Source organism: Urtica dioica, chromosome 2 (genome assembly GCF_054948205.1).
Source record: "Urtica dioica subsp. dioica isolate 48M chromosome 2, U.dioica_male_clone48M_v1_H2, whole genome shotgun sequence".
Taxonomy (NCBI): domain Eukaryota; kingdom Viridiplantae; phylum Streptophyta; class Magnoliopsida; order Rosales; family Urticaceae; genus Urtica; species Urtica dioica.
In genome coordinates, this window is record NC_142757.1 from 44,698,796 (window position 1) to 44,770,884 (window position 72,089).

General features: G+C 38.9%; 1 protein-coding gene and 1 pseudogene across 2 annotated transcripts; both read right to left on the reverse strand.

Annotated features, from left to right (window-relative positions):
* Window positions 1-16,108: 16,108 nt before the first annotated feature.
* On the reverse strand, window positions 16,109-17,172 carry LOC149404933 (uncharacterized; annotated as a pseudogene).
* A 1,300-nt stretch (window positions 17,173-18,472) lies between these two features.
* On the reverse strand, window positions 18,473-24,918 carry APRR2 (CheY-like two-component responsive regulator family protein). 2 transcript variants are annotated; one of them, XM_089606639.1, is made up of 12 exons: window positions 24,703-24,917; window positions 23,932-24,151; window positions 23,200-23,279; window positions 22,769-22,835; window positions 22,590-22,636; window positions 22,397-22,474; window positions 21,881-22,327; window positions 21,658-21,798; window positions 20,621-20,884; window positions 20,458-20,535; window positions 19,721-19,786; window positions 18,473-19,088 (listed from the first exon to the last, which is right to left on the reverse strand). In XM_089606639.1, the coding sequence occupies exons 2-12, from the start codon at window positions 24,059-24,061 to the stop codon at window positions 18,933-18,935; spliced, it is 1,554 nt and encodes a 517-aa protein (XP_089462765.1). In that variant the 5' UTR covers window positions 24,062-24,151; window positions 24,703-24,917; the 3' UTR covers window positions 18,473-18,932. The 2 variants fall into 2 exon arrangements, with proteins under 2 accessions (XP_089462765.1, XP_089462773.1); XM_089606647.1 differs by lacking the exon at window positions 19,721-19,786 and having other exon boundaries at window positions 24,703-24,918.
* Between the last annotated feature and the right edge of the window lie 47,171 nt (window positions 24,919-72,089).

A 72,089-nucleotide genomic window follows, 5' to 3' on the forward strand; every position in this document is an offset into this window, starting at 1 on the left:
AATTTTTTATAATGAAAAACGTGTTTTTAAAGTTTGAGAAATTTGGGGTAATTTTGCGACTAGTTATATTGTCTTGCTAGTTTCGTTTATTTACTCGATTCGTTTTATATTTGTTATTATTTACTTATATATTGTGTTATTACCATGTTAATAAAACACATATAAAAGCTTTAACATCTCTCTAAAACGTTCCGTTACACTCGATTCTTTTGCACTCAAGTCCGAACTTTAATTATTTCCAGTTTTATTCGAGCTCGAGAAAAACCGGCAGTAAAAGTTCCATAACTCTCTGCTTAGAATTTGAAATTTAATGATTCTTGAATCAAATTAAAGGTCTTTTTGTGTCTTTCCAATGCAATTGGTTTTAGGTAAAAAGGATGTCGGAGCCGCCAGTTATGGCGATTTTACTCCAAGGTGCGCGGCTGTTTTGAAAGTCCAGTTTTTTAGAATTTTTGAATTCCGGATTTCGGACCCCACTCCATAAGTTATAGAACTCTAATGAGAAAATTTCCTTGAGCAAAATTGTTTTTCATAAGATAATAAACATAATGTGAAAGATTAAAATGTTTTGATTTTTGAAAAATTTACATGAATCGATTTTTTACAAAACTAGTTTGAATTTTGAAAAACCGTTTTCACTTTCAAACTTTAAAATAGTTTGTCATCTAAATCAAATAAGTTTTCAAAATATTTTCAAAACTATATCTATATCACATATGTTCAAAATCTATATGCTCTTAAAAATTTGAGTGGGAGGTCTCCTCGTAGACGAGCCGAAAAATTAAAGATGTGTAATCTCAAACTTTCAAGTGTTCGAGTGAGTTGAAGTTCACACTTCCCTCATGCACTTCCCGAATAGAAAATAGGAAAATATCCAAGTATGTACCTTGTGCCTTTATGCACTAACACTGTTCTTCCTTGAACATGAAGGATTCATTTCTAGAAGTCAACTCTATCTCTCTAAGCACTAGGAAAGCATGTTTCCGAAATGTATTAAAGACGATGTGCCTGTTCTAAAAACTAAGTGGGAGGGTTATACTTGTTGTTTGCAACCCACGATCCCCAACACTAATGAAAAGTGTAATTGTCCCCATGTTAAGAGTCACCCTCGTGGCCCTCTCTTAAATGAGAGTACTCAACGACGCTTTGCTCTGATCATTGCTCAATGAGCTAAGTCCGAGAGTGAGACAATGAGACAAGACCTCCTCTCGGTGAATTGTTTTTCAAAGTCGATCTTTTGGACTAAGTGGTTGGTTACACACTTAGACTTCATCCCTAGTAATCCTCCCTCGAGGCCCTGCGAAAGGAAGTGAGTGATCAAACTTTTTTATAAGGTGGCTAGTCAAAAATGATGTATTGACATATTGGCTATGCATTAATGATGAGTCATTTACATATGAAAGGAGACTCGTTGCGGCCTTCCCTCGAAGGAGTAAAGTGTCATTTCGTTCATAACACTTTTGGATTTTTCCTGTCTTGTTTATCTTAAAAACTTAAACAAACTTAAATCCTAAAAAGACTAATAATAAAATTGTTTCAACTTTTCAGCATAATGTCTCTCAATCCTCTCTTAATTATCCTTTCCTCAAATAAACTCGAAGGTGAGAACTACATAGATTGAAAACGTAACCTCGACATAATACTTACCGTTAACAAGCATAAATAGGTTCTCACCACCCCGTGTCCTTTTCATACAAATGATGATTCGACTCAAGAGGACAAGGATGCCTTGTCAGCCTGGCTCCGCTCCGATGAGATTGTGAGGTGCTATATCTTAGCATCTATGAACAATGTGCTCCAGCAGCAACATCGTGACATTGAGACGGCCGCAAACATGCTCTACAATCTCCATGATATGTTTAGAGGGCAAGGGCGTCATACCAGACAGCAAGCAGTCAGACAGTTTATGAACTGTCGCATGAAGGCTAGGACTCATGTCAGGGACCATATGATGCTGATCATTAGTTACCTCAATGAAATGGAAATCCTATGATCTGAGATAGATGGGAAGACTATCATAGATATGACCTTAGAAACTCTCCGCGAGTCTCTTGATACCTTCAAACGAAACTACTCCATGAACAAGGCAGAGTACACTGTTACCGAGCTTATGAAGGAGCTTCACACTGCTGAAGGTGTCACTAAGAGAAAGAGGAAGCATGGAGAGGCATATGCTACTAAGCACAAAGCCTCCACCTCTGGATCTAGGAAGAGACCTTACAAGGCCAAGAAAAAGTACTGTTCTACCTACCTCAAAGCAAAGGAACATACTATTGTACTAATTACTGTTGATGTCGATTTTTGGATCGATCAACAATCAAAAAATAAAAGCATGCTAAGATATTATATTTTAGATGGGTTTCGAAAGACGTCGTATAAGAAACAGTATAAAAATAAAACTATAATAATAGAAGAATATTATATATACTGATCGGGAAATGAGTTACAAATGGACGAGGTGATGAACTCAATAAGACGAGCTCAAGACTGTAAATATAAGAGTACAAAATATAATCGATTAAGAATTGGGATTGGAAGCTTGCATGTCGGAAAATCGTCGTCTTATCTTCTATTTATAGGCGAGATGGAACTTCCTTGCTGAAGACACGCGTCCTTCGATCCATACTCCTCGTCATGGCTTAAGTCGTCTCAGATCCGGTCTTCACGGCGTGGTCTACTCTTTGACTGACTGATTCTTCTGACCAGGAAGACGTGGTCGTGCTGGAAAATGTGATTGGACTTGGGCCGATCTGACGAGATCGACCTGAGCCCAAGGTTGATTTCGCTGGTAGACAGTTGAGATCGTATTAGGCCCATAATTGATTCCGTGGGCCGGTCTTCATGTGGATATTAGGCTTTGGTCGGGCCAAAGTCCATCCGAGATAGTTATTTAAATAACTGAATTTTTAATACCCCAACAATTACCAAAGCATGCTTAGTAGCTGATAATGTATCAACGTGGATTCTTGACTCCGCTGCTACTAACCATATTTGTTGTTCCTTGACTGGTTTCAAGAAAACCAAAAGCTTAGAGGAATGCGACTTCTGCTTCAAATGGGGTGATGAGAGCTTGGTGTCTGCGAAGGCTGTGGGATCTGTGATGCTGTCTTTCGAAGACCGCACTTTAAACTCGAATAATGTTTATTTCGTTCCTTCCTTTGGGAAGAACTTAATATATGTTGCTCATCTTCGTGAGCAAGATTATTGTTCATTAAGAATGGAATTCGTATTTCGTTTCCCGATAATTCTTTTGTCACTGATGCATGTATGAAGAATGCTCTTTTTTACATTTATCCCACGCAACCTTCGCTTTTAGGCACTGAAATAGATAATGATCTAGTTAGGGAGCCAAAGAGGATCAAACTTTCTGATTCCTCTGATCTAATAAAATCAACATATCTCTGGCACTTAAGACTTGGTCATATCAGTCTAGACAGGATTAAGAGACTTGTGAAAGACAGTCCACTCCAAGCCTGTGCAATAGATTCACTACCTACTTGTGAATCTTGTATAGAAGGAAAAATGACTAAGCGACCTTTCTCAACTAAGGGTCGAAGAGCCACTGAGTTGCTGGAGCTTATACATTTTGATGTATGTAGTCCGCTCAGTACACAGGCACGGGGAGGATATGAATACTTCGTTACCTTCATCGATGATTACTCAAGATACGGTTTTGTCTATTTGCTCAAACACAAATCCGAGACCTTTAATGTATATAAGGTCTTTCGGGCTTTATTGGAAAAGCAAACTGGCAAACAGATCAAAACCCTTCGATCCGATCGAGGTGGTGAGTATATGTCTGGAGACTTCGATGACTTTCTTAAAGAAGAAGGTATCGCTTCTCAGCTTACAGCACCTGGCACACCTCAACAAAACGGAGTGTCAGAGAGAAGGAACCGAACTCTAATTGAGATGGTTAGATCAATGATGAGTTACTCATCACTCCCTCTTTCCTTTTGGGGGTATGCCCTCGAAACAACAACTTACATTCTGAACCAAGTTTCGTCCAAAATGGTTCCTGGTACTCCTTACGAACGATGGACTGGTCGTAAAGTAAATCTAGGCCACATCCAAATTTGGGGTTGCCCTGCACATGTGCACATGTGTCTGTTCAGTGGATATTCAAAGGAAACCAAGGGTTTCACATTCTATAGTCATGAGGACGATAAGACTTTTGTTAGCACGAATGCTCGTTTCCTTGAGGAGGACTTCATGAAAGATGTGAAACCTAGAAGCAAAATTGTGCTTGAAGAAAAGTTGGGTGAGGAAGCCTCTACCTCATCTGTAAGAACTGTTCTTACCCCGACCGAAATGCAACCTAACTCATCAGAACCTCGTCAAGTAGTACTTCGACGTAGTGGGAGGGCTTCTCAAAAGCATGACAGGTACATGTCTTACGGAGATACTCTCGTAGCCGTCTCTGACATGGAGAACCCTGTTTCCTACAGCCATGTAATGGCTGGTTCTGAATCAAACATTTGGCTTGACGCCATGAAAGTTGAAATGCACTTGATGTATGTCAACAAAGTCTGGAAACTTGTAGACCTTCCCGAAGGGATTAAACCCGTAGTGTGTAAGTGGATATACAAGAAGAAAAGAGGTCCGGATGGGAACGTCAAGACGTTCAAAGCACGACTAGTGGCTAAGGGTTACACCAAAAAAGAAGGGATTGACTATGAAGAAACCTTCTCGCCAGTCGCGATGCTTAAATCCATCCGCATACTTCTATCTATAACTACAACTCTCGATAATGAGATCTGGCAAATGGATGTCAAGACTGCCTTCCTGAATGGCAATCTTGACGAGCGCATTTATATGGCTCAACCAGACAATTTCATGGAAGAAGTCTAGAGACCAAGGTTTGTGAGTTACTTAAGTCCATTTATGGATTAAAGCAAGCATCTAGGTCATGGAATATTAGATTCGATGAAACTGTGAAGAGCTTTGGTTTTGAGCAGTCAATAGATGAGCCGTGTGTTTATAAGTTAATACACAAAGGCAAAGTTGTGTTTGTTTTCAATGGTGCCCACAAGAAGAGTAGTAATGTCTATTTGTATACATTTGTTGTAATATAGTCTCACGAAGACTCTTGCTTGTAACTGCTTATTTATTAATAAAAGTTGAAACATTCATTCATTCTTCCTTGTCTGAAGCTTTATGAAAAAACCTTAGTCTTTAGTCCATAAACAAACCTAACAACATGTGAAGAGACAAATGTAGATTTGCATGAACAAACTCTTCATGGTTTGCTTAAAACAATATATTCGTAACTACGGATCAAAGGACTATTGATCTCAAAATGATTGTTAGGAGAATCTATGATGTCTGGTTATGGGACATTGAGAGTTGGAGACTCTATAGTTCTTCTAGGTATCTTATGAAGGTAGTGAATTGACCAGTGCACTTCTAGAGACAAGATAAGAACAAGCCGTTTAACTTCTTATGTCTCGAAGTAACTACGTATGAATTGCATCATGCTTACCTCAATCCTGAAATGAGACATGTCATTTCATAGCTTACGTATTCTCATTTGAGAAAGTCAGAGTTCGGATTCACTATGTGATTCTTAACATGACCTATTGGTGAAGTACTAAGTTATGAAGATGTCGTGAGTAACTTTGTGAAGATCTCATAGATATGGAATTCATGTACAAGATTTCTAAAATGCAATGTATATCACCTCATGCTTTGTTCCTTGGAATGTGAATAAATGAACTGACCAGTGTCCAAATTGATTCATGACTCTTTTGGATGAAACAATGTGACTTGTTAGCTCCTCGTCAATACATTGTTTCTAACTTATTCACAAGCGACAAAGGAGTTAAGGACATAACAGCTAGTAGGGTAAAATGATAATTTTGTAAATCCCGACTAACTGATGATATTCGTGAAGGGTAAACACCATAGATAATATTGAGTGGATCCACTCATCACAATTAAGTTGAATTCTTGAGTAGAAAATAAATTCATTTGAACCGAGAGATTCTCAGTGTCAACTCTGTAGGGAGTCAGTTGACATTAATAAATGAACTGACCAGTGTCCAAATTGAGTCATGACTCTTTTGGATGAAACAATGTGACTTGTTAGCTCCTCGTCAATACATTGTTTCTAACTTATTCACAAGCGACAAAGGAGTTAAGGAAATAACAGCTAGTAGGGTAAAATGATAATTTTGTAAATCCCGACTAGCTGATGATATTCGTGAAGGGTAAACACCATAGATAATATTCAGTGGATCCACTCATCACAATTAAGTTGAATTCTTGAATAGAAAATAAATTCATTTGAACCGAGAGATTCTCAGTGTCAACTCTGTAGTGGAGTCAGTTGACATTAAGCTAAAACTTGGAAAATGTTTGTGAACTTTTGAGTCCAAGTATGTTAGCTCAAGCTTTGTTCATTTGGATCCATGAGATCACTGTCACAAGTCATTTCGAGTAGGAATAGTTAAACTAGAAGCTAAGTAAAAACAAGAACTAGACAAGTTTTACGAAAATTGTCTAAAGGGTATTTTTATCTTTTTGGACATAAGACGAAATGAATGTCAATAAATAAATTTTTTTACATTGTCATATGATGACAAGCGAAATGTATCACTCGGCCATGATGAGATTTTTGGGGCTTGAGGATTAATTTCATTTCATGGAATTTTATTTGAAAATTCTTAATGGGCTTTTCTTATTTTGTCATGAACAAATGAAGAAACATCTAGAAGCTCCTTCTAGAAGCCCCTTGGCCGTCCAACCTAAGAGAGAAAAAGAGAGATTATTTTGTGCATTGATGTATGAAGATACTTGTCAAAAGAAAAAGAGGAAACAAATTTCCTCTAGAAGGAAAATAGATGGGCGGCATATACAAGGAAAGAGAGAAGCAAAACAAAAGAGGAAACAAATCCAAGGTGTCATGAAGACTACCTTGGCCGTGTGACATAAGTGAGAATGAGAGAATATTTGCTCATGACTATGTAATATTCTATAGAAGAGGAAACTACATTGGTGAAAGTAATTCCTCTCCTATAAATAGGGCCCTCATTCTCATTGTTTCTCATTCCAAAGTTTTAGAGATTGAGAGCTTCTCTCTTTAGAACACTTGCCCGCCCATCTCCCTCTGTCTCTCTAGCTCCTTTCGTTTTTGTTTTGGCACCTAGGTCCACATTTGACCTAGCGTTTGTTTTAGCTCTTCGACTCTAAGATTTGTTCTTGAGTCGTCGTGTTTAAAAGTGCCCACACACTAATTCCTTCTTACCTCGAGTGATTTATGTGATAGAAAATTTCGTGGTTACTCGAGTTCCCGAAGAACGAAGAAAGACGAGCTGCGTGGGGAGACGAGCGATTTAACCTCCACAAGCTTCTCGACGATCAAGCTTCATAAAGTGTAGTAAACGTGAAATCGCTTTCAGATAGTTTTAATAATAACATGTGGTTGCTCTTTGTCTAGGTTAGTAAAATCGTTTTACTTGTTTAAAAGAAAATTTTTATTTTCCGCCGCTTGCTAGAAGCGTTAAATCTTTTCTTAACCCTAGATCAATTCCAACAGCAAGGACGTGGACGTCGTACGTTCGGTGTATGCGTAGATCGGTTCGGTTCCGAGCACGTTATAGCATGTGCACGAGGATGTCCACTAATAAGTGAAGCTGTGGGGTACGATCAAGCCGACACGACATGCATGTTCAAAACTTCCGACAATCATACCAGGAGAATTTCACTTGGTCTCAATATTGCGAGATTCAAGAAAATCAACCGAGTATTATCCAACCAGGACGTCCTTCGGGATTCTATTGATACATTTAATTTTCTATTCAAACTATATGTTTGTAAAACATATTTATTTCATGAACAATTTGGTTGTAGGAACATTTATGCTAGATATTTATGATTTGAAGTGTTAAATTTAAACTACATTTACAAATATATATGTATGTCTTTGTTTCGCCACATTGTTTCCGTTCGGTTTTCCGTCGGTACGTCGGTTTTCCATCGAAAACGGAATTTCATTTACCCATTTCCACAATTTTTTCATTTGGTTTTCTATCGACATGACAATTTTCCGTAAATCGGGAGGCTCGAAACGGCCACAAAAACGGCATTTTTTCGTTGGTTATCATACACAAAGATGAGATTTGATTTGACTATATTATGCATCAATTAAATGTGTATCATAAATGCTCCATTAAGCACTCAGACTTCTCAATGATTAATCTTTTTGTTTAAACAACAATGAGATTAACAAAATTGAAAGATATTTTTATCGAATTCAACTATTAGACACGCAATTTTTGTAAAATAATTGGACTATCTTTTTGACGAGATTTCAACTATATATCGCAACTTAGATACATATATCTGATGATACCACTTATGTTTAAAACTTTGAAACCGTCTACTCATTTGGGAGTAAGAGCTTGTTTATCATTGCTTAATATCATTCAAATACATTTCCTTAAAACTAAGGTTTCCATGTTTATATTGAACTTGAGAAATTGTTCACGGAATTCCAATTTGTTTCGTTTAATTTATCCACTAATTGAAGAGAAGCCCATGAGCCCAAAACCTACCGAGTGAAGGGTCCATGAGCCGAATTTTCTAGATAATGTATCCTATTTGTGACAAATTTGCTGAGTTCAATATAAATCGAGTATGATACTGAGAATAACACCATTAAGCGAGAATACTGAAACAAGGTTGCAAATAATCAATTCTCTATTTCTTTTAACAATTTAGCTATAATTTTATTTTATTAGAAAAGTAATCCATCGGACATAAGTTAATTAATTTATTTCGGTCTGATAGACTATTTTATGAAATAAATTAAATTAACTTAATGAATTAATTAATTTACTTCGGTTTGATAGACTAATTTTTTTTTAATAAAATGAAACTTGTTCTATTTTTTAAAAAGATGGTAATTGCCCCATATTAAAATGAGTCTGAATACGTTATTTGAATTACGAGTTTACGGAAAATGAATTTCAGAGGTCATTCTATGCGAATATTTAGTCGGAGAAACGAAAAAACGTCGGTTTGAATATAAAATTAAAAAGTACAGGCCAATTATTTTTTATCTCATAAAAATTGATTGTACGCATAATTTAGATGATTTAGCTTTCATCTACTTTTAGTTTATATTTTAAGACTTACAATTATTGATTTTTGTTACATTTTGACACATTAGAATAATTATAAGACAATTTTCATGTAAACAAATTCAATAAATGTAAACATTTGTGTTGTAAATTCCCACCCATATTTGTAGACAACCAAAGATTCATTCACATATTTGCAGTGACCATACATTTTAAGAACGAAATTGGAAAAGAAAATAAATGGAAAGTAGAGAACTTTTTCCGTGTTTAACCGAATTTAACAATCGACTACTTTCACTTACACTCCAACGAGGAGATATGCTGGAAAAGAATGGAAATAAAGACATTTTGTATGAACAAAAAAAATTCAATAAAAGTAGAAGGGAAAAGATCCACTACTACAATTTTGGGCTTGCACAACATTTAAAAACCGTTGTCCAAAGTTTGAATGATAGTTTTTTCCGTCGTCCAATCCCATGATGCGGTTATTCCAGTGTTTCTATGATATTTGCGGTTTTGGACTGTTTTCGTAGTTTTTATGATGTTTTTGCGATTTTTCAAAACACTAATGTGTTTGTTCCAACTTTTACCCCTTAAATACGGCATGCGGAATTCTGCACAGTAGAAACGCAAAGTAGCAACCGCAAAATCTTCATCTTTGATTCTAGTTAAAGATGAATTAGAAACTGTTAGAAAACGATTACTTCAGAATATTTATTTTCTGGAAAATAACATGACAGCTTAGATGTAAGGAAAAAAAATTACAACACAACAATATTATGAGCGGGGAATAAATAAAACAAGATTGGAAAGCAAAGGCCGAGGACCGTTCGACGGTCTCCTTAAAGTAATATTGCCCTCCCCGTGGGTGCCGGAAACGACGAGCAATTTACCTCCCAGGATACAACGGCGGAAGCGAGAAGAGGTTTGCACCAAACGGACTTCTCCGGCGAACTAAACCTGTAACAGAGCTGAGCACCGACTACAAAAGAAAGAACAATTTCTGGAGAGAGGAGGAGCAGAGAGAAGCAGGGAAAAAGTATATCCGAATGAAATGAGCAAGCCTCTATTTATAGGCTACTATTTCAGAGGTTACATCCTTTAGCCTCACACAAACAGTCCGGCCATTATGGCAATTAACCACCATTAACAGCCACTAATGCTCCAGTTACGAACGTTAATACCCACTAAACGCAGGGATACGAATGGTTGCTACGTTAATACCCACTCAGTATTATTGCATGCATTCATGCATGGTACAAAATTAATTCCGACCATAATAACACAAGTTATTTGTGGAATTAACAAATTAATAAAGTGGAAATTTCAATAAAAAGATAGAATTGGCCCAAGGCCCAAGCCCGAGACATTCCCGAAACCCGGGCCCGGCCCGGCTCGGCGGCGCGCGTGTGTGTGCGCGCGAGGGGTTAAGAGATAACCCACCCACACTCTCCTCTCTTGTACTTGCTTGACCACTAAATAAAGAGGAGAGTATATAAACACTACCAAAACACTCATTCCCAACCCATGTGGGACTCTTGATTTCCACTTCAATTACACATATCCAATGTGTTCTTTGAGCATACTTTAACCATCAATTTCTCATTCATTCTAGCTCTGATTTTGGCAAAATTATAATCGATATTATACCCCATTCCGCAAGGAAGAATAATACGAAAGAATTATCAAATTCCGTTGAGTGGACCCCACTCAATCTTTTGCCTAAAGTCAGCAGCTTAATAGACAATAAATATTCAATATTGTCTATTTACTTCTCTAATACTCCAACAACGTGTTTTTAGGTATAACTAGTCATCACAATTACATCTGTGTATGCATTTTGTAACAAACTCATTCCTCCATGTTAATTTTTGGTGAGAGTTGTGTATAATAATTTCTTGCAAGATCAAATCACTAGTTGTTAAAATAATTTTTTTTTTTATAAATATTATTTCTTTATCTACTGCTTCTCCTGCTTTTTTACTATTTTTGAATTGGACAAAGACGAATACTAATTATGTCCATTGAAAATTTTCAGCATTTTCAGTATTTAAACAATACAATAACATAATAGTTGGGGAAAAAAATGAAAAATAATATATTTTTTTTTTTTAACTTTTCGGACATTTGTTTTTCAGTATTTGTATATAGTTTTAAAAGTTTCAAATTTTTAATCTTTAAAATATTTCCGACAATTTTGAACAATTTTAGTTGAATTGCTCTATTTATTTCAAATAACTTCAATGTGTTAAAAATCATACGAAAACCGCTAATATGATTTTGAATGTATTCTAAACTTCACTTGTTCGAAAACAGATTTTGAGTGTCATTAGACTTTTAAAAGCGAATATGAGAGAAAATGAGTAAGAGAAGAAAATTGCAGAAGAAAAATGGAGGGGAGGAATATTAAAGGTAAAATACTAAAAGTCGATAATATTTTACTAAAAATGAAAAGATGTGTACAATGTTGATCATGACTAGTAATTTTCAAGTACATGTGTATATTTTGCGAAATTTCTCCTTGATATTACAGCTACTCGAATATAAGTTTTTAGTTATACATTATATTGAATTAAGGAACAATTAGATCGATAGCTTAATAATTCACTCTTTTTAAAAAAATAGTTCAAATTTCATTTTTTTATGAAAATATCTCATCAAGTTGAAATTAATTAAATTAACTTAATAAATAATTAATTTAATTAACTTCGATCTGTTGTATCATTTTCTTAATATAAGAAAACTTGAGTTAAATACTTAAAAAATGACTAATTACAATAAATATTTGTTAAATTAAAAATAATTGACGAATTCCCAAGCTAGCACACTGGTTCACAATACTGTATTTTTTTTTACAAGTTTTTTTGCTCAAAGATTTTATATATATATATATATATATATATATATATATATATATATATATATATATATATATATATATTATTGTTATAAAACCAAATGAATAACTTGAATTGAATACTCTTTAAACACTAATGAGATGAGAATAATTTAGAGGAGAAGATTATGGAGAGTAAATGAGAGAGTAAATTTGTATGAATTTTAGGGATGAATTTTCCCTTCACCATCATCATGTATTTATAGTAAAATTTGTGTACATTTGTCAATAAGTTAGGTGTAGGGTAATTAATTATTTACCTCATATTTTTTTACTTTAATATACCATATATTTTTTACCTTTGAGCATACCAATTATTTACAACATTCCCCCTTTGGGATGCTCATTGATACATTTACGTGTTCATGCTGCCTCGTTAAAAACCTTACTAGGAAAAACCTAGTGGGATAAAAACCTCAGTAAGGAAAAAAGAGTACAGCTATGTAAAGCTCCCCTTGATGCAGACATTGATGCGGTCTTTCTACAGATCTTGCAATTTACGCATTCCAATGTCATGAACATGTTTTCTGAAAGTTGAAGTGGGGAGCGCCTTTGTGAGGAGATCAGATGAGTTATCACAAGAACGAATATACTGGATATTGATAACATTGTTCTTCTCTAGCTCTTGAGTGAATGAAAAGAACTTCGGAGGGATGTGTTTTGTTATGTTGCTTTTGATGAATCATTCCTTCATTTGAGCAACACATGCGGCATTATCTTCATAAAGTGTGATGGGGTCTTCGATTGTTGAAAGACCACTGGTGGCTCTGATATGTTGCGTCATTGATCTCAGCCATACACATTCACGACTTGCTTCATGTAGTGCTATAATCTCCGCATGATTTGATGATGTAGCAACGAGCGTTTGCTTTTGAGAACGCCAAGAAATCGCAGTCCCTCTATACGTAAACACATATCCAGTCTGAGATCTCCCTTTGTGTGGATCTGATAAGTAACCTGCATCTGCATAACCAATCAAAACTGGTTTTGTCTTGTTAGGATAAAATAATCCTAAATCAATCGTTCCTTCAAGATAACGAAGCACATGTTTGACCCCATTCCAGTGTCTCTTTGTAGGAGCTGAGCTGAATCTTGCTAATAGATTAACTGCAAAAGCTATATCTGGTCGGGTGTAATTAGCAAGGTACATAAGGGCTCCAATCGCACTGAAATATGGTACTTCAGGACCAAGAATCTGTTCAGATTCCTCACATGGGCGAAATTGGTCTTTTACCACATCTAGGGATCTGACGACCATTGGAGTACTTAAAGGATTTGACTTATCCATATGGAAGCGTTTTATCACCTTTTTCGTGTAATTTGACTGATGCACAAATATTCCATTTTTCACGTGCTCAATCTGTAAGCCAAGACAATATTTTGTCTTCCCAAGATCTTTCATTTCAAAGTCTTGCTTTAAGTAAGAGATTACTTCTTTGATCTCTTCATCAGTCCCAATGATGTTTAAATCATCAACATAAACAGCGATGATTACACATCCGGATGTTGTTTTCTTAATGAATATGCATGGACAAAGAGAGTTATTGACATAACCTTTTTGTATTAAATATTCACTTAAGCGATTAAACCACATTCGTCTGGATTGCTTTAACCTATATAAAGATCTTTGTAATTTGATGGAATATTTTTCTCTAGGCTTTGAACTAGATGCTTCAGGCATCTTGAATCCTTCAGGGATCTTCATATATATTTAAGTATCCAATGATCCGTATAAATAAGCTGTGACAACATCCATGAGATGCATATTTAGTTTCTCATGCACTGCTAGGCTGATCAAGTATCTGAATGTAATTCCATCCATTACAGGGGAATATGTTTCTTCAAAATCAATTCCGGGCCTTTGAGAAAAACCTTGGGCAACAAGTCGAGCCTTGTATCTCACAATCTCGTTTTTCTCATTTCTCTTTCGCATAAATACCCATTTGTATCCAACAAGTCTCACATCTACAGGTGTGAGTACTATAGGTCCAAAGACCTTGCGCTTGTTAAGTGAGTCAAGTTCGGCTTAAATTGCATTTTTCCATTCCCCCCAATCGTGTCTATTTTTACATTCAGTAACAGACCTTGGTTCGGGATCTCCATCATTTTCATCTATGACATCGCATGCCAGACTATATGAGAATGCATCATTGATTTCATCATTTCGGTTCCATTGTATACCTGTATTGGCATAATTAATTGAAATTTCTCGATTTTCCTCGTTTTGTATTTCTGGAATACATTCCTCCATTTTGGGGTCATTTTGTCTCTCTGCTCCTTTTCTTTTCCGAGGATTTTTATCTTTGGAACCGAATGGTCTTCCACGCTTCAGGCGTGTTGTGACTTCATGAGTGACTTTATTTTCAACTTGTCCTTTTGGTACATCAATTTGTGCAGGAGCATTTGCAGCTGGAATGTATGATTTAGTCACTCTTTTAGTGTCTGTAAACGCATCAGGAAGTTGATTTGCAATATCTTGCAAATGTACAATCCTTTCCACTTCTCCTTCCCAATCTTTTGTGTTAGGGTCAAGATGCAATAATGTTGGTACAGACCAAGTAATTTCTCTTTCTAGCTGGTTTCTTTCTCCCCCTAATACTGGGAAATTTTCCTCATCAAAATGGCAATCAGCAAACCGTGCTGTAAAAACATCACTAGTTTGAGGTTCTAGATACCTAACAATAGATGGACTTTCATATCCTACATAAATTCCAAGCATTCTTTAAGGTCTCATCTTTGTTCTTTGAGGTGGTGCTATAGGCACATAAACAGCACATCCAAAAATTCTCAGATGAGATATATTTGGTACTTGGCCAAATGCAAGTTGCAGAGGAGAGTATTTATGATATGCACTTGGTCGGACGCGAATTAATGCAGCAGCATGTAATATTGCATGACCCCATATTGAAGCAGAGAGCTTTGTTCTCATTATCAATGGTCTAGCAATAAGCTGGAGGCGCTTGATTAGCGATTCAGCTAGACCATTTTGTCCATGTACATGAGCAACAGGATGCTCAACATCAATCCCAACTGACATACAATAATCATCGAATGTTTGGGATGTAAATTCACCAACATTATCGAGCCTAATTTTCTTAATTGTATGATCAGGAAATTGAGCTCGTAATTTAATTATTTGAGCAAGTAATTTCGCAAATGCCATATTACGAGTTGATAACAGACAAACATGCGACCATTTGCTAGAGGCATCTATCAATACTATGAAGTATCGAAATGGGCCAGATGGTGGGTGAATAGGCCCACATATGTCACCTTGAATACGTTCAGGGAACTTAGGTAATTCTGTTTCAACCTTTCTCGATGAAGGCCTTATGATAAGCTTTCCAAGAGAACAAGCTTTACATGGGAAAGTATTACCTTGAGGGATCTTCTGGCCCTTCAATGGATGCCCATGTGTATTTTCAATAATTCTTCGCATCATAATAGAACCAGGATGACCCAAACGATTATGTCATGTCGTTAAAATTGAAGACTCAATGACTACCGAATTTGATTCTATCGCATTTATATATGTGTAGTGCAATCCAGTAGGGAGCATAGGTAGTTTTTTTAAAATTTGTTTCTTTCCGAATTTGGATGTCGTAAGACACATATATTTCATGGTGCCTTCGGTTATAGACTGAGTATTAAATCAATGAGAATATATGTCATTAAAACTCAACAAGTTTCGTTTGGATCTCGGTGAAAATAAAGCATTATTTATATTGAATTCTGTTCCATTTGGCAGTGTGAAATTTGCCTTACCAATACCTTCAATCAGATCTACAGGACCTGATATTCTATTCACAAAATTTTTCTTTGGCTTTATCATTGAGAAAAACTTTTTATCATTCAAAATAGTATGCGTTGTTCCACTATCCGGTATGCAAATTTCTCCAGTACCAACCATTTGATTCGCCTCACAATTTGCTTTTTCCATATGATAACTTCAGATTAAAACAAAAATAAAGTTAATGAGAAAGACGTACTTATATTATATAATACTAATGTGTTACATAGTCTTGAAAAATATTACACATATTATACATATTTATATTTAAGTAGCTAGGTAAAATATTAGACTTTGCTTCATTCCCAGGCATGGGAAAAACATACATGCATCATTAATCTAGAAGTCTTCTATGAAAGCATCAGAATCAACAACAGTGTGCGCAAGATCACCATCGAAGTCGGAAGCATTAAGATGAGTGGAGTCATCTAAAGGTTCTTGGTCAATAAAGTTGACCTCCCTTTCTTTCCCCTTCAAGGATGCTTTATATAGTTGCACATATATTGAGGAACACGGCAAAGTCTAGACCAGTGCCCTTTTGTGCCACATCTATGACAAACATCTTCACTAGCCTTGGAAGTACTTGGGTATTTTCCCTTTTTGTGGGGATAATCGTGATTCTTTTCATCTTGCTGTTTCTTCTGATAATCTTTCGTGGTATTGTAAGAATGGTTATGATTATAACCACTTCGACCACGTCTGTATCCACGTCCACGACCATGACCACGACCACGACCATGACCTCGACCTCGTCCTCGACCCGAAATATAGTTTCGTTGTTCAGGTTCTTCGGAGTTGACATAGTTTACTTCAGGTAATGCTTTTGAACCTGTCGGACGGGATTTGTGATTCTTTATCAGCAATTCATTATTCTTCTCTGCGATTAGAAGACAAGTGATTAGTTCAGAATATTTCGTAAATCCTCGAACACGATATTGTTGTTGCAAGGTTACGTTCGATGCATGGAAAGTGGTGAATGTCTTTTCCAGCATGTCATGATCTGTCACTTGGTCTCCACAAAATCTCCGATGAGATACTATTCGGAACATCGCAGAGTTATATTCGCTGACTTTTTTGAAATCTTGGAATCGTAAAGCGTTCCATTGATCACGATATACTGGAAGCATGATCTCCTTTTGGTGAAAATATCTATTCCTCAACTCCTTCCAGAGTAAACTTGGATCTCTGGTGGTGAGGTATTCACTTTTAAGTCCCTCGTCAAGATGTCGACGAAGGAAAATTAAAGATTTTGCCTTGTCTATATTTGACGAGGTGTTTTCTTCAGAAATTGTTTCCAGTAAACCCAAAGATTCCAGATGCATTTCAACATCCACCTTCCAAGGCATGTAGTTTTGACCTGTGATGTCTAGAGGACTGAAATCGAGCTTGACGAGATTTTCCATGATGATAACTATTATGAAATATAAAATTTCTTAGATTAATAATTAAAGACATATAAGTCTACAAGAATTGTAAGGAATAAAAATAAATACATGAATCCAAACATTACTACAACGAAATAAAATTATTTCGGTGGAATTTCTATGGTAAAAGTATAAGCATTAAACATTACAATAAATATGGCAATAAAGACTAGTAGTAAGCGAGACATTTTGAGCTTGTACCGAAAAATAGTAGGAGAAGAGAAAAATATGTATGAGGTAGAAAAATTTGAGATTTTTTGTGTGGTTAAAAATGAGTTGAATAGATATGTATTTATAAGGTAAAATATAGCCGTTTATAGCCGTTATATTACCGTTTGGTATTTATTAATTTTGTGGTAAAAATTATTATATTTAAGTATAACAATGTGTAATAAACAATATGTATATGTACGAGTATTGAAATGATATAGCCAATCAAAGTAAAATATTGATTAGAGCAGTTAAAATAAATTTACAATTAATAGCATTTTTCTATAAGGTGGCAGAGCCTCCTGTATATAGAAAATTGATATTAATTACAAGTAAGATCTAGTTCACATCACTTTACTATAAGGAGGCAGAGCCTTCCATGTATATAGTATTATGATGTTATACATTAACAAAGTTAAAAATATTGTAAATCACATCATATTACCATAAGGTGGCAGAGCCTCCTGTGTATAGTAATATGGTGTTATACAATAAATAATAGTTATACGAGTTTTAGTGTTTAGAGTATTATACCTCCGAATTGATCTTGACGAGAGTGATCGTGCTGATAACGTGTTATAAAACCAAATAAATAACTTGAATTGAATACTCTTTAAACACTAATGAGATGAGAATTTAGAGAAAAAGATTATGGAGAGTAAATGAGAGAGTAAATTTGTAGGGATTTTAGGGATGAATTTTCCCATGTATTTATAGTAAAATTTGTGTACATTAGTCAATAAATTACGTGTATGGTAATTAATAATTTACCCTATATTTTTTACTTTAATTTACCCTATATTTTTTACCTTTGAGCCTACCAATTATTTACAACAATTATATATATATATATATATATATATATATATATATATATATATAGAAGTTGAGATAACACAACCAACTCTCTTTCAACAACTTATTAGGATTAAAAAAAAAATAAAAAAGTCAGCGTCCACTTAAGCTACCGGTCAATTTCATTCACAGCTCAACGAGGCAAACAGTTGACGAAACCCGTTTCTGTATTTCATTTATTAGACAGCTATTTTCAACTAAGGGGTGGGACCCATCCAACAACACAAAGAAAATCTCATAACTCTCCTCACTCATCAGTCATCACACTGATGAGTACCCAACAAAAAAAAAAACAAAAAAACAAGATAAGAAGTCACAAATTCATGTGGGTCCCACTCATATAAAGACCTATTTAGTATTTACAGCCATGAGCGCTCATGTCATATGTGGTTCAAAATTCACATACGTGGAAAAATTATGAACCGTCAGATTCACCCAGCAGATCTCCGCACCTCGTGTGTTCGTTAACTGATCAAATCATAAAGCTACTCATAATAAATAAGTCCTATCTTATCATTATTATTCTCATACTCATTTCACTAATTTGTACCACATTTCAGACGAGACTTTTCCCCTGATGAGCAAAGCAAAAAAAGGAGAAGAAAATCCAGCTGAGAATTATTAGTTTGATCTCATTCTCGCATGCATGGCTTTTGATCAGGACCGTCCATTTTTCACGATGGGGTGATGTGTGGTGGGATTGTAGAGATGCCTTGCCTTGAGAGCTCAGAGAGGACACTATCAGTGGAAGGAGGTTTTAGGCCAAGTGGAAGTGGCAACCATGGCTTGTTTATTGCCTCCTTCACTACCTTGTCAATCACCTCATCAGCCTATAAATACATAAATTAAAATAAAATAAAATAAATTTACACCAATAATGCCATTAATAGCTTTATGAGAATTGGATATGATATGATCATATGAGTAGACTTATTTTAGAGGAAAAAAAATGATCCTTTTGATTGTATTTTTTGGGTTGAAATTTTATGCAAATGTTTTTATTTTACCATCTGCCAAAAAAAAAAAGAAAAAAAAATTGAAGCATAAATAAAGACTCGTATATACAAAAAAAAAAAAAAAAAAAGCTATTGGAATTGTCTTTTTGAATTTGTCTAATTCGCTAGCTTAATTCAACATTTCACAAAGAAAATAAAAAAAGGGCCCAATGGCTATCTAACCAAATGAAACGTTAAAAATTTTGAAATAGCTAACGTTTTGTTAATTTTTTGTGAATAACCACGTAAATCTATTTACGCTATCAAAATAATAAAAAACGCAAAATAAATCTCTAATAAATATGACTATTTACGAAATATTTACAATAATTTTTTGCTATTTACGAAAAAATTACAAAACGTTGGCTAAAACGTAAACGCTTATGTTTATGTGTCGCTAAATTTTTTAATAAACAAATGTTCATTTATTTTTATTTTAGTACGAAAGAAATATCGTAATTACATACCGGTTGTAGGTCACACAAATTCTTCGTGGCATCGTAAGCATTGTCACGATGGAATCCAGATGTGTTCTATATCCGAAACATAACAACACCAGGGGTACAAATTATTAGTACATTTTGATTTTAATGTAGGGTCAATTTTGTAGAGAGAAAAAAAATATAAATAGATAAACTTGAATCTCAGCCTGGAGTCCTAGACCACTTATGAATGTGGGGTCAATTTTGTAGAAATATAAAAAGATGAGCATCACAAATTTGCATCTCAAGATGGAAAAGTTCTTTGTACGGTGCTGGTCCTAGACAGAGTGGTCCATCTTGTAAGATTTCAGAATTTTCACTTCAATTTATTCCTCTATATTTAATTTTCTAATCTCACGCCATAAAAATAACAAATAATTAGCTAATCAGCCGACATGTGATAAATTTTTTGTAAATAGTCAACATTTGATAATTTTTTGGTAAATATCCAAGATTAAATGGGCGTAAATAGTTATTAACATGAAAAAAAATCCATAACTGTAAATAGTCATTTATAACTACTGGAATTGATAGTAATTTTAATTAATAATGTTTAATGACTCTGAGCGGGAGGTGGGATAGTATATTTCAATCAATTTACGTGTAAATAATAAATCATGACTATTTATTAAAAACTTACTAAACGTTGGCTAATAGACAAAACGTAAATGTAAACATGGCTAATGACCTTAAAAATAAAAATTTAATTTAAGAGCACTAACTTGAGGGTAAGTAGCATAAGCCCCATGGGGCGGCTGGGGGTGTGGCATCACGGGGCAACCCCATGCGTCGGCGTGTATCTGATAATTTATAATAACAAAAAAATCATTAAAAATAAAAATATATCCCCACATTTTTAGTAAATAAGGTCGATTATATATAAACCTGCGGTGGTAGCCCGGGGTAAGGATTCCAGTGCCAAGTCTCGGCGGGCTGCCACGGGGGAGGGTGGTAAGCGTGCGGGCCCCACATGGGGGGATAGACGGGGCCCACGGGCACGGCGTGGGTGGAATGATACGCTGGGAATGCCATGACGTGGGGCGGCGGTGGGTGCTGAGGGTAGCAACTCCTTTGAAGGGGCTCTCTGGCTCGGGCCCACCTTTTTTCGTCTTCCTTGGGCAAGATGTGCCTCTTGTGCATCCGATATTTCTGCTCGCCACACGTTAATGAATTCACATAAGAAACATGCAGGGACTCATGAGGATTTATAAAGTCACGAGTTACTCTTCTCATTGATTGTCAGTTTGATCTTCTAAAGTGGACGATCATAGCCTTAAAGCCCGTAGTAGGTGAGGTCAATATCTTTAAGCGGCACGTTTATAATGTTACTGCTCTAGTTGCTCACTTGTTTGAAAGAGTTACACAAGTACGTCGTATCTTCAAACCTTCTATAAATTCCTTGATTTTTATATTAAATTTTGAACGATATTGCTCCTTTTCTTAAAAAAAAAAATAATAATAAAAAAATAATTAGTCAAACAAAACTGTAAATAACATGTATTTTTCTTGGATTAAATTTAAAAATAGGGTACCGGGATGTAACTTCTTTCATTAAATTTATCGTCTTGAGATGAAAGTTCTTGATACTTGAACAATCAAGTAAGCACTAAGCACGCTCGTACATGTCATTATATATATATATACACAAAAATTTAGCGATATAAACCACATAAACATAAGCGTTTGCGTTTTAGCCAACGTTTTGTAAATTTTTCGTAAATAGCCAAAAACTATTGTAAATATTTCGTAAATAGTCATATTTACTAAAATTTACTGTTGCGTTTTTTATTATTTTGATAGCGTAAATAGATTTACGTGGCTATTTACAAAAAATTAACGAAACGTTGGCTATTTCAAATTTTCTAACGTTTCATATGGCTAGATAACCACTGATATATACACACACACACAAAAATACTAACCTGAAGGTGGCTAGCTACGTTATGCCTCGTAAGCCCTTCAACATTCATTAGTTCGAGTATTCTAGACGGGATCGCCTGGTCAACCCCGAGCTGTTCAACCGCACGGACGAACTTCTTGTGCAGTTCGGTTGTCCAGTCCACCTGAAACCCACGTAAAAATTAATAAATAGAGAAAGAGCACACTCAACAAGTTTATCAATTGTAAGATTCTATATTCTATTACCTTCATCTTCTTCCGACTAGATTTAGACACACCGGGATTACTCGTACCTCCCGACCCTACCCTCGGATTCTCAGCCCATTCGATATTCTTTTCACGAGGATTGCTCTCGGAGTCGTGTGGCTGTACCGAAGAATCCTCGGGAATCTCCGGTGGGTCCGAGTGAAGAGTGACTTCGACGGCGACCGAGTCGCCGCACGTGATTTCGACAGATTTGGACTCGCAATCTTGCTCGGTGGAGCAGATGGCTTGATCCTGGCAATCTCCATCGTCCAGAAGCCGAGCCGCCTGGCTCAGCTGCGGGGTCGAAGGAGCAGGGTATTTATTCTCCGCAGCCTCGCTCGAATCCTTGGTCTCCATTGAAACCTTGTCGTCTGATTCTTCTTTCTCGAGCTTTAGATGCAGAGCGGGCCCGATTTCTTTCGCGGGCAAGTGTCCTGCATTGAATGCCTGCTCGGCGTCCACGATATCAGAAAGATTCCCTAACTTCTTTATTTTATTTTATAAAGCAACACGAACCTTGTGAACGACGTGCTGCCAAATGTTCTTGAGCTTGTCCTCGGAGAGAGGTTTTCGTAAGAATTCAACTGCACCGAGCTGAAAACAGATCGTGAATACAAACATGCACAAAAATAAAAGATATCACACAAAGAAACCAAGAGGTTTTAGTATTGTTTAAATTAGTTTTGTTAAAGAATCGGACATAACTTACCGCTATGCACTTCATCATTATACTCAAGCATTGTGTGTTTGAAGTCACTGGAAAATGAAGCAGCAATTATAATTTATGGATATTTCTATTACAATTTGCTATAAACTGTTTTGTTCTGAAAAAAAAAATTATATATTTCTAAAGAAGTAAATAGCTAATTAATAGAATATAAAACTTACTAATAATCGGCAATTCTTTGGCCGTCTCAAGAAACTTGAACGTTCCATCTTCGTTATTTTTGTTCACCTGTGATATCATAACGATGATTTAATTATACTAAATAACTCGAATTCAACACTAAATTTCCCTCACTAGAGTTATAAATATCCCTATCTCTACAAGGAATTTAGTTTGACCAGGTTGGCAGCATAAATAATACAATAAGCATGGAATGCTTGTGATAAGCATTTAATTTATTAATCAATGCTTGTGACTAAGGTTGATATAGTCAATATTACCCAGTCACTTACGAGCTTGAACAATTTCAATAAATTCGTCACTACTTAATTACTAACGCGAAACTAATCATCGTTTCATACGTTTAACAACAGATGTCCAATCGTTGCATATTAAAATTCCGAATATTTAGTCCAAAAACTAAGCTTCAAACCTCTACAATGGCAAGATGAAAACTTTCAGGTTTACTTGAAAATGCCGATACCGCCTCTGTCTCGTTGTAGAAAATAGAAACTGCGATACACATAAGCTTGCTATTAAGGGAAGAAAAAAAGCAACATTGATAGACATAGACAAACCAATTTACTTTCTTCTTCCTTTCTTTCCCAGTCAAGAACATACACTAAAGGACAATTGTGAATATACACAACAGAGCAGAACTCAATTATTGCTGAGACATCTAACAGCGTTATTTAAATCTTCTGCTTCATCATTCTGCACTGAATAAAGAATACTTTATGGTTTTTTTTTTTTTTTTGGAAAAAGGGTAAATGTGGAAGTCTAAAGCATTATGAATAAACTAAGATTAAATGCTTGGAAGATCTAAACCATATATACAGGATCTAATCATTTCATCACTCAATACAAGTTTAGCAATGAAGTTCTGCACCAATCAAACTCATTTGAGTTTGGAGTTTGGACCACATTGATGAGAAAAAAATTAGTTAAAGCTCTGGTCTTGCCATTTAATTACTAATTTATGTTATTCCATACAAAGTGGCAAAACAATTCTGAAGATTTAGTGTACTAGGGATTTAAATAGTAGTAGTTCCACACCCCAAAAAAAAAAAAGGAAACCTATATTAGAAACTATTACTATAATAGTGCACAACAAGAACAACAAAAAGAAGGACTTTATTTGGAGTTATGTAGATAATAAACTGACCTGTGTAATCCATTGCCTGAAGTTTTGATGTTATTTCTGAAGCTGAATCGCTATCTTGATCGAGCAAAAGCACTCTAAGCCCTTTAGGGAAATCTTTCCATTCTTGCAAGTCATTGGCGGTGCAAACCATAGCTGGTTTGGCATGGTTTCTCTCAACCCACCTTTGATTGTTTTTTTTAGATGATCATATTATGCTCTTAAAACACTCACTCGCTTAAATCTGCGTGGTCCCACATAATATATAACTCGTATTAGAAACCGTGAGAGTATTGATCCTTTGAATTCAAACTATAAAAAGTACGATCATTAAAACAGATTGATCTCTATGACCCAGAAGATGAGGAATTTATTTTCTGAAAAAATGAGTGTAAAGACATAAATTATGATGTGAGAAAAGATCTTATGCTGATGATTCTTAGTGATCTGGAAAAACAGCAAATAGACAAAAAAATATACACTTGAAAAGCTACGGAGAGAGTAGAGACAAAGAAGAGGAAGAAGAAAAGTTCAACCAGAAACAAGGAAAGGATAAGAAATAAAAATATAAAACATAAAAGTAAAGGTGAAACCCACATGGGAGTTTCTTCAAGACGATGCAATCTTTAAATAAGAAAAAGACATGCATGCAAAGATTTAAAATAGATAGATTTACTCCGATGAGTAACTTCGGAAAAGGGCAAGGTTTCGTTTGTTGTTTATTACATCATTGGCGACACACCAAACATAATGCACCAAAAAACCAAATATGGTTTTTTTTGTTTATGTAATTACCGAGTGTTTAGCGGACTACAGAAATGGTTCTTCCTTCTTCTTCTTTTTCTTCTTCTTCTTCTTTGACTCTAGGTAGAGAAAGTCTCACCACATTGAGAGCGAGAGCGAGAGAGAGAGAGAGAGAGGCGTTCGATTAATTCATCTTATAACTCCCACATTCAAGCAAAAAAAAAAAAAAAAAAACACTTATAATCCCCACTTTTCTGTTGGCCGTATATAAGAGAGAGAGAGAGAGAGTCAGTGGGTTCTCTGAAGTCTGAACAGCGTCTGTGACTTGTGAACAGTTGCCATCGTCTTACGGACCACAGGATATAAAAAGTATATGCATACACGTATACATAATCTAATTAGACTTACAACTAGAGAGAGAGCGCTTATTAGAATCTAACATCGAAAACAAATAAACTAGTATTAACAAATATCTTTTAATTTTGTTTTCTCCGAAAAATATTATTTCAATCCGTTTTAAATGCCGCCGATTTTTTGCTAAAGTCGACGACGGCACTGCTGCCGATGCATAAACGGTCGACGAAAATGGAATTGTCGTTTTTCAAAAACATGTAATTCAACTATCGTCGAAATGACACGCCGTTCGTCAAATAAAAAACCGACAATTTTCATTACGTTTAATGAACAAAGCTAAGTAAATGTCGTGGAGTTTCGTCAAAAATCAGGAGAAAAGAAAAAGCTTAGGAGAATTTCGGAGCTCGAAGTCCGGCGAGGGAGACGATCCTAATGCCAGTGATAATCAGCGGTTTTTCTTTCGTTTTGACACGACAGAGAACAAAATCAACACTATTTCGTCGACAATCGGAGATATTCCAAACAAGATCAGGTTTCGTCTTGATTTAGATGAGTAATTTGACTTTTTTTCCATATAATATCGTTCATAAATATTGTTTATATTGTGACGATCTATGTTATATAATTCTTTAGACTTTTTGTGGACTTCCGGCGAACCACCACCTTTTTTGGGGACTCAAAAAACATATTCTCAACCAAGCAATTCTGTTTTTTAAGTAAGTTGTTGGAATTTAAATGGATTAAAATGAAATTGTTCTAAATGTTCTAAATTGTTCTATGAAAATGTTCTATGAAATGTTCTAAATTGTTTGAGTAGTAAATTGTTCTATGATTGAAATGAACTTGTTGGAATTGAAATTAATTGAAATGAAATTGATTGAAATTTTGAAATCAATATGGTATATGAAAATATGAGCGACGAATGAGTTTGTAAGTAATGTACACCGGCTATAACAAATCCGAACTATTTCACAAGCAATTATTGTGGACATGTAACGAGGGGTGGAAGAATCACGCGGATGAAGTTTCACTTAAATGGAAACGATCCGAAGAAAATGTCAAGAAATGTCCAAATTGTCCTACATATATACAATATGAGATGAAAGCATTAGTGACAGCGACTATTGTTGTCGCTCGTTTTCGGACAACTATTTAGGAGCCCCAAACGGTTCGACCCAAGGCCGGACCAAGTGGTCGCGTTCGGGCTCGAGCGTGTCGGACTCGGTATCCCGAGTCTTCCCTTAGCTATGGATGGTATTTGCCTCGTCCGTCGTTGGTCCTGCAAGAGAAGGAAATGATGAACTACAAAGGGGAAACAGAGAGGATGCCTCTGTTTACCTCTCCGACGTTCAACATTAGTATGATTGAGGTGGAGTATAGAGGTTTTAGAGTGTGAGAGACCAAAGATGAGCGAAACGAGTGAAGTATGAGTTCGATAGCGTTTCGGGACTCAAAAATGGATTACCTGGACCAGGGGAGGGACCCCGGCATTTATAGGCGACCAAGGGGCGTTTTGGGCATCCCCTTGGCCGAAGGCCGGCCCTGGGTCGGCCACGGAGGCGAAGGCCGGCCGTTGGCCGGGCGCCGGCTTTGGGTCGGCCATTGGCCGGGCGCCGGCCCTGGGCCGGCCATTGGTGGTCGGGCACCGGCCCTGGGCTGGCCATTGGCCGAGTGACGGCCCAGGGTCGGCTGAGCTTGGGCCGGTCGGTGGACGGGAATTGACCGGACGGGACCTGGCCGGCTGGGAGGTGTTGTGCGGTCCTCAGCCGGCCGGGAGAAGGTGACAGGCTGACCGGCCGGGAATCGTCGCGACGGCTCCGCCTATGTTGGTCCGAATTGGCTAGCAACACCTCGCTTCGCCACGGTTCTTTGAACCGTGGCGCGTTTTGACTCTTTTGCCCCTGTCGGTCGTTGACGGGTCGACAACATTAGCCCCCCGAGTTTCTGGTCGAGCGTAGGTCGAGTGGAAACTCAAGAATCACATCGACACGAGGACTTCAGACGATCACTCTCGGGTTCGCGAGTGCGTCGCAGAGCGGCTCTGGCGCATCACGAGGGACGGCTTTTGTTCGTCGCGAAGGATGACTTTCGTGCGTCGCGAGGGTCGGCCTTGGTGCGTCGTGAGGGACGGCCTTTGTGCTTCGCGAGGGATGGCTTTTGTGCATCGCGAGGGACGGCCTTTGTGCGTCGCGAGAGACGGCTTTTTACGTGTCTTATGTTCCCGACATACTATCATAGTCGATTCGCACGATTTTGTCGGTGCGCGTCTTATTTTCTCGACTTACCAATGAAGGCGTAATCGATTTTCACGTCTTGGGGTGCGTGGCTTATTTTCTCGACCTACCGATGAAGGCTTGATTGATTAGCACGGTTTTATCGTGTGTGGCTTATTTTCTCGACCTACCAATGAAGGCGTGATCGATTTGCACGACTTGGGCCTCGGGGGGCCTCGGTGTCACATTTGTGTGACCGGGTTTTCCGTGGACGCTGACTAGACCAGTTACGTCCGGCGGGCGCAGGCCTTTGAAACCCATATGTGACTCGCTGCCTATCGGCGCACGAGCTGGGCGGCAAGCGTGATGTCACATTTGTGTGACCAGGCTTTCCGCGGACGCTGGCTAGACTAGTTACGTCCGGCGGACGCATGCCTTTGAAACCCATTTGTGACTCGCTGCCTATCGGTGCACGAGCTAGGCGACGAGCGCGGTGCCACATTGGTGTGGCCAGGTTTCCCGTGGACACTGGCTAGACTAGGTACGTCCGACGGACGCAAGCCTTTGAAACTCATTTGTGACTCGCTACCTATCGGCGCACGAGCTGGGCGGCGAGCGCGGTGCCACATTGGTGTGGCCAGACTATCTTATAAGCATGGCACCCTCGGGCGCGCGTGTCACGTGATATGCGGGGTTAGGTGCAGACTTGACCCCCCGACGAGTGTGGCACCTTAGTGCGCTGGTTGCATTTTTGGGTTGGGTCTCTTGGGTCGAATCTCGTGCCTTTGTGAGTGCGGCGCCACGTTGCGCGTTTCACGTTTGGGGACTCAGGTGGCCCATTCTTACTCGGTACTCGACTCGAGGAGAAATGTAGAGTCGGCACGAGGAGTAGCTTGTCGACTCATCAACTTGGTACTCGACTCGAGGAGTGAACTCAACTCGAGGAGAAATGTAGAGTCGGCACGAGGAGTAGCTAGTCGACTCGTGGACTCGGTACTCGACTCGAGAAGTGAACTCAACTCGAGGAGAAATGTAGAGTCGTCACGAGGAGTAGCTAGTCGACTCGTGGACTCGGTACTCGACTCGAGGAGTGAACTCAACTCGAGGAGAAATGTAGAGTCGGCACAGGGAGTAGCTAGTCGACTCGTGGACTCGGTACTCGACTCGAGGAGTGAACTCAACTCGAGGAGAAATATAGGGTCAGCACGAGGAGTAGCTTGTCGACTCGTGGATTCGGTACTCGACTCGAGGAGTGAACTCAACTTGAGGAGTCATGTGAAGAGTCGACACGAGGACTATCAGTCGACTCGTGGACTCGAACTCAACTCGAGAAATGAACTCATCTCGAGGAGTTGCGTGAAGAGTCGGCACGAGGAGTAGTTAGTCGACTCGTGGACTCGAACTCAACTCGAGGAATGAACTCATCTCGAGAGGCTTGTGCGAAGAGTCGGCACGAGGACCATTAGTCGACTCGCGGACTCGGAACTCAACTCGAGGAATGAACTCATCTCGAGGAGTCATGTGAAGAGTCGACACGAGGACTATCAGTCGACTCGTGGAATCGAACTCAACTCGAGGAATGAACTCAACTCGAGGAGAAATGTAGAGTCGACACGAGGAACAGCTTGTCGACTCGTGGACTCGGTACTCGACTCGAGGAAAGAACTCAACTCGAGGAGAAATGTAGGGTCGGCACGGGGAGTAGCTTGTCGACTCGTGGATTCGGTACTCGACTCGAGGAGTGAACTCAACATGAGGAGTCATGTGAAGAGTCGGCACGAGGAGTATTAGTCGACTCGTGGACTCGGAACTCAACTCGAGGAATGAACTCATCTCGAGGAGTTGCGTGAAAAGTCGGCACGAGGAGTAGTTAGTCGACTCGTGGACTCGAACTCAACTCGAGGAATGAACTCATCTCGAGAGGCTTGCGCGAAGAGTCGACACGAGGACCATTAGTCGACTCGCGGACTCGGAACTCAACTCGAGGAATGAACTCATCTCGAGGAGTCATGTGAAGAGTCGACACGAGGACTATCAGTCGACTCGTGGACTCGAACTCAACTTGAGGAATGAACTCAACTCGAGGAGAAATGTAGAGTCGGCACGAGGAACAGCTTGTCGACTCGTGGACTCGGTACTCGACTCGAGGAGTGAACTCAACTCGAGGAGAAATGTAGAGTCGGCACGAGGAGTAGCTAGTCGACTCGTGGACTCGGTACTCGACTCGAGGAGTGAACTCAACTCGAGGAGAAATGTAGAGTCGGCACGAGGAGTAGCTAGTCGACTCGTGGACTCGGTACTCGACTCGAGGAGTGAACTCAACTCGAGGAGAAATGTGTAAACCGTCTCTCTTTGGGACCTCCGGCCTAACCATCGGCCCCTTGAGACTTTGTTATACTTTTATTATTTTTTTTTTGTTTTGAGTTGTTTTGATCAATTATTGCTCCCTGTTAGCCCCCCGAGTTTCTTGCGTTTGTGAGACGAAGACCAAGAAACTCTCGTGTTGGAGGTGTACAATAATGTTTGTTGACATGTGTAGAATAACTTTTTATTGCAGTAAGGAGGTCATTACAGGTTTCCATGGAACTTGGCCTTCTTTGGAAAAAGAAAATTACATAATTGAAATGAAGCGATTACAAAGTCGAGTGAGTTCAGGCGTGAGTTTTAGGGCGGAAGCAGTGACAATCACGGCTTGCTAGCAGACGCGACAAATTCCTTTAGGTCCCCACTTCGAATTAGGGAATCAATTTGCTTCCTAAGCTAGTAGCATTCTGTTGTCGCGTGCCCATGGTCATGGTGATATTCGCACTATTTGCTCTTGTCTCGCGTTGCAGGGTCCTTCTTCATCGGGGCCGGGGATCCCAGCTTCTCTCTGTGTAAGCTCAGGATCCTGTCGGGTGTCGCATTAAGAGGGACGAAGGATTGCTTCGGGGCTGGAAAAGGATGGTCATTAGGGAATTGACCACTTCTACGCCTCTTCCTTCGCGAGCCGAGACCGGTGGCCGGTGCCATGAGTGTGGTGGCATGCTTTTTGTTGGATGTGCGGTCAGCAATGTTGGGTGATTGGTGTCCCAAGGCAGCCTCTCTCGCGGTCTCGCGCCGGGCGTTGAGTTTCTCTCTCAAGTCGCATCCATGGGATTCCCTTCGGGAATCGAGGTGGTTTCTCAGGTCTCCATTGGCTGTCCCTATCACCCTTGGCAAGGATATATCGTTCGAGCGACGTCCTCGATGGGCGCCACGACATTCGGTGTCGTCGTCCGTCCGGGGACCTTGGACGCGAATGGTGAGCTCGGAGCATCCCTTTCGGGACCTTGAGATTGAGCGTCCTCGGGTATTGTGTGATCCTCGACACCTCGACGTGGTCTCTCGAGGGTGTCCCCTCAAGGGCGCATGTGTGTGTTCAACCATTGATTGATGTTTTGGTGCGGTCGCTTGAGGGTGTCCCCTCGAAGGCGTGCGTGCGCGTTCACTTTCGTGAACAGCGTGGTCGAGGTTGGTCTCGTTGGTTCTCGACTTCGCCACGTAATCGGGGTCTTTCTCGTCGTGATTGACGTCGTTGACGTTGTTGGAGTCGAGGAGGTCGGCGATGAGCGCGCTGGTGACGCCGGGGCGGTCTAAGAGCTCGGCGAGCCTTCGAGCCGTGTCCTCTCGGACTGCGGCCTCGGGTTCATTCGCCGGGTCTCGGGGCTGGCTCTCATTATCACGAGATTTCCCTCCTAGATGATGCGCAGGGCTTCGGAGGCCGTACCTCGAGCTAGTCGCTCGGGCGCCCACAGAGGTGGCGAGGACATGACTCATCTATCGAGAGTCGTAGAAGTAGCAAGAAAGAGGAATGGAAGGGAGAGCGTCGTCAAGGTTGGGAGGTGCCCTCCTTCTAGCGCCAAAATGTTGTCGCTCGTTTTCGGACAACTATTTAGGAGCCCCAAACGGTTCGACCCAAGGCCGGACCAAGCGGTCGCGTTCGGGCTCGAGCGTGTCGGACTCGGTATCCCGAGTCTTCCCTTAGCTGTGGATGGTATTTTCCTCGTCCGTCGTTGGTCCTGCAAGAGAAGGAAACGATGAACTACAAGGGGAAACAAAGGGGGTGCCTCTGTTTACCTCTCCGACGCTCAACATTAGTAGGATTGAGGTGGAATATAGAGGTTTTAGAGTGTGAGAGGCCAAAGATGAGCGAAATGAGTGAAGTACGAGTTCGACAGCGTTTCGGGACTCAAAAATGGATTACCTGGACCAGGGGAGGGACCCCGACATTTATAGGCGACCAAGGGGCGTTTTGGGCATCCCCTTGGCCGAAGGCCGGCCTTGGGTCGGCCACGGAGGCGAAGGCCGGCCTTAGGTCGGCCGTTTGCCGGGCGCCGGCCCTGGGTCGGCCGTTGGCCGATCGCCGGCTCTGGGCCAGCCGTTGGCCGGGCGCCGGCCCAGGGTCGGCTGAGCTTGGGCCGGCCGGTGGACGGGAATCGACCGGACAGGACTTGGCCGGCCGGGAGAATGTCACCGGCTGACCGGCCGGGAATCGTCGCGACGGCTCCGCCTATGTTGGTCCGAATTGGCTAGCAACACCTCGCTTCGCCACGGTTCTTTGAACCGTGGCGCGTTTTGACTCTTTTGCCCCTGTCGGTCGTTGACGGGCCGACAACAACTATTAAAAAAAAGATTAACAGGTTAGTTCTGGATGAATAGTTGACGAGCACTTGAGCGGACGCTTCGGTTCTACTCATGAAGAGTTTGACACCGATCTTCCATTCGAACAATATACTTTGCAAGCTCTGAAGAGAAGCCGACAAGTGTCACAATCGGAGGCATGGAGATCTGGCCCTCGTGGGGATTCGAGGAGTGTACAAACACCGCTTCATTTTCGATTAGAAAGTACGGGACATATATCTATTCATGTAGATGATGAAGCCCGCATTGAAGCAACGATTAAGAAGAGCTATCAGCAACTACGTCATTCACGAAAATATTCCAACAAATAAAGTGAACTCACCTCACTTTGGACACATGATAAATGAAGAGTTGGCAGTTGGTAGGCGTTTTGAATTTTGCACATATTATAGAATTTTGAATTTTAAATATACTTATTTTTCAATTTTTACAGGTCCAGGTATCCTGTTTCCTACCCTGTATGAGATTTACAATATGTACTTGAAAGACCACGCCGCGTCTGTGAAGAAGTACATCGGTAAGTAAAGAGAAACATGAAAGCAATACAGATGCACCATAATGTCAGACAGTTGGACGGGCCTGACGCTATTGAGCATCATAAATGTTGTGTTGTATTCGACTGAAAAAAACCGTGTTTTTGAAGTCTGTTGATGCGTCAGACAAGATAAAGAATCATTTATTTTTAAAAGGTTCTATCTGCGGTGGTTAAAGAAGTCGGAGAAAAGAATATTGTCCATATTGTCACAGATAATGATTCAGCGTACAAGAAGGTTGGACAGAAACTCATGAGGCTCTACCACCTTTATTGGACTAAGCGTGTTGCGTATTGTATTGACTTGATGCTCGAGGATTTAGGCAAGCGGGCAACCGTCGCCGAAGTGGTTTAATATTTCAGAGAAGTCGCAAAGTTTAACTACAACGATAGGATAGTACTATCAAAGATGATAGAAGAAGGTCAATCTAATCTAATTTGTCCAGGTCCTACTAGATTCCCTACAAACTACTTAGCCCTTACAAGTCTGCGAAGCAGTCGATATGAGTGGAAGAAGATGTTCACTTCTGATTGGTGGGATCAATCTTTACTTCGTCACACTGCAGCTGGGTAATTTGTTGAATCAAAAGTGTTGTACAACAACTTTCTGGCTACATATTGATAGTGTGTGAAAGGTGTTCGAGCCTACGTAATCTGTTTTTCGATTGGTTGATACTGAAGTAGTTCCGACTATGAGTTTGCTTTATCACGTCTTTGACTTGATGAAAAGGAAGTTGGAAATCAGTCCTAACACATAATGGGCAGTGGATATTGCAGTTGACAGATGACCAAGACAACTTTGTCATCTGTTACATCAAGCGGGTACAAGTCATTTCACTTGTTGTTATCGATGAATGTTATAGTAGTATAACTTCTAATTGTTACCTTTGAATGTTGTACTTGTAGCTTACTACTTAAATCCAACGTTTCTATAGAATCCGAAGATCGTGATGCAACATGAGCATGTTTCGGCTGTTACACAAATCTTTGAGGTTTTGTTTCCGAATGATGACTGCACTGACATTGGAAACAAACTTTTCTCATATCGCAATGTGAGAGGCATGATTGGTAGCAAAAACGTGGTTGCAAGAAGAACGAAGATGGCTTTTGATAAGAACTCCATCTTTTAATCGAAGTTTTAATTTCATAGTTTAGTACTTACATTTATCTTTCAATTTTGTAGGGGAATGGTAGGCCATGTTCGGGGTCCACACACCTACATTACGAAAGTTGGCTATGAGAATCGTGTCTCAAATTGATCGTCATCGGCGTGCGAGAAAAATTTGAGCACTTTCGCACTTGTCCACACAAAAGCAAGGTCATCAAGCGACACAAGATGAAGATCATGGGGCACGGCGTCAAAGATCTTACAGGTTCTTGTGTAGTACGTTTAAATATCTCAAAGAATATATATATATATATATATATATATATATATATAGATATATAATTAGTATGAATAGTAATATATTACATGTTTCACAGGCCGGAAATATACTTTGACTTTGAGTCCGAGTCATAATACGGCGGTGGAATACAGAGAGAAACGACGCACTACATGTCATCTGGTAGAGACTACGACGGTGGAACACAATCAGGATATGGGTCATACACGTCCTCTGCTAGTGACTCAGATGTCGATCGCTTGATGTCTCAGTTCTTTACTATGTCATTCAATGTGTCAGACACACAGAGTGACGGTTCGTGTACTTGACATATTTATCGTTATCCTAATCTAAGAGGAGTGCTACAGCCACAATTTAATCCGCAAAGAAGTGCGGGTCGTACCTTTGGTGTATGCATAGATCGATTCGATGCCGAGCACATTATAGCATGTGTATCAGGATATCCACTCACAAGTGATGTCGTGGCGTACGATCAAGCCAACTATGACATGCATGTTTAAAATTTCCAACAATATTCGTACAAGTGGCATTTCACATCATGCCAATATTATGAGCTTTAAGAAAATCAATCGAGTTTTATCCAACCGAGCCATCCATCATGATTCTATTGATGCATTTCATTTTCTATTTTATCTATATATGTGTGGAACATCTATATACTTGATGGTAGTTTGCAAAGATGGGAATATTTTATGTGGAAAATGGCAACTGATGTTAACTCTTTAGACTTCATATTCTCATCTTTTATACTTTTTGTGGTGTGACTTTAAGTGTGGAACATCTATGTTTTATATGTATTGATAGGTGCGTGTCGTACGTAGAAAACTCCTATTATCCCAACTAAATCCGAGCTTGTTCTTGAGTAGTTTTGAGGTTTTTCGTGTGTTTTGAAGGTTTTCAGGTCAAAAATGGGATTTCTATGATACTCTGGGCAAATCTGTACAAATCGAGGCATTCGGGATAAAAAAACGAGTCAAGAACGAAGAAGGAGTCAAGAAGACTCCAGACCTCGCGCCGCGACCCTCCTAGCGCGCGCCGCGAGGTTTGGAAAGCATCCCGAGCCATCTCCGAGCAGCTGGCGCGTTCCGCGAGGGTATGGAAATGTTTACCTCGCGCCGCGACCCCCAGACCGCGCGCCGCGAGGTGCGCGAATCCAAAAGAGGAAACGCGTTTTCTGGAGCAATCTGGGCCGTCGGATCAAGTTTTGTTACCCAGTCTACTCCGAAAATTAGAGGAAACACCCTACTTTCGACCTAAGACCTATAAATACACTTCTCAACCTTTTGTTTAGGACTTTTGGCACTTTTTCTTGTTTTTCTTAGTGTTTGGGAGAGATAGAGAGAAAGAGGAGAGCCGTTCTTCATCAATTCGCGCCAATTACAGTTTTCTTCTTCTCTTTTACTCTTGAACTCCCGTATTTTAATTTTCAATTTAGTTTTCAATTATGGTTTCTTCTTCTTCTTTTTCTTTTATTTTATTTTTGTTTTCTCGCTACGCTATGAACTAATTCCATTAAGGACTATGGCGTAGCGGGTTTAGGATTCGGTTATGGATACGATTTAATATATTGAAGTTCAATTTCCATTCTCTACTACTTTGCTTAATTCAAATCCGTTTTTAATGCTTGATCGAGATTAGCTACCTTGTTCATGATTTTATACTTCAACTTGGTGCTTGAGAAAGATTAAGTTGTTAGTGTTTTGGTTTGAATTACTATGATGCATGCCTAGGCTAGAGATAGTTAGGTTGTCATAGAATCGTGTGAATGCTCTTGATATGAATGCATGTTTTTGTTAGGGATTGAGATCGAGAGAAGATTTTCCTAGCTTTGACATAGGTTGTTAGATGCTCGAGAGAGATTTAGCAATATTATTCTGTGAGTATGGTTAGCAAAGAGTAGTGAGTTGATTATTGATTGTGCGTCGAATTTGTGTATCCAAACCGTTGAATAAACCCGTGAAGCCTTTGTCCTTAGCCTATCTTTCTGCTTACAACTTTTATTTGATTATTTTGTTATTTAAGTGTTTTAAAACTTGTCAATAATTTGTGACATCTTTCCATCTTTCCTTTTAGTTCAATTCGCGCTAGTTGATTTGTTTGCTAATTAAGCTTGTTCCTCGTGGGATCGACACTCGAACTTAATTCACTATATTACTTGAGCGACACGTGCACTTGCGCGCGTAAAAATCGCAACATGTATGATTTTAAGTGTTTTAAATTTAGACTATATTTATAAATATCTATGTATTAGTTTATTTTATAACATTGTTTACGTTCGGTTTTCCATCGACATGTCGATTTTTCATCGAAAACAACATTTGAAAAATGAAAATAAGTTGCCATTTTTCACAATTTTTTCGTTTGATTTTCCGTCGGAGTGTCAATTTTCCGTAAATCAGGAGGCTCGAAACGGTATCGCAAACGGCATTTTGAACCTTGTGTTAGAATAAATCTTTTTTTTTAAAATAACAAGAGGTAATTCATTCGACAAAGGGTTTAATAAGAGTAAAAACACCAAACATATTTTAATCTAGAAGAATAAGACCTCAGGAATACTAGAATCCGATGAATGTACATCATGTGTGAACTCCCGACAACTTGAAAATAAATCACATAAAAATTCGAGTAACTAACTAGATCTTTAACAATACTCTCTTAGGTAAATGGATGAACTAGAACGCTCTATAGCCACCAAACGTGGATACGGATGTTCGAATGTATTTACCGCCAAAAAACCAATATAAAAGTCGAACAAAGAACCTGAGAGATGGGAAATTCATCTTTGAGTCACCAAACATATCCAAGAATAATGGATACTCCAATATCAAGTTAAACTTCGTAAAATATCAACCAAAATTCGAAATTCATAAAAAGTAAATCTATGAAAGAAGTACCCAAATGAATCCCCATCTACGAAATAAACCTCAAACATACATCCCGAACCCAGCCACCATTCTTCACCCAATCAAAACCGAACTCGTGGAGGTATTCGCTCAACAACACCAAAGAGCCCTTCACCAAGACGAACAGGCATCCACCGTTCCATACCTTCTGGTGGAGAGACGGTGTCAGAATACATTAATTGGAGAGAAGTCTTTGCGTGTATTTGACATTGCCGAGGAAGGGGCATCGAAAAAAGCTTCTATGCAGAGTATGGGAAGTCCATATCCACATTTGGGAGGAGCGGAAAACCCAAATCTTCAAGGTTGCTAGTTTCCTTGAGAGTACCTCCTCTGATGGCGAGACTCACCGCCAACAACCTCTAAGAAGCCACAGACCTTTGTCGGGGAACATCAACCAGCAGAGGGGAAAAGGGATGGACGGTGAGGCATGTTGAAGCAGATCTGGAATTCATTCGAAACCTAAACCAAAAACCTATTTTGAGCAAAGCTTAATCTTAGATCATAGATACACCACTGGTTAGACCAAGGCCCTGGCCGGAGGTCCCATGGGGAAGCAAAAAAAAAAGAAAAGAAGAAAGGTATGAAGAAAACCTAAATTGCAAAGCGAGAGAGAGAGAGAGAGAGAGAGAGAGAGAGAGAGAGAGAGAGAGAGAGAGAGAGAGAGAGAGAGAGAATTGAATTTTTTTTATTGCGTTTAACTTTGAAAAGGATAAACTATAAGTTTATTGTTAGATTCCTACCCATAAAAAAATGGATCTTTATTGGAATAAATAGATTTAACAAATTTAATATTACTTGAACCACTTCAGGCAAGGATAAAAAGATTAGGCACCCAAAAACATGTGAAACATTGTTTCTATCTAAAAAATGTAATATATATATATATATATATATATATATATATATATATATATATAGAGATATATATATATCATTACACCAAAATGTTTGTACAAATTATTGTTGAACGGTACACTATAGAATTAAAATTTTCTCAATAAAATTTTATTCATTAGGAGTATTATGGTAATTTTCTCAACAAATTACTGTCCTATCTAACGCTTGGCGTAGCAGGGGAAAATGGATGCTCAAGGAGCCCAAACCAGGGTTGTTCACCTTCTGATTTGCCCACGCAGAGGATAAGAGAGCGTTATTAAACCGCCGACCCTAGACAGTGAAATGAGCACAATTGTTGGTGGAAGAATGGCCAGACCACCTAGGCCTCGATGAGATTGACTTTTCCTCGAGCCCGTTCTGGATCCGCCTCGATGGCCTCCCTCCCGCGATAGCCAACGACAAAAGGGTTAGGAGAATCTCGAAACACTTCGGCGAGCTCCTTAAATGCAATCTGAACTCGAGGAGCCGATATGACAACTCCCTCAGATCAAGCTAAAATCGCGATTACCAAGCCTCTATTTTCAGGCTTTTTCCTCGACAGAGAGGGCCTCCCTCCGACATGGATCCAGGAGAAATATGAGAACATCGGCCTTCTCTGCTTCAGATGCGGTTGCCTTAGTGATGAAGTCGCTGATTGTCACCCGAGCGCCAATACGGTGGTCAAGAAGGAAGACGCTAAAGAGATGCCTGTCTATGGGCCATGGTTGGACGCGAGGTCTAAGATTAAGAATTGCTTTACGGCTAGGGAAGACACTTCTTACCCAGCGGGGAGGACTTTCCCTCAAGCGGTGGAGGGTAGAAACCATTCTTTTGGCCGCGTGGCGCCCACGCACGGGGAAACGCGTCAGGACGGAGGGGTGGATCCCAAGACGGCTACCTGGTCAAAGTTTGGAAAGGAGACATCTTCACGTCTTTCCCGGATCCTGGGGAAGCCAACTTACCTTCTTTGAGTATAGATCTCGCAGATAGACCCCTGAAGAAGAGGAAATAAGAAAGTCAGATCCCCTCTTTTGGGATTTCCTCATACGTCTCTCTGCCTCTAGAGAACATGATTTTGGCTAATACGCACAACTCTCAAGAGGGTTTAAAGTTAGATTTGTCTAAAGATACAGAGCTGAACCCTCCTTACGCTTTGGGCCGAAACTTGGTACTGGGCCCTAATAAAAAGGTATGTAACTCTTCGGGCCCTATCTCCAAAGAGAAAGGAAAGACCCATCTACCAGTCTGGGCTCCACTGAATCCGGTCTAAACAGCAACGGGCCACCAAACAATCTTCGAACAGACCTGCGGGATATTGCATGCTTAGGAGTCTCCTTTCGGTCGGCCTTCTCTACGAGCACTCATGGACCAACGCTGCTCAAGCCTAACCAGTCTCGAGGTAGCCTTGCTTCCCGTGGACGCGGGGGCTCGGCGATCACAACCACCAATAAACGCAAGCTTCCCCTTGTCATTTCGAAAACTCTCCCATCCCCCAGTAACATAGGGGCCTCTTCGGATGCTGGGGTCTCTGTCACGCTCTTACCCAAAGTGCTTTCTCCCCCCGGAGATATGGCTTTTGGTTCCTCTGAATCTTTATTGGCGACCCTTGCGGAGCAAGGCCAGCGGAAGCCATGATAGGCCTTATATGGAACGTCCAGGGTATTGGCAACCCCTAGACGAGGGAGGCCCTCCGGTTCCACGTGTCAAAGCAAAATCCCGAGTTTGTCTTTATCTCTAAATTACGCTTATCGAAGACGGCGGCCGAACGTTTGAGAGTGTTTTTAGGGTTTGGAGGGTGCTTTACGGTGGAACCGATAGGGCGGAGTGGACATGATCTAATATATCGTTGTATCGAGTGGTCTTGCTATGGAACCAAGAAGCGATTGTAAGGTTAGGATCGTACTCTCGGTTTCATATCGAGGCTAGAATATGCACGAATAACGAAGTTTTTTTGGAGATTTGTTGGGTTCTATGGCAACCCGAACACAGCTTTGAGGAAATTTTCTTGGGAGCTCCTTCAGCGGGTTTGTGAGCTCTTTCCTGGCCCTCTTCTTTGTGGTGGCGACTTCAACGAGTTACTGTATGTCAGAAGCGTGGAGGGTGTACGAGGGCTCCGGGATAGATAGAAGCTTTCAGGAAAGCTGTTGATAATGACCTCGTGGACCTCGGTCACAGGGGTGACCCATTTTCCTGGAGAATGAAGTTTGGAGACAACTACATCTGGGAGCATTTGAATCGGTGCGTGGCCAACATCAATTGGGTCTCCGCTTTCCCCTGCGGAAGCGTTGAGCATCTTGACCTATAGGCGTCGGAACACAGACCCTTCATCCTTCGGCTCGAGGGGTATGGCTCGAGGGATGTGGGCCAGAAGCAGAGATGCTCTCGCCGTTTTCTATTCGAGGCTACATGGTGCGACGAAAAAGGGTGTGGCGAGATCATCAAGATGGCGTGGTCGAGCAATGTCCCTCTGTCTTTGGTGGAGTGTTCTAAGGCCCTCGCCACTTGGGGCCGCAGTAAGTTCCGGCAGATGCTGTCACTCATCGAGAAGCAACGAGACTTGCTTGAGGAGCTCAACTCTTTGAGTAGGCCGATTGACGAGGGTGTGGTGCGCGTCGAAGAGAGATGACTCAATGTGCTCCTAAACAAAGAAGCGACTTACTGGAAATAGAGGAGCCGCATCGCATAGCTGAAAGACGGGGACCGCAACACCAAGTTCTTCCACCGGAAAGCCTCGATCTGCAAGAAAAAGAATCGGATCGCGGGCCTTTTTGACGAGCACGGTGTCTGGACCGAGTCTACTGAGGAGGTACAAGCCATCATTTCAAGGTATTTCTCTAAAATATTTTCTTCTACGCAGCCGAGTGGTGTGGATTTGGCGGAGGTCTATCAGGGAATTGCCCCAGTCATCTCAGCTGACATGAATGGTCTTCTCCTGGCCCGGTTTACGAAGGACGAGGTCAAGAGGGCTTTCTTTGAGATCGACCCGTCCAAAGCTCCGAGGAAAGCGGCTTTCCGGGGTTGTTCTACCGCAAATTTTGGGATATTGTGGGTGACGATGTTATTAGGTTGTGCCTCCGTATATTGAACGAGGATCATGAGCTCGGGGTCCTAATTCCGAAATCTAAGGAGCTTTCCCAAATGCAAGACTTTCGGCCCATTAGTTTGTGTAATGTCATCTACAAAGTGGTGGTTAAATGCATCGTGGCCCTCCTTAAACCCACTATGAATGTGGCCATCTCCGACAACCAAAGCACCTTCGTGGGGGAAAGGCGGATTTTTGACAATGTGTTGGTCGGGTTTGAAGGACTCCATACGATGCGGAGAGGCCGATTCGAAAATGGGTCCTACGGAGCCCTTAAGCTTGACATGTCCAAGGCCTATGACCGAGTCGAGTGGGATCGAATCTATTATGCTAGCTCTCGGGTATGAGAGAAGGTGGGTCCACTTAGTGATGAAGTGTGTGCGATCGGTTCGATTCTCCATTGCCGTGAACGGAGAACAAGACTCTCATTGCGGACCTTCACCGGATGGCGTTGTCCTTTTGGTGGGGAGCGGCGAAGAGAAACGCTCGTGGGAGAAGTTGTGCGAGCGCAAGGAGAGAGGCGAACTCGGATTTAGAAACCTAGAACGGTTTAACCAAGACCTATTGGCCAAGTCTGTTTGGAGATTACTGCGGTCCCCTGACTCGTTGGGAGCTAGAGTCCTCAAGGCTTCCTACTTCCCGAACTCGAGCATCCTCGGGGCCTCGAGCTCCTCTGACGCCTCAAGTTTATGGAATGTGCTGCTTTGGGGTCGCAAAGTTATTGAGTTCGGATCGCGCTGGCAGATCGGGAGAGGGAACTCGGTCGAGGTGCGATCCGGAAAGTGGATCCCCTTTTATAGGCAAAATGTCTCTCAACCCTCTCAACCATTCTTTCCTCGAATAAACTCGAAAATGAAAACTACGTAGATTCGAAACATAACCTCGATATCATCCTTACCATTAACAAGCACAAATGGGTACTCACCACCCCCATGTCCTCCTCTGACGAATGATGATTCGACTCAAGAGGACAATGACGCCTTAGTGGCCTGGCTTCGATCCGATGAGATTGTGAGGTGCTATATCTCAGCATCTATGAACAATATGTTGAAAAAGCAACATTGTGACATCGAGACTGCCACCGGCATGCTCTACAATCTCCTTGAGATGTTTGGAGGGCAAAGGCGTCAGGCAAGGCAAGAAGCAGTCCGACAGTTTATGAACTGTCACATAAAGGCTAGGACTCCTGTTGGAGACTTTATGATACTGATCATTAGTTATCTGAATAAAATGGAAATCCTAGGATCTGAGATTGATGGGAAGAATGTCATAGATATGATCTTAGAAACTCTCCCCGCGTCTCTTGATACCTCCAAGATGAACTACTCCATAAACAAGCTAGAGTACACTGTTACCAAGCTTATGATGGAACTTCACACTGCTGTAGGTCTCACTAAGAGAAAAAGGAATAAAGGAGAGGCATATGCTACTGAGCACAAAGCCTCCGCCTCTGGAACTGAGAAGAGACCTCACAAGGCCGATAAAAAGAACTGTCCTGCCTATCTCAAAGCAAAGGAACATAGTATTGTACTAGCTACCGAAGCATGCTTAGTAGCTGATAATGTATCAACGTGGATTCTTGACTCCGCTGCTACTAACCATATTTGCTGTTCCTTGAATGGTTTCAAGAAAACCAAAAGCTTAGAAGAAGGCGAGTTCTGTTTCAAATGGGGTGATGGGAGCCTGGTTTCTGCGAAGGCTGTGGGATCCGTGACGCTGTCTTTTGAAGACCGCACTTTAAACTTGAATAATGTTTATTATGTTCCTACCTTTGGGAAGAACTTAATATCCGTTGCTCGTCTTCTTGAGCAAGATTATTGTTTAAAGTTCATTAAGAATGGAATTCGTATTTCGTTTCCTGATAATTCTTTTCTCACTGATGCATGTATGAAGAATGCTTTTTTCTACATCTATCCCACTCAACCTTCTCTTTTAGACACCGAAATAGATAATGATCTAATTAGGGAGCCAGAGAGGATCAAACTTTCTGAATCCTCCGATCTAACAAAATCAACATACCTATGGCACTTAAGACTTGGTCATATCAGTCTAGATAGGATTAAGAGACTTGTGAAGGATGGTCCACTCCAAGCCTCTGCAATAGGTTCACTACCTACTTGTGAATCTTGCATAGAAGGAAAAATGACTAAGCGACCTTTCTCCGATAAGGGTCGAAGAGCCACTGAGTTTTTGGAACTAATACATTCTGATGTATGTGCTCCGCTCAGCCAACAGGCACGTGGAGGATACGAATACTTCGTTACCTTCACCGATGATTACTCGCGATATGGTTTTGTCTATTTGCTCAAACAAAAATCCGAGACCTTTAACGTATTTAAGGTCTTTAGGGCTTTAGTGGAAAAGCAAACTGGCAAAGTGATCAAAACCCTTCGATCTGATCGAGGTGGTGAGTATATGTCTGGAGAGTTCGATGACTTTCTTAAAGAAGAAGGTATCGCTTCTCAGCGTACCGCACCTGGCACAACTCAACAAAACGGAGTGTTAGAGAGAAGAAACCGAACTCTTATGGAGATGGTTAGATCAATGATGAGTTACTCATCACTCCCTTTTTCCTTTTGGGGATATGCCCTCGAAACAGCCGCTTATATTCTGAACCAAGTTCCGTCCAAAACGGTCCCTGGTACTCCTTATGAACGATGGATGGGCAGTAAAGTGAATCTTGGCCGCATCAAAATTTGGGATTGCCCTGCACACGTGTTAAGGCAAAAGACTAGCAAGTTGGCTAGTAGGTCAGAATTGTGTCTGTTCGTTGGATATCCAAAGGAAACCAAAGGTTTTACTTTCTATAGTCCCGAGGACGATAAGACTTTCGTTAGCACGAATGCTCGTTTCCTTGAGGAGGACTTTATGAAGGATGCAAAACCTAGAAGCAAAATTGTGCTTGAAGAAAAGTTGGGTGAGGAAGTTTCTACCTCATCTGTAAGAACTGTTCTTACCCCAACTGAAACACAACCTAACTCATCAGAATCTCGTCAAGTAGTACTTCGACGTAGTGGGAGGGCTACTCAAAAGCCTGACAGGTACATGTCCTATGGAGACTCTCTCGTAGCCGTCTCTGACATGGATGATCCTGTTTCCTATAGCCAAGCGATGGCTTGTTCTGAATCAAACCTTTGGCTTGACGCCATGAAAGTTGAAATGCACTCGATGTATGTCAACAAAGTCTGGAAACTTGTAGACCTTCCTGAAGGGATTAAACCCGTAGGGTGTAAGTGGATATACAAGAAGAAAAAGGGTCCGGATGGGAACGTCGAGACGTTCAAAGCACGACTTGTGGCAAAGGGTTATACCCAACAAGAAGGGATTGACCATGAAGAAACCTTCTCCCCAGTCGCGATGCTTAAATCCATCCCCATACTCCTATCCATAGCTGCAGCTCTCGACTATGAGATCTGGCAAATGGATGTCAAGACAGCCTTTCTAAATGGCAATCTTGACGAGCGCATTTACATGGCTCAACCAGACGGTTTCGAGGAAGAAGGTCAAGAGACCAAGGTTTGTAAGTTGCTTAAGTCCATTTATGGATTAAAGCAAGCATCTAGGTCATGGAATATTAGATTCGATGAAACTGTGAAGAGCTTCGACTTTGAACAGTCAATAGATGAGCCTTATGTTTACAAGTTAATACACGAAGGAAAAGTTGTGTTTCTGGTACTATATGTCGATGATATACTACTCATTGGTAATGACGTGGGTAAGTTATCCGAGGTTAAGGTCTGGCTGGCAAAGCAATTCGATATGAAGGATCTAGGAGAAGCCGCGTACATTCTGGGGATCCAAATCTTTCAAAATAGGAAAAACCGGACCCTGTCGCTCTCTCAAGCATCTTATATTGATAAAGTGATGGATCGCTTCTCGATGCAAGACTCCAAGAAGGGCCAAACACCCTTTAGGCATGGAGTCTCACTCTCTAAGGACCAGTCTCCCAAGACTGCACAAGAGATTGAAGACATGAGGAAAATTCCTTACGCCTCTGCCTAGGAAGCCTCATGTATGCTATGCTTTTGTTGGAATCGATCTAGGGTTTAAGAAAAAGTTTAACGCTTCGTTAAGCGGCGGAATTTTAAAAATTTTCTTTTTAAGTAAAACTAGTTTTTACTAACCTAGACAAGAGCATGTACATGTAAATAAAAACTAATATGAGCTATTAAAGTTACTAACCTTTCTTCAAGCTTGAACCTTGTAGAAGCTTTTGGAAAGTTGCAACGCTCGTCTCCCCTCGCAGCACGTCTCTCTTCCTTTCCTCGGCACCTCGAGCAACCACGAAAGTTTCTATCACTAAATCACTCGAAAAGAAGGAATCAGTGAGTGGGCACTTTTAAACACTACGACTTGAGAACGAGTCTCGAAGTCGCAGAGCTAAACACTAGGTCGAGTGAGGACCTAGGTGCCAAGACAAGAAATAATCGAAAATAAACTAGAGAGAGAAAGAGGATTTTCGGCCAAGTTCTAGAGAGAGAGTCTCTCAAATCTCTTAAACTTGGATGAATGAAAATGAGAAGAATGAGGCTCCTATTTATAGGAGAGGTCTCACCTTCAATAAGGTAGTTTCCTCTTCTATAAAATGAGCCAATTTCCTCTTTCTTTTCCTTGAGAAGCTCGGCCAAAATAGACTTCATTAAGTCTTGGAATAGTTTCCTATTTTGTTCCATGCCTTGCCTTGTCTCTCTCTTGGCCGAATTCCATATAGCATCCTCATGCAAATTTGTTTCCTCTTTTTCTTTTGGCAAGTATCTTGATACATTTATGCACAAAATATTCTCTCTTGGTTGGGTATGTTGGGCGCCTATGTCCTTCTAGAATGGGCTTCTAGAAGCTTTTCCATTTGTTCATGACAACATGAAAAAGGCCCAATAAGAATTTTCAATAAAATTCTTATGAAATGAAATTAATTCACAAGGCCCAATGATCAAGTCATGGCCGAGTGAAACATGTCATAAAATGACCTTGTCAAAAATTTATTGACATTCATTTCATCGTTTGTCTCAAAAGACAAAAATACCCTTTTCACTATTTTCGTTCTTGTTTTGACTTAGCTTCCAGTTTAACTATTCCTATCGATGTGATTCGTGACAGTGACCTCATGGACCCAAATGAACAAAGCTTTAGCTAAACACTTGGACTCAAAAGTTCACAAACCTTTTCCAAGTTTAGCTTAATGCCAACTGACTCCACTAAAGAGCTGACATTGAAAATCTCTCGGTTCAAATGAATTTATTTTCTACTCAAGAATTCGACCTAATTATGATGAGCGGATCCACTGAATATTATCTATGTTTACCCTTCATGAATGTCATCAACTAGTCGGGATTTACTAAATTACCATTTTACCCTTCTAGCTGTTATTTCCTCAACTCCTTTGTCGCTTGTGAATAAGTTAGAAACAATGTATTGACGAGGAGCTAACAAGTCACATTGTTTCATCCAAAAGAGTCAGGACTCAATTTGGACACTGGCCAGTTCATTTATTCACACTCCAAGGAACAAAGCATGAGGTGACATACATTGCATTTCAGCAATCTTGTACATGAATTCCATATCTATGAGAACTTCACAAAGTTACTCATGACAGACTCACAACTTAGTACTTCACCAATAGGCCTTGTTCGGAATCACATAGTGAGTCCGAACTTTGACTTTCTCAAATGAGAATACTAAGGTGTGAAATGGCATGTCTCATTTCAGGATTAAGGTAAGCATGATGCAATTCATACATAGTGACTTCGAGACATAAGAGGTTAAATGGTTTGTTCTTATATTGTCTCTAGAAGTGCACTGGTCAATTCAGTACCTTCGGAAGATACCTAGAAGAACTATAGAGTCCCCAACTCTCAATGCCTCATAACCAGACATCATAGATTCTTCTAACAATCATACTGAGGTCAATAGTCCTTTGACCATTAGATTGCGAATATATCGTTTTAAGCAAACTACGAAGAGTTTGTTCATGCAAATCTACATTTGTCTCTTCGTAAGTTGTTAAGTTTGTTTATGGACTAAAAGACTATGGTTTTATCATAAAGCTTCACACAAGGAAGATTGAATGAACGTTTCAACTTTATTAATGAATGAATAGGCAATTACAAGCAAGAGTCTTCATGAGACTTTATTACATCAAATGTTCAAAATAAAGACTACAACTCTTCTTGTGGGCACCATTGACAACAAACTCCCACTTGACTCAAAGAAGGTGTGTGTAGTCCTTCATGCCTAATCCCTCACGATGTTGGTCGAAGACCTTGTTCGCTAGGGCCTTGGTGAATGGATCTGCGAGGTTGTCCACCGTTGAGATCTTCTTCACTTCCACGTCTCCGCGCTGCACGATCTCTCGAATCAAATGGTATTTCCTCTCAATATGCTTAGAGCGCTTATGGCTTCTAGGTTCCTTTGAGTTAGCGACTGCCCCACTATTATCACAATAAAGGGTCATGGGCTCGTCGACGTTTGGAACAATTTCCAAATACTTAAGGAACTTTCTAAGCCATACAGCCTCTTTGGATGCTTCACAAGCAGCCACATATTCTGCTTCCATTGTGGAGTCAGCAATGCAAGATTGCTTAATACTTCTCCACACAACAGCTCCACCATTAAGGATGAACACAGATCCCGAAGTGGATTTCCTGGAATCCTTATCCGCTTGAAAATCGGAGTCGGTATATCCCGTCATAGTCAGGTCAGTACCTGAGTATGTAAGCATCAAGTTCCTAGTTCTTCGAAGATACTTAAGAACATGCTTAACAACAATCCAGTGCTCGGGTCCAGGGTTGGATTGGAAACGGCTAACTACGCCAACGGCGAAACAGATGTCAGGTCTAGTGCAAAGCATAGCATACATAAGGCTTCCTACGGCAGAGGCGTAAGGAATTTTCCTCATGTCTTCAATCTCTTGTGCAGTCTTGGGAGACTGGTCCTTAGAGAGTGAAACTCCATGCCTAAAGGGTGTTTGACCCCTCTTGCAGTCTTGCATCGAGAAGCGATCCATCACCTTATCAATATAACATGCTTGAGAGAGCGACAGGGTCCGGTTTTTCCTATCTCGAAAGATTTGGATCCCCAGAATGTACGCGGCTTCTCCTAGATCCTTCATATCGAATTGCTTTGCTAGCCAGACCTTAACCTCAGATAACTTACCCACGTCATTACCAATGAGTAGTATATCATCGACATATAGTACTAGAAACACAACTTTGCCTTCGTGTATTAACTTGTAAACACAAGGCTCATCTATTGACTGTTCAAAGCCGAAGCTCTTTACAGTTTCATCGAATCTAATATTCCATGACCTAGATGCTTGCTTTAGTCCATAAATGGATTTAAGCAACTCACAAACCTTGGTCTCTTGACCTTTATCCCGAAACCGTCTGGTTGAGCCATGTAAATGCGCTCGTCAAGATTGCCATTCAGAAAGGCTGTCTTGACATCCATTTGCCAGATCTCATAGTCGAGAGCTGCAGCTATGGATAGGAGTATGCGGATGGATTTAAGCATCGCGACTGGCGAGAAGGTTTCTTCATAGTCAATCCCTTCTTGTTGGGTATAACCCTTTGCCACAAGTCGTGCTTTGAACGTCTCGACGTTCCCATCAGGACCCCTTTTCTTCTTGTATATCCACTTACACCCTACGGGTTTAATCCCTTCAGGAAGGTCTACAAGTTTCCAGACTTTGTTGACATACATCGAGTGCATTTCAACTTTCATAGCGTCAAGCCAAAGGTTTGATTCAGAACAAGCCATCGCTTGGCTATAGGAAACAGGGTCATCCATGTCGGAGACGGCTACAAGAGAGTCTCCATAAGACATGTACCTGTCAGGCTTTTGAGTAGCCCTCCCACTACGTCTAAGTACTACTTCACGAGATTCTGATGAGTTAGGTTGTGTTTCAGTTGGGGTAAGAACAGTTCTTACAGATGAGGTAGAAGCTTCCTCACCCAACTTTTCTTCAAGCACAATTTTGCTTCTAGGTTTCGCATCCTTCATAAAGTCCTCCTCAAGGAAACGAGCATTCGTGCTAACGAAAGTCTTATCGTCCTCGGGACTATAGAAAGTAAAACCTTTGGTTTCCTTCGGATATCCTACAAACAGGCACAATTCTGACCTACTAGCCAACTTGCTAGTCTTTTGCCTCAGCACGTGTGCAGGGCAACCCCAAATTCGGATGCGGCCAAGATTCACTTTACGGCCAGTCCATCTCTCATAAGGAGTACCAGGAACCGTTTTAGACGGAACTTGGTTCAGAATGTAGGCGGCTGTTTCGAGGGCATATCCCCAAAAGGAAAGCGGGAGTGATGAGTAACTCATCATCGATCTAACCATCTCCATAAGAGTTCGGTTTCTTCTCTCTGACACTCTGTTTTGTTGAGGTGTGCCAGGTGCGGTAAGCTGAGAAGCGATACCTTCTTCTTTAAGAAAGTCATCGAACTCTCCAGACATATACTCACCACCTCGATCAGATCGAAGGGTTTTGATCACTTTGCCAGTTTGCTTTTCCACTAAAGCCCTAAAGACCTTAAATACGTTAAAGGTCTCGGATTTGTGTTTAAGCAAATAGACAAACCCATATCTTGAGTAATCATCAGTGAAGGTAACGAAGTATTCGTATCCTCCACGTGCCTGTTGGTTGAGCGGACCACATACATCAGAATGTATTAGTTCCAGCAACTCAGTGGCTCTTCGACCCTTATCGGAGAAAGGGCGCTTAGTCATTTTTCCTTCTATGCAGGATTCACAAGTAGGTAGTGAACCTATTGCAGAGGCTTGGAGTGGACCATCCCTCATAAGTCTCTTAATCCTATCTAGACTGATATGACCAAGTCTTAAGTGCCAGAGGTATGTTGATTTTGTTAGATCAGAGGATTCAGAAAGTTTGATCCTCTTTGGCTCCCTAATTAGATCGTTATCTATTTCGGTGTCTAAAAGAGAAGGTTGAGTGGGATAGCTGTAAAAAAGACCATTCTTCATACATGCATCAGTGACGAAAGAATTAGAAAAAGAAATGCGAATTCCATTCTTTATAAACTTTAAATAATAATCTTGCTCGAAAAGTTGAGCAACAGATACTAGGTTTTTCCCAAAGGAAGGAACATAATAAACATTATTCAAATTTAAAGTTCGATCTTCAAAAGATAGCGTCACGGATCCCACAGCCTTCGCAGACACCACGCTCTCATCACCCCACTTGAAGCAGAAGTCGCCATCCTCTACGCTTTTGCTTTTCCTAAAACCAGTCAAGGAGCAGCAAATATGGTTAGTAGCAGCGGAGTCAATAATCCACGATGATACATTATCAGCTACTAAACAGGCTTCAGTAACAAGTACAATACCTTTTGCTTTGGTTTTGAGGTAGGCGGGACAGTTCCTACGCCAGTGACCAGGCTCGTTGCAGTGGTGGCACTTGTCGTTAGACTTGTCCACCTTTGGAGCCTTTGGCGCCTTCTTCTTCGTTTGAACCTTAGGTTGGTTCTTCTTCTCGGCATTGCGAGGTCTCTTCTTAGATCCAGAGGTGGAGGCAGTAGCATGTACTTCTCCTTGAGCCCTCTTTTTCTTAGTGAGTGCCTCAGCGGTTTGAAGTTCCTTCATGAGCTCGGTAACAGTGTACTCTAGCTTGTTCATGGAATAATTCAACTTGAAGGTATCAAAGGTTTCGGGGAGAGTTTCCAAGATCATATCTATTTTAGTCTCCCCATCAATCTCAGATCCAAGAATCTCCATCTCGTTGAGATAGCTAATGATCAGCATCATATGATCTCTAACGGGAGTTCCAGCCTTCATACGACAGTTCATGAATTGTCGGACCGCTTGTTGCCTAGCTTGACGTCCTTGCCCTCCAAACATCTCATGGAGATTGTAGAGCATATCGGTGGCAGTTTCGTAATCACGATGTTGTTGTTGCAACACATTGTTCATCGATGCCAAAATATAGCATCTCGCAATCTCATCGGATCGAAGCCAGGCCGCCAGGACGTCTTTCTCCTCTTGTGTCGAATCATCATTCGTTTGAGGACAGGGGGTGGTGAGAACCCATTTGTGCTTGTCGACAGTAAGGACTATGTCGAGGTTACGTTTCCAGTCGACGTAATTGTCGCCTTCGAGTTTATTCGAGGAAAGAATTGTAGAGAGAGGGTTGAGAGACATATTGCCTATAAAAGTTGAAACAAGTTTATGATTAGTCTTTGGTTTAGGATTTAAGTTTTATTAAGACTTTTGTAAAATCCAAAGGTGTTATAAACCAAACGATAATTTACTCCCTCAAGAGAAGGCCGCAAAAAATCTCCATTTATAAGTAAATGACACATCATTAATGCTAAGCCAAGATGTCAATACATCTATTTTGACTAGCCACCTTTTAAATTGGTTTGATCACTCACATCCTTTCGCAGAGCCTCAAGGGAGGATACTAGGGATTGAGCCTAAGCGTGCAACCAACCACTTAGTCCAAAAGATCAGCTTTGAAAAACAATCCCCCAAGGGGAGGCCTTGCCATCATTGCATCACTCTCGGACGTAGCTCATTGAGCAATGATCGAAGCAATAACGCCTTGGAGTACTCACATTTAAGTGAGGGTCGCAAGAGCGGCTCTTAGTCCCACGTTATTGCATCTTTCACTAGTGTTGGGGATCGCGGGTTACAAACAACGAATATAACCCTCCCACTTAGTTTTTGGAGTTGGTTCATCGACTCTTATAAGTTCGGAAACAAATTTCCTAGTTAGAGAGCGACAGAGCGGACAACTAGAAGAGAATCCTAGATCGACATGTTCAGAGCAGTATTAGTGTATAAAGGCACAAGGTACATACTCGATCTTTTCCTATTTTCTATTTCGGGAAAGTGCGTGAGGGAAGTGTGAACTTCAACTCACTCGAACACTTGAAAGTTTGAGATTACACATCTTTTTATTTTTCGGCTTGTCTACAAGGAGACCTCCCACTCAAATTTTCAAGAGCATATAGATTTTGAACATATGTGATATAGATATAGTTTTGAAAACATTTTGAAAACTTATTTGATTTGGATGACAAAATATTTTCAAGTTTGAAAGTGAAAACGGTTTTTCAAAATTCAAACTAGTTTTGTAAAAATTCAATTTCAATTAAACTTTCAAAAATCAAAACATTTTAATCTTACACATCATGTTTATAATCATATGAAAAACATTTTTGCTCAAGAAAGTTTTCTCATTAGAGTTCTATAACTCATGGTAGTGGGGTTTGAAAATCCGGATTTCTAAAAACTGGAGTTTCAGACAGCCGCGCACCTCGGAGTAAAATCGCCATATCTGGCGGCTCCGATGTCCTTTTGAGCCGAAACCGGTGGCATTGGACAGAGGACAGACAGAGCTTTAATTTGATTAAAGAATCATTAAATTTCGATTCCTGAGCAGAGAGTTATGCCACTTTTAATGCGGGTTTACTCCAGCTCGAAGAAAAAGAAATAAATTAAAACTTGGTCCTACTTAGGTGCGAAAAAGAATCAAGTGTAACGGAACGTTTTAAGATGTTGTTTAAAGCTTTTATTTGTGTTTTATTAGCAAGGTAATAACAAGGCATAAAAGAAATAACAACAAGCATAAAACGATTCAAGTAAAAAAAAGAAACTAGCAAGATAACAAAACTAGTCACAAAATTTTACTCGAAAATTCTCAAACCTTTAAAACACGTTTTTCAATATAAAAAATTAAAAACTTTTAGAACTGATTCTAATGTGTTTTAACATCATCCCAAACTCATAGAAAATCAACATGGTTTTTAATTTAAAGGTATGAGCAATAAATTAAAAAAAAATCTAAGATTGCAATTCTAACTTGTCACAAAATTAGTAAACTTTCGAAAACGATTTTCAAGCTCATAATTTAAAAACATGCACATGCATTCCTTTGACCATAGCTCTGATACCATTTGTTGGAATCGATCTAGGGTTTAAGAAAAAGTTTAACGCTTCGTTAAGCGGCGGAATTTTAAAAATTTTCTTTTTAAGTAAAACTAGTTTTTACTAACCTAGACAAGAGCATGTACATGTAAATAAAAACTAATATGAGCTATTAAAGTTACTAACCTTTCTTGAAGCTTGAACCTTGTAGAAGCTTTTGGAAAGTTGCAACGCTCGTCTCCCCTCGCAGCACGTCTCTCTTCCTTTCCTCGGCACCTCGAGCAACCACGAAAGTTTCTATCACTAAATCACTCGAAAAGAAGGAATCAGTGAGTGGGCACTTTTAAACACTACGACTTGAGAACGAGTCTCGAAGTCGCAGAGCTAAACACTAGGTCGAGTGAGGACCTAGGTGCCAAGACAAGAAATAATCGAAAATAAACTAGAGAGAGAAAGAGGATTTTCGGCCAAGTTCTAGAGAGAGAGTCTCTCAAATCTCTTAAACTTGGATGAATGAAAATGAGAAGAATGAGGCTCCTATTTATAGGAGAGGTCTCACCTTCAATAAGGTAGTTTCCTCTTCTATAAAATGAGCCAATTTCCTCTTTCTTTTCCTTGAGAAGCTCGGCCAAAATAGACTTCATTAAGTCTTGGAATAGTTTCCTATTTTGTTCCATGCCTTGCCTTGTCTCTCTCTTGGCCGAATTCCATATAGCATCCTCATGCAAATTTGTTTCCTCTTTTTCTTTTGGCAAGTATCTTGATACATTTATGCACAAAATATTCTCTCTTGGTTGGGTATGTTGGGCGCCTATGTCCTTCTAGAATGGGCTTCTAGAAGCTTTTCCATTTGTTCATGACAACATGAAAAAGGCCCAATAAGAATTTTCAATAAAATTCTTATGAAATGAAATTAATTCACAAGGCCCAATGATCAAGTCATGGCCGAGTGAAACATGTCATAAAATGACCTTGTCAAAAATTTATTGACATTCATTTCATCGTTTGTCTCAAAAGACAAAAATACCCTTTTCACTATTTTCGTTCTTGTTTTGACTTAGCTTCCAGTTTAACTATTCCTATCGATGTGATTCGTGACAGTGACCTCATGGACCCAAATGAACAAAGCTTTAGCTAAACACTTGGACTCAAAAGTTCACAAACCTTTTCCAAGTTTAGCTTAATGCCAACTGACTCCACTAAAGAGCTGACATTGAAAATCTCTCGGTTCAAATGAATTTATTTTCTACTCAAGAATTCGACCTAATTATGATGAGCGGATCCACTGAATATTATCTATGTTTACCCTTCATGAATGTCATCAGCTAGTCGGGATTTACTAAATTACCATTTTACCCTTCTAGCTGTTATTTCCTCAACTCCTTTGTCGCTTGTGAATAAGTTAGAAACAATGTATTGACGAGGAGCTAACAAGTCACATTGTTTCATCCAAAAGAGTCAGGACTCAATTTGGACACTGGCCAGTTCATTTATTCACACTCCAAGGAACAAAGCATGAGGTGACATACATTGCATTTCAGCAATCTTGTACATGAATTCCATATCTATGAGAACTTCACAAAGTTACTCATGACAGACTCACAACTTAGTACTTCACCAATAGGCCTTGTTCGGAATCACATAGTGAGTCCGAACTTTGACTTTCTCAAATGAGAATACTAAGGTGTGAAATGGCATGTCGCATTTCAGGATTAAGGTAAGCATGATGCAATTCATACATAGTGACTTCGAGACATAAGAGGTTAAGTGGTTTGTTCTTATATTGTCTCTAGAAGTGCACTGGTCAATTCAGTACCTTCGGAAGATACCTAGAAGAACTATAGAGTCCCCAACTCTCAATGCCTCATAACCAGACATCATAGATTCTTCTAACAATCATACTGAGGTCAATAGTCCTTTGACCATTAGATTGCGAATATATCGTTTTAAGCAAACTACGAAGAGTTTGTTCATGCAAATCTACATTTGTCTCTTCGTAAGTTGTTAAGTTTGTTTATGGACTAAAAGACTATGGTTTTATCATAAAGCTTCACACAAGGAAGATTGAATGAACGTTTCAACTTTATTAATGAATGAATAGGCAATTACAAGCAAGAGTCTTCATGAGACTTTATTACATCAAATGTTCAAAATAAAGACTACAACTCTTCTTGTGGGCACCATTGACAACAGCTTTGCACTAGACCGGACATCTGTTTTGCTGTTGGTGTTGTTAGCCGTTTCCAATCAAACCCTGGACCCGAGCACTGGATTGCTGTTAAGCATGTTCTTAAGTATCTTCGAAGAACTAGGAACTTGATGCTTACATACTCAGGTACTGACCTGACTATGACGGGATATACCGACTCCGATTTTCAAGCGGATAAGGATTCCAGGAAATCCACTTCGGGATCTGTGTTCATCCTTAATGGTGGAGCTGTTGTGTGGATGAGTATTAAGCAATCTTGCATTGCTGACTCCACAATGGAAGCAGAATATGTGGCTGCTTGTGAAGCATCCAAAGAGGCTGTATGGCTTAGAAAATTCCTTAAGTATTTGGAAGTTATTCCAAACGTCGACGAGCCCATTACCCTTCATTGTGATAATAGTGGGGCTGTCGCTAACTCAAAGGAACATCGAAGCCATAAGCGCTCTAAACATATTGAGAGGAAATACCATTTGATTCGAGAGATCGCGCAACGCGAAGACGTAGAGGTGAAGTAGATCTCTGGCAGATCAATTCACCAAGGCCCTAGCGAACAAGGTCTTCGACCAACAACGAGAGGGATTAGACATGAACGACTACACACATCTTCTTTGAGTCAAGTGGGAGTTTGTTGTCAATGGTGCCCACAAGAAGAGTTGTAGTGTGTATTTATGTACATTTGATGTCATATAGTCTTACGAAGACACTTGCTTGTAACTGCTTATTTATTAATAAAAGTTGAAACGTTCATTCATTCTTCCTTGTCTGAAGCTTATGATAAAACCTTAGTCTTTTAGTCCATAAACAAACTTAACAACTTACGAAGAGACAAATGTAGATTTGCATGAACAAACTCTTCGTAGTTTGCTTAAAACGATATATTCGCAATCTAAGGGTCAAAGGACTATTGACCTCAGTACGATTGTTAGGAGAATCTATGATGTCTGGTTATGGGGCATTGAGAGTTGGAGACTCTATAGTTCTTCTAGGTATCTTCCGAAGGTACTGAATTGACCAGTGCACCTCTCTAGACAACATAAGAACAAACCATTTAACCTCTTATGTCTCGAAGTCACTACGTATGAATTGCATCGTGCTTACCTTAATCCTGAAATGAGACATGCCATTTCACACCTTACGTATGTCATTTGAGAAAGTCAGAGTTCGGACTCACTATGTGATTCCGAACAAGGCCTATTGGTGAAGTACTAAGTTGTGAGAATGTCATGAGTAACTTTGTGAAGTTCTCATAGATATGGAATTCATGTACAAGATTGCTGAAATGCAATGTATATCACCTCATGCTTTGTTCCTTGGAGTGTGAATAAATGAACTGGCCAGTGTCCAAATTGAGTCCTGACTCTTTTGGATGAAACAATGTGACTTGTTAGCTCCTCGTCAATACATTGTTTCTAACTTATTCACAAGCGACAAAGGAGTTGAGGAAATAACAGCTAGAAGGGTAAAATGGTAATTTCGTAAATCCCGACTAGCTGATGATATTCATGAAGGGTAAACACTGATAATATTCTGTGGATCCACTCATTACAATTAGGTTGAATTCTTGAGTAGAAAATAAATTCATTTGAACCGAGAGATTTTCAGTGTCAACTCTTTAGTGGAGTCAGTTGACATTAAGCTAAACTTGGAAAAGGTTTGTGAACTTTTGAGTCCAAGTGTTTAGCTCAAGCTTTGTTCATTTGGATCCATGAGGTCACTGTCACAAATCATATCGAGTAGGAATAGTTAAACTAGAAGCTAAGTCAAAACAAGAACGAGACAAGTTTTAAGAAAATTGTCAAAAGGGTAAATTTGTCTTTTTGGACATAGCATGAAATGAATGTCAATAAATTTTTTGACATGGTTATATGATGGCCTAGATCACTTGGCCATGATGTGTTCATTGGGCCTTGTGGATTAATTTCATTTCATAGAATTTTATTTGAAAATTATCAATGGGCTTTTCTTATGTTGTCATGAACAAGTAAAGAAAAATCTAGAAAGGCTTTCTAGAAGCCCTTTGGCCGTCCAACCCAAGAGAATGGGAGACTAATTTCGTGCAGCCCAATAGAGAAAAAGAGAGTTTATTTTGTGCATTAATGTATGAAGATACTTGCCAAAAGAAAAAAGAGGAAACAAATTTCCTCTAGAAGGAAAGTGCAATTTTGGCCAACTAAGAGAGAAAGCAAATGAGGAAACAAATCCAAAGGCTTCTAGAAGCTCATTTGGACGTGCAAGAGGTATGAGAAAACTACCTTTTGAAGGTAATCCTCCTCCTATAAATACCCCACCTCATTCCTCTCATTTCATTCATCCAACATAAGTTAGAGATTGAGAGACTCTCTCTCTAGACATTGTTGGCCGACTCCTCTCTCTCTCTCTCTCTAGTCAATTTCATTTTTGTTTTGGCACCTAGGTCCTCATTTGACCTAGTGTTTTAGCTCTTCGACTCTAAGACTTGTTCTTGAGTCGTCGTGTTTAAAAGTGCCCACACACTAATTCCTTTCTTTCTCGAGTGATTCTTGTGATAGAAACTTTTGTGGTTGCTCGAGTTTGCGAGGAAAGAGGAGAGACGTGCTGCGAGGGGAGACGAACATTATCAACCTTCCGAAGGCTCATCAACGTTCAAGCGTCTAAAAAGGTTAGTAAACTTCTATGCTCATAATAGTTTTTATTTACATGTGCTTGCTCTTTGTCTAGGTTAGTAAAAACGTTTTACTTGTGAAAAGAAAATTTTTAAAATTCCGCCGCTTACCGAAGCGTTAAACTTTTTCTTAAACCCTAGATCAATTCCAACAGTTCATGATTCGATACTTCAACTTGATGCTTGAGAAAGATTAGGTTGTTAGTGTTTTGGTTTGAATTACTATGATGCATGCATAGGCTAGAGATAGTTAGGTTGCCATAGAATCGTGTGAATACTCTTGATATGAATGCATGTCATTGTTAGGGATTGAGATCGAGAAAAGATTTTCTTAATTTTGATATATGTTGTTAGATGCTCGAGAGAGATTTAGCAATATTACTTTTGTGAGTATGGTTAGCAAAGAGTAGTGAGTTAATTATTGATTGTGCGTCAAATTCGTGTATCCAAACCGTTGAATAAACCCGTGAAGCCTTGGTCCTTAGCCTCTCTTTGTGCTTACAACTGTTATTTGAGTGTTTTGTTATTTATTTGTGTTAGAACTTGTCAATAATTTGTGACATCTTTCCATCTCCTCTTTAGTTCAATTCGTGCTAGTTGATTTGTTTGCTAATTAAGCTTTTTCCTCGTGGGATCGACACTCGTACTTAATTCACTATATTACTTGAGCGACACGTGCAGTTGCGCGCGTAAAAATCGCAACATGAAGACACATTCCACGCGCCGTGGGGTTGTCAGAAGATTCCCCTCTATGGAAGGCCACAGGCTGGTGGGCGGATATCAAGTCCAACTTCTCCGGCGACATCATCAACTTCTTTTCCCATATGAAAGCGGGTCTCTCGGTGGCTAACTTTGAAGCGTTTGTTGTACTGTCATGGAGCGCGTGGAATCACCGAAATGACGGCCTACACACCGGGAAGGAGAGGAACCTAGTGGACCTTATCAATTGGTCTACTGGTTATCTCGAAGAGTTCCAGAGCGCGTCACTTAGCAGCACGCCGAGCCTGCCTCAGACCTCTGCCCTGCCCCGTTGGCCCCTTCCTCCAGAAGGGTTTGTAGTGATCTCGGTTGATGCCGCTGTCTCGGTGGCGTCCCATAGTTGCGGGGTGGGCGGGGTCCTCCGTACTGTGACCGGGGGGAAGGGTGCTGACTGTTTTCGCTCATTCCATTAAGCGCGGCTTCTCGCCCATCATCACTGAGCTTTGGGTGATTCTTCGAGGCGTGGAGCTTGCTCGGGACCGAGGCCTCAATCATGTCGTGGTGCAGTTTGACTGTTCGAAGGCTATTTCACTCATCAAACACGATATCAGGCAGTGTATGGAGGCAGGTACGGTGGCTTCGGCTATCAAGACAACGGCCTGGGATTTTTCGGTTTGTCATTTCATTTTTATTTCCGGACTTTGTAATTCTGTAGCCCACGGGCTTGCGAAAAGGGTTGTCCATCTTTTGTCAACCTGTGTTTGAGAGGAGGCTATTCCTCTTGAACTCTCTAATGCTATTTTGGCTTATATATCTCAATGTTAATCTCCCTGGTGCAACAGGTTTCAAAAAAAAAAAACTTTCTATTTTGTGAAACTCAAGATTCAACTTAACTAGTTAACTAGAGTGCTTTTTAACTGCATGCTAAACTAAAAATAAAAGTTTTGTCCTTGGTTTTAGCTAACTAAAGTTTACCAAAATCAAATAATAATAATAAAACCATTATCATTACCTTAATATGACCATTTTAGTTTATTTAATTAATTTTTTTTAAAACAATCCATCACTAAACTAATTCTTGTTATGGTTAATCAAGATTAACCTTTTTCCGTATCTTTCGGGATAGATTTAGTTTTCTTAAAGTGTTTGAAATAAAGTAATGACTATATATTCAATTACAATTATAGTTAAATTATTCAAATATTAAAAATATAAGTCAATTCATACATAGTTTTTTCGTCGTATCTTAACTTTATTTAGATTATATTTTTAGTTATTAGATATAATTTTACATTATGAGTCTGAATATGCCATATGTCTTAACTCTTCCTAAAAATAATATGACTATACTGCATAACTAATCAGAATGTAGATATGTTTTCCTATTTCATAGGTGAAGTAACTAATATGACAGTTATATTCTGGATTTACTAGACTACCCTTCTTTAATTATTTTCAATAAAGCGGCATAAGGTGATCTTTGATTTTTACCTGTTTCTTTTTTTCTTTAATTATTTGTTCCCGCTGATTCAAGCTTTTGTTTTTAAGCTTTCAAAGCCAAACTTTCAAAAAAAAAAAAAAAAAAAAAAACTTTCATAGCCAGAAACATTAATAATTGAGAAAGTGCTTTTTCTGATCGTGAAAAGTATTTTAGCTTTTCTTTTTGTTTCTTTTTAATTAGAAAAACAATTATTCTCTCTTATAAAACATAAACATAATTTGTTGGTGCGATCAAAAGTAAGAAGGATTTGATTAAAAATAAAAAAGCTATATTTTCTTTTCTTGTTTTGCAATGATTGGGAAATAAGAAGATGATTATAGTAGCTTAAAAATAACGCCTATGATATAGAAATTATAACTAATTAATTAAAATATTTTAAACTTTGCCAACATTTCAATTTTTTTTTAAATAACCTTCATGCTTACGCGACTCAAGTTCTAGCATTTCTAAATGATAAATTTTATTCTGGAGATGTCAAAAATGGAGATATATCAAGATTAGACCTCATAGTTGCAAAATATTTAAAATTGGACTTTTGACATAAATTCGATCAAAAATACATTTTCAACCTATTTTTTCATCTTAAACCATCTTATTTCATAGGAATTAATCGGGAACCATCTTAAAATATCTTAAACTTCGAATTTCATCGGAAGTCATCGAAAATCATCTAAAATATTTGAATTTTATCGTAAATCATCGTATTTCATCGTAAACAGCTATGAATTTAATCAAATTTCATAAAAAAATCATCGAAAAAATGTCAAATTCTAAATCTTAAGTTTTCTAAAACTGAACTAAATCAATCCAAATCATTTAATTATCACTTTAATCATTATTAAAACTATCCTACAACAATTCAAAAATGAAATAAAGACGAAAATATTACTTTTTCGGCATTCTTTTGAGCGTCATAATCCTAAATTCGAAAGAAAGAAAAAATCATTTTGAGTGAAAATGAGTGAGAGACTGAAAAACGAAAAAATAGGCTGAAATAACATTTTTGTCCGATTTTTGGTCAAAAGTTAAGTTTTGGATTTTTTGCAACTACGGGGTCTAGCATTGATATTTATCCACTTTTGATGCCCAGAAAATGAAATTTGTCTTCCGAATCCCCTTGGAAAGTTGCTTCTAAAGGTATAAAAAATCGCTTCTATTTGACTATTAGAAGCGATAAAATCTATTCTAATACTTCGCTTCTAAAAGTTCGTCGCTTCTAATGATTTTCCGCCACTTCTCGGGAAATCATTAGAAGCGACTTTAGAAGCGGAATGTCGTTTCCAAAGTATTTTATTTTTTGGATACTATAATTTTCATATTATAATTATAATTTGCAAATTCAATTTAATTTTAAGAAACATAAAAATAAAAAGTTTCACATTAATTTACGAAAACCGTAACTAAATACAAAACGTGTTTTCAAAATGAAAACGTTTATACATATACTAAAATACTCATGCGGTCATGTTTTAACTTTGAAATCAAGTAATTCAAAGCTCCAAAAGGACTGTCCAAAGTTTTGTAGGATCTTCATGATGATTTTGAGAAGTCGTATTCTCATTTATTGAATGTTAGAGAGATCACTGATTCATAGTAGTCTTATTGTTATTTAGAATGAAATTTTGCGATTATCTTTTAATCTTGCATATATTATTTATATAATAATTATTGGGTATCATAGAGTGGCAAGGCCGGCCGGGAGTCCAGTAATTAAACCAGCCTTGACGAGTTGCTAAAAGAAACACAAACATAAATCTCCCAAGAGCAGAGAAAAGGGAGAAAACGAGTTTATCGAATTCAAATGTCAATTTAGATGTAGTTTTTGATAGCATGTAAACTAATGGATGATTTGTTTTGTTTTATTGTAAATAAAGAACTTTCTTGCGGATATATCTTTCTTCATATAAACTAAACTATTTGACTAAAAATTACATGAAGTGCAGAAATTTTTTCTTCTTTTCATAGTTATCCTGAAAGAAGTAGTCACAATTTGTGAACTGATATGTCGCTACATAGCAGGCTCTTGCTCGAGAAAGAGAGAGTAGCTCTTACTATCTTGCAGAAGCCTTATACTTGAGAGACTTTGACTCACGTGCCGATCATGTCTCCAGGGCCAGGCACTTGTCATAGCCTAGTTGGTCACGTGAGGCTTATGATAAATGTAACGACAAATGTGTTTTCAATTTTTTTGTTAGGTATTTTACTTTTTCTTTATTCCATGGCACATAAAATGCTTAGTTTTAAGAGATTTGTAAGTAATTAGGCCACTTTAAACATGTGATTTTGGATCTAGCCTATGTTTGACAATTTTTAGGGATATAGTCAAATGGCTTATGTGACAATAATTAATGTCTGATTTACCCTTATTTATTAACAAATTCGTCACTTTTTCTCTACTATTTTTTTTAAAATAATTTTTTTTGTATCAAAACTTCAAAAATTCGTATTTTTCTCATACGAACTCGAAATTGAGTGATTTCAGATTCTACAAATTCGTGGCGTCGAGATCTTCAAAAATAGACCCATTGTGTTTGATGAAAAATTATGTTTAATGCATCATACTTACGTTTCCATTTATTTTTTTGATAATTTCAAAAATTTTCAGTTATTTCCATATTTAAGGTAGTAACGTGATTTTTCTACATCTATGGTACTAAACATGATTTTTCATCAAACACAATGGATCTATTTTTGAAGATCTCGGCGTCACGAATCCGTAGAATTTGGAATCACTCAATTTCGAGTTCATATGAGATAGATATGGTTTTTTGAAGTTTTTATGTAAAAAAAGTGTAGGAAAAAAATAGGAGAGAGAAAGTGACGAATTTGTTAATAAATAAGGGTAAATCAGACCTTAATTATTGCCACATAAGTCTATTGGTTATTTCCCTAAAAGTTGTGAAACATAGACTAAAAACAAATTTCATAATTTCATTTTGGCTATTTCGCTACAGTTCCCTAGTTTTAAATAATAAATATCAAACTACCTTACTTGAACAGCATCTGTTCTATAAACTTGCTAATTAGCAAAAATCATACATTTATATTTTATGTACACACTTTCGAGAATTGGTATTTTTAATATTTTTGAATAATAATACTCTATTTATCACGTTCAACAATCTTTCATTTATCTCTCCTCTTTATCTCTCACTTCTTACTATTACAATCTTCGAAGATCATGCGTGAGATTAATTTTTTAGATTTTATTTTTTAATTTTTAACTCTATCATTAAAAAAATATTGTATTTCAACGGAATTAATCGAAAATCATCGAGATTTATCATAATTAAGAGCAACAACTCTTTGGGGGCAACAATGACTATCAAAGAAGTTGTTGTTGCCTTAATTTTAATTAAATTCGATGACTTCCAATAAAATTGTTCTTCAACGATTGAGTTTTAAATGAAAAGATTAATTTATTTTAAAATTATTTTTGGATCGGAAGAGTAAAATCGAAGAAGTTAGAGAGATAGAGAAAAGTGAGAGAATAATAATAAAAAAAAAAAAAAAAGATGTTTCATGGAGATTTTTGTCAAACATAACAAAAATTTATTCTAAAAAACGTGTAAAATAAAAGTTTATATACAATTATTCGCTATTGATCTACACATACATTTTTTTTTATCTTCTAGAAAGTATTATTACATCAACGTCTTTCTCCTATATATATATATATATATATATATATATATATATTTTTTTTTTTTGAAGTGACGTCTTTCTCCTATATATAGTTGTTATTATTGTCGTTTGTTAAAAATAGAAGGACAAATTATTCATGTAGGAAAAAGTTGCAACCACTTTTTCCCCGTCCGAAACCTAAAAATGAAAAAGACAGAGAAATGTACATCTTTTATTTTAATTTGAATCAGAGGGAACTCCTTGTAATGTTAGGCTAAAACGAACATTACATGTACAAGGACAAAAATGCTAGCCAAATATTCAAAGTGAAATTGTGCCCTTGTTGATATTCTCATTTTATTGATAATTTTGTTTACATAAAAAAAAAGGGTTATTAAGCTATATAGCCACACAGATATAGTGGATTGAGATATAACCCACATTTAGTTAATTTCTTGTAAATAGCCAATTAAACTTATTAACAGATTAATAAAAGACTTATTTAACACAGTCAAATATATATTTTAGGTAGTTAATAGGCTGCCACATATGCAAGTTGGCTATTTATAAAGTATTTACCAAAGGTTGGCTAATTTACAATTCCTATAATTTAGGTGGCTTATGTAGTCAATTTTTTGTAAAAAAAAAAACCTATCTATTTACCACATCACCCAACTTTCCTTATTTATTTACAAATTTTAAATATTTATTGTTCATTTTTCTTTTTTATAATTTATTTATAATGTGCGGTAATGCTGGATACATGTAGACCATTTTAACTTTATATGCATATAATTGTAACATGGCTATTATAGGGAAGGAAAAGGACTAAATGAAAAATAATATACTGAAAGAGCAATATCGTATTTTTTATTTATTTATTTGTTTGCATTTTACGTGCAATTACATATCATTGAGCAACAAGATATATAAAATATTATCCTTTTTTTAGGAGTGATATTGAAAAGGTTCATGGAATGAAATAAATTACGGATCAGCATTGGACCATTTCATCAATGTGGTCTTTTTATAGCCACAAGGTAAAAAAATTGCTAAATAATTGTGATGTGACCTTCAAGCTAAAAAATGTTCATCTGATCTGCGGAGATGATTTGGAAATCAAAAGCTACGTGACACACCGGTCCCATTATGTATAGGACAAAAACTTATGATATAATGATAAATTTTAATTATCTATAGCTTATATCTTGATAATCATATATAGTGTTAGACCATCTCCAATACTAACACTATATTTGGTATAATTTTATATCCAATACTAACACTATATTTGCTATAATTTTCACACCAAATATGATGTAATTTTTATACCAAATTTTGATTTTACTTAAATGAGGAAAAATATCAAGAGTATCCCTCGTGTTTAATCGAAATGCTAGATTTACACCCTCTATTTCTAGAAATATCAGACATATCCCTTCAGTTTAATATAAATGACATATACCTCCCCTAAAAAATGTTATATTACAAATATCACCATTTTCGTTTATTTTTTACAAAAAAAATAATTTGAACTCCCCAAAATAGTACCCTTAATAGAATAAATATTTTTTTTACTATATAATTAAAAAAAAATCAAAATCTCTCTTTATAAAAAAAAATCCTTAACTTTTTATAAAGAATTTTTTTTGTATATAGAATAGAAAATAAAAAAAAAACTATTTCATTAAGGATATTTTTTGTGAAAAAATAAACGAAAATGATGATATTTGTAATATAATATTTTTTTTAGAGGAAATATATGTCATTTATATTAAACTGAATGAATATGTATTATATTTCTAGAAATAAATGGGATAAATCTCGCATTTCGATTAAACATGGGGATACTCTTTGATATTTTCCCCTTAAATGACACAACACCAAATTTTACAATATATATATATATATATATATATATATTCTAAGAGTATAGTTTAAGATTAAATTTATTAACTTCATTAGTTACTAATTATATGTCTAATTATATCTATAATAATGGAATTATATTTTATTTATTAATTATGTGTAATATTTAGTATAAATTAATAATAAGTTATTTATAAATAGAAAAATATAATTATAAAAAAACAGTAAATTTCACTACATATTACATAGATAGTACAACATTTTCTTGTAATAAATAATACACCATTAAAAAACATAAATGCGAAAGTTACGTATTATTAATTAAATTAATCAATGTGAAAATAAAAATTACTATGAAAAATTAGAATACTAAATTATTTAAGTTGTATTGAATGAAAAAAAATAAGCTCTAAATAATTTAAAATATTAATTAAACTTATGAACTAAAATATGTATTTTTAATCGTGGATTATCATGAGTTAATTAGATTAAAATGATGTTTAAACATTTAGTGAATTTTGACATCAAATGGACAGTATTACACCAAATTAATAAGTTCTAAATAATTTAAAAATATTAATTAAACTTAGATTAATTGAAATATGTATTTGTAATAATGGATTATGAATTAATTAGATTAAAATAATGGTTAAACTTTTGGTGAATTTTGACACAAAATGAACAGAGTTACACCAAATAATATAAACAATTTTCCGAATTCAATATAAAACTCAAATACATACCCGCATTAATTATCAAAGAATTAACAACAATAAAGAACAACATATGGCTCAAGAGAGTTCAAGTAAAATATCACGTAATGTAGTTTATGAGAGGTTTATAAGATCTATTTCGAGTCAAGAATGAGTCAATATTTATCATTGTTATTTATAGAGTTATTAGCGTAAACAAATACTCAATATTTTTAGTTTGTTGCAGTTAAATACATATTCTTTAAAGCTTGGGTAAAATATTCAAAGTTACAAAATCCTATCTTCGTTACTCCTTCATCGATAAAAATGGATAAAAATTACACGTGCGACCATACAAAAAAATAGGTAAAAAAAATAAGATTACAAACATAAAATAAAAAATATTAAAACTCGAATGCAATAACGACAAAGTGTATCGCTTGAACAAATCGGAATGGGCATGATTTCGCATAGTTCTTGGAGCCGAGGAAAGCCAGCCAACACGGTGGTGCAGAGAGAGTTCCTTGGTTTGAGGGAGAAGCGAGTAGGTTCCTCAGCAAGAAGGATTATAATCTTGAATTGGGCATTGCAAAATATCCTTCCGATCTCGAAAAAGGATAGGAGCCTTTCGATGAACTATTCGTCATAGCTCTTCTAGTTTTTGGAAACTCTCGGAAGCTTTACGACCTCGACGAGGACCGAGTAGGTGGTGGTGGAGTTTATAAGTCACTTGTGTTTGGCGACGAGGACCACAAGGGATCTGACATTGAGCTTCTTGGCATGCTTGTTTGGACCACGTGGGGTCTGACTTTGAGCTTTTTTTGGTGTTCTCGTCCGGACCACGAGGGGTCTGACGCTGAGCTTGTTTGTCTTGCTTGAATGGACCATGAGGGGTCTGACGTTCATCCCATTCTTTTGGTACAGTGCTCGTCCAGACCACGAGGGGTCTGACTTTGAGATTTTTTTTACTTGCTCGTCCGGACCACGAGAGGTCTGACTTAGATCTTTCTCGTCTGGACCACGAGGGGTCTGACTTTAAGCCAATTGTTTGTGTCGTGCTCGTTCGGACAATGAGGGATCTGACTTTGACCTTGTTTGGATTGCTCGTACGACCACGAGGGATTTGAATTTGAGCTCGCTCGCACGGACCACAAAGGGTCTGATTTTGAGGCCTTTTTTTTTGGTGTCGTGCTCTTCTGAACCACGAGGGGTCTGACTTTGAGCTTTCTTGTCCAGACCACGAGGGGTCGGACTTTAAGGCTATTTTGCTTGCTCATTCGGACCATGAAGGGTCTTACTTTGAGCTTGCTCGTCCAGATCACAATTGGTCTTACTATAAACTTATTGGTGCCATGCTCGTCCGGACCACGAGGGGTCTGACTTTGAGCTATTTGACTTTGAAGGCATTGAGCGAAAAGGATCACGAGGCCTTTGAGGCATTGAGTGACAAGGGCCGCAAGGTCTAGGTGGCGTTGAGCAACAAGAGTCACGATGTGATTTAAGAGACAAGAGTCACGATGTGATTTAAGAGACAAGAGTCGCGATGTGATTTGAGCAACCAAGGTCACGAGCCTGGTGAGGCGTTGGGCGACAAAGGTCACGAGGCCTATGTGGCGTTGGGCAACAAGAGTCGCGAGGTAATTTTGGTGTGTTTGTTTTGCTTTTGGTCTATCTTTTGATGGGTTATCTTTTATCAGAATCTTATTGGTCCGGCTAGTTGATATTTTCTGTCTCGGTTGGACCGTTGCTACTGCCCTATTTTAAGGGGCAGAGTTTTACCCAATGCAACTTTTTGTGCAAGAAACTAAGACTTATGGGGTAGTTTCCATTGAACTGGGCACATGCTGATTGTGAATACTTTTTCTGTTTGTTTTCTTGGCATAGTAATGTTGCTTGTCGAGACCTCCGGACTAACCATCGGCCCATCAAGTGACTCATCTTGTATCTCGTTGTTTTTGGCTTAGTCTCAAAGCTTCTTTGGACTTCGCTTCTCAAATGGAAAATCTCGGTGCCCTTATGTGGAGACGTGATTTTCGCATAAGGATTTTGAGTATCTTGTGATAAGTACATTTCACCATCATGCTTCTCTGGAAATCAACCTCCTGAGTCGTTTGGAGTTGTAGATGCCGCTCTGAGAGTGAGGTTCGTTTTGTATGTTGGTGAAAGGTGGGGATCAACGAAACTTCTTCTGGCTATTATGTGGGACCATAAATATATTTTTTGGTTGGAATTAGTGGTGTGTGGTCTTCATATGTTGACCAAGTCATCTTCGTGAGCTTCAAATAAGTGATCACATCTTTTACGTGGTCATGATCGAGCCTTGCATGGGTTATGTGCATCTTGGCTATAGCGTCCTACATTTTTTGGGGTTGATGCATTTGGGGTTTAGTCTCACGGAGATTCTACCCTTTGAGCCTTAGCGTTTATTGGTATCGATGTGTCTTTGGCGATAGTCTTCACATGTCTCGCATGTATGACATTGATATGCCTCGTAGGTGATTTTATTGTTCTTTGTAAAACGACTCATTTTGCCTCAGGCGGCATAGTTGTATCTCGTAGACGGCATTGTCGTGCTTTGTAAGCGGGTTTAGAGTGTGCGTCATGATAGACGGCTTGGTCTGTCTCGAGGGACATATTTAGTGCGTATTAAGGGACATCCTTGGTCTTGTACCCGGTTGGAACGTCTTGGTCGCCTTGATTCAGGGGTCACTTCTCAATCCTCAATGGGAATGTCTCAATCACCTTTGTCTCAGGATTGTCAGTCTTCCTTAAGGCGATGGTCATAGAAGTGTTTTGAGTGACAATGAGCGCCATGCCTAGGTGGCGTTGAGCGACAAGATTCGTGAACCGACGAGGCATTGAGCGACAAGGGTCGCGAAGTCGAATGGGGTATTTGCTTGGATTTGAGATCGTGTATTGAGTGCGACAATTTCTGCTCTCCTGGAGCGGTACTTTCGGAGACAATTAGGTGGTTAGACATCTTTTGGCTTTTAGCAGATGAGTCTTCCAGTCTTGATACTTTTGGTGGATGATTCTTTTGATTATGATGATTTCGTGAAAGAGTCCTCCAGTTCTTATGATTTGGTGGAATAGTCCACGGTCTTGAGACTTTTGGCGGATGAGTCTTCCGATTATGAGGCTTTCGAGAAAGTGTCCTCTTGTCTTGAGACTTTTGTCAGATGTATATAGTCCTCCGATCTTGAGACTTTCGGCGGAGTAAATTCTCCAGTCTTGAGACTTTTGGTGGAGGAGTCCTTCGGTCTAGAAAAGCGAAATATATCCACAATGAAAGGTTTGTGATAGTCCCATGGATGGAGGCTAGTGAAGTTCACGTGGGGGAAGTCTTGAGGATCCCATGGAAGGAGTCTTGGTTCCCGCGGATAAAGTCTTGTAATGGTACCGCGGATGGAGTCTTGTAATGGTACCGCAGAGGAAAGTAGATTTGTTGGTGGAGAACCCGTGGTTTTTTTCGAGTAGCCCTTCTTCTAGTGCCAAAATGATAATGTGATTTCTCAGTTATCACTCACGGGGCACGTATCGGTGTGATACCTTGCGAGGTGTCTCGATCTTGGATTGCGACTGCGATGGAGGCCCTAGGAAATTGAGGCAGGTGGAGTGATTCGTTGTTTCCTTCCTTTTCTTTAGTTGAAAGATAAGATACAAAGAGTGATATATGATGGAATGTTCCTCTTATTAAGTGGAGAGCATGGGAATTAGATTTATCAAGTTCTTGGACATCTTTTGAGAGGGAATGTAATTTGGCATAATTTTAGTTTTTGTTTCTGAAAAGAAATATATGAGAGAGAGAATATTTCTTCTTCAATTCTATAAAGAAAAGAAGTAGATAATTCATCTTTGTGTTTTGTGGTGAGATAGATTTCTCTTTTAATTCTAGAAAAAAGTTCAGAGATAGAGATAGAGGGTGCGCGTTTGGTTTCTCCCAAAATTGTTTCCTTTTACTCTATAATGGGCAGAGTGCTTATAGGAGTTTTGGACCCTGATCATTGAACCCCAAGTTTTTAATGGAACAACAGGCAAAAGGGGGGGGGGATGCCGTAGACTGGGGAGCGGTCCACAGTGCTATTCGTTGAGATCCAGAAGGATACATCGCGGGGTCCCAGAGGCCGCTTAGTTGTTGGTCGGGGTTGTGGTATGGCTCTTCGGGGTCTCAGAGGCGTAGATAGGCTCATTGGGGTCCAAAAGTACGCAAAATGGCTCGTCGTGGTCCCGGAAGCTGCGATGTGGCTCGTCGATATTGTCTCATCCTTGTCTCCTCTTTTTCCTCGTTGGACTCGTCAGAAGTCTTATCCTTTTTCTTGTTGTACTCGTCGAAAGTCTTCTCCTTGTCCTTGTTGGACTCGTCGGAAGTCTTTTCGTTGTCCTCATAAGACTCGTCGAAATGCCTTCTTCTTGAGCTCGTCGGAACGCCTTCTCATCGGCCTCATCGGACTCGTTGGAACGCCTTCTTCTTAGCCTCTTCAGACTTGTCAGAATGTCTTCTTCTTGGCCTCGTCGGACTTGTCGGAATACCTTCTGATTGGCCTCGTTGGACTCGTTAGAACACCTTTTTTGGCCTCGTCGGACTTGTCGGAATGCCTTCTTCTTGGCCTCGTCGGAATGCCTTCTCTATGTCTTCTTCGTTGTCCTTGTCAGACTCGTCTCCTCCTTGTCTTCCCGTTATTTTCTTCTCATGTTTTATCTTGCTTTGCGGGAAAATGAAATGAGGAATTAATTTCGTAGCCTTTTTTTCTCTTTTGATTGAGTTCGCTTTATTTTTATCTCAAATGTATTTTGTGTGTGAAAATCGGTGAGTATATATATTGATATTATTTTTCCTTAAGAGAGAATTGACCTTGATGAAAGTATTAAGTGAACTTGTCAACTTTTCCACTTCAACTCTCTCCCAAAAAATGAAATTTGAGGATGGTATTTATAGAGCATGTTGGATGAGGCCAAACGACGTCGAACGAGAACGAGGCCAAACGATGTTGTGACGAAACCAAACGAGGCCGCGACAAGGCCAACCGAGGTCGTGATGAGGCCAAAACGAAGACGAGGCCAAACGAAGTCAAACGATGATGAGGCTAAACGTTGTCGTTTTTTCTCTTGAGGTTATCATTTTTCACTTATGAAAAATACGGCATAACATTGTTTATATATATATATATATATATATATATATATATATATATATATATATATATATATATATATATAATTGTCATTTATGTAATATAAACCATTTTTCGAATTCAATATAGAACTCAAATACATACCAGCATTAAATCTAAAAAATTAACAACAATAAAGAACATCATATGGCTCAAGAGAGTTGAAGTGAAATATCACGTAATGTAGTTTATGAGAGGTTTATAAGATCTATTTCGAGTAAAATATGAGTCAACATTTATCATTGTTATTTATAGAGTTAATAGCGTAAAAATAGTCAATACTTTCAGTTTATTGCAATTAAGTACTCATTCTTTAAAAGTTGCAAGTAAAATACTCAAAGTTACAAAATCCTATCTCCGTTACTCCCTCGTCGTTTAAAATGGATGAAATTACATGTGTGTGCATAAACAAATTTGGTAAAAACTAAGATTAGAAGCATAAAATAAAAAATATTAAAACTTATATATAATAACGACAAAGTGTATTACTTAAACAAATCGGCGTGGGCACGATTTCTTATAGTTCTTGGAGCCGAGAAAAGCCAGTCGGCACAGTGGTGCAGAGAGAGTTCCTTGGTTCGAGGGACGAAGTAGGTTCCTTAGCAAGAAGGATTGCCATCTTGAATTGGGCACTGCTGAATGATGAATAATTTAGGTAAAGTTCCAGACATGAATTTCATCGAACAAGTGATTTGCTGTGAGAGAGAGAGAGAGAGAGAGAGAGAGAGAGAGAGAGAGAGAGAGCCCACATCAACGGAACTCCACAAACGCCGGCGGACCACCAATGACTTGGTGCGAAAAATCCTTCCGATCGCGGAAAAGGAGAGGAGCCTACCGATGAACTATTTGTCATAGCTCTTCTGGTTTCTGGAAACTCTCGGAAGCTTTATGACATCGACGAGGACCGAGTAGGTGGTGCTGTAATTTATAAGTCACTCGTGTTTGGCGTCCGAAAAATTGGAGCGAATTTAGCCGGTGCTCGATTGTTTGAAAGAACATGCAGACGTGTACCGTGAATAGTACTTAATGTCATAAGAACTCAATTGATACTTATATAGATTAAGGCTTTAAGGGTCTATTATGTATATAGTCATATTTACAGTTTCACATTGCTATATAGC

What these genes read in the sequence shown, in the direction of transcription:
- APRR2 (XM_089606639.1), bottom strand. Translation starts at nt 24,061, where the DNA reads ATGGTTTGCACCGCCAATGACTTGCAAGAATGGAAAGATTTCCCTAAA. An exon ending in TAATGATGAAGTGCATAGCG is followed by an intron (nt 22,475 to 22,589) that starts GTAAGTTATGTC and finishes ATCTGTTTTCAG; the next exon opens with CTCGGTGCAGTTGAATTCTT. An exon ending in ATTTGTGTGACCTACAACCG is followed by an intron (nt 19,089 to 19,720) that starts GTATGTAATTAC and finishes ATGTATTTATAG; the next exon opens with GCTGATGAGGTGATTGACAA.